Below are 72,089 nucleotides of genomic sequence, written 5' to 3'. Positions count from 1 at the left end.
GTGCTGGGAAAGTTGGACAGCTGCATGTAAATCGATAACTTAGAACACATCCTCTCAGCATGCACAAAAATAAACTCAAAATGGCTTAAAGACTTAAACATAATACATGATACCATAAAACTCCTAGAAGAGATCATAGGCCAAACATTCTCTAACATAAATCATACCCATGTTTTCTTAGGTCAGTAACCCAAGGCAACAGAAATAAAAACAAAAATAAACAAATGGGACCAAATCAAACTTACAAGCTTTTGCACAACAAAGGAAACCATAAACAAAATGAAAAGACAGCCTACGGAATGGGAGAAAATATTTGCAAATGATATGACCAACAAGGGCTTCATCTCCAAAATATACAAACAGTTCATACAACTCAACAACCAAAAAAACCAAACAACCCAATCAAAAAATGGGCAGAAGACCTAAATAGACATTTCTCCAAAGAAGACATACAGATAGCCAGTAGGCACATGAAAAGATGCTCAACATCACTAATTATTAGAGAAATGCAAATCAAAACTACAATGAGGTACCACCTCACACCTGTCAGAATGGCCATCATTAAAAAGTCTACAAATAACAAATGCTGGAGACAGGGTGGAGAAAAGGGACCCCTCCTACACTGTTGGTGGGAATGTAAGTTGGTACAGCTACTATGGAAAACAGTACGGAGGTTCCTCAGAAAACTAAAAATAGAATTACCATATGACCCAGCAATCCGACTCCTGGGCATAAATCCAGACAAAATTATAATTCAAAAAGATACATGCACCCCTATGTTCATAGCAGCACTATTCGCAATAGCCAAGACATGGAAACAACCTAAATGTCCATCGGCAGATGAATGGATAAAGAAGGTGTGGAACGTATATACAATGTAATACTACTCAGCCATAAAAAAGAACAAAATAATGCCATTTGCAGCAACAATGGATGCAACTAGAGATTATCAGACTAAGTGAAGTAAGTCAGAAAGAGAAAGACAAATACCATACGATATCACTTATATGTAGAATCTAAAAAGAATGGTACAGGGACTTCCCTGGTGGCACAGTGGTTAAGAATCCGCCTGCCAATGCAGGGGACACGGGTTCGAGCCCTGGTCCGGGAAGATCCCACATGCCGTGGAGCAACTAAGCCCGTGTGCCACAACTACTGAGCCTGCACTCTAGAGCCCGTGAGCCACAACTACTGAAGCCCGCGTGTCTAGAGCCCTTGCTCCGCAACAAGAGAAGCCACTGCAATGAGAAGTCTGCGCACCGCAACGAAGAGCAGTCCCCACTTGCCACAACTAGAGAAAGCCTGCGTGCCGCAACGAAGACCCAACACAGCCAAAAATAAATAAATAAATAAATAAATTAATTAATTAAAAAATAGAAAGAATGGTACAAATGAACTTATTTACAAAACAGAAATAGATTCACAGATGTAGAAAACAAACTTATGGTTACCAGGGGGTAAGGGGGTGGGAGGGATAAATTGGGAGATTGAGATTGACATATACACACTACTATATATAAAATAGATAACTAATAAGGACCTACTGCATAGCATAGGGAACTCTACTCAGTACTCTGTAATGGCTTATATGGTAAAGAATCTAAAAAAGAGTGGATATATGTATATGTATAACTGATTCACTTTGCTGTATACCTGAAACTAATACAGCATTGTAAATCAACTATACTCCAATAAAAATTAAAAAACAAAATTAAGCGACTGCAGAAAAATGAGATGAAGGAGATAATGGTCAATGCAACCTTAAAATTTGTTTAAATATGAGACACACAAAATTTGTCTTCAAAATTCACTGCAAAATTCATTCTCCTTGCTGCTGAAAAATGTCAAAGATGCCATGAGACTAAAATGTTTAGTTAGTCTGGGAGGTTACACTATAGCTCCTAGTATTTAGAAAAACTGGTTGAAAAAAAAAACCAACTCAGGTGATTAAGATCACACAAATAGTTCTTGACAAGCTCTTGCTAGTAAAATGTTTCTGTCTTTCTCAGTAGAATTACCCAGATATCAATAAACATTATTTAACTAATAACTAATTAACAATAAACAATTCCTGCATTTTAACTGAGAGGCAGTTTAGCAGAGTGAATAATAACCTGCCCTCTGAAGTCAGACTGCCTGGACTGAAATCTCAGCTCCACCACTTACTAGCTGTTAAGTTTCTGAATTTCTGTAGTTTGCACATTTATAAAATACTAAAGTAAAAAAAAAAAAGGTAAAAAAAATAGAGATTCTGCACTCCAATTACTCTCCAAATATTTGCAATTTCACATTCCTTTAAATTTTTTTTATTGAAGTACCATTGATTTATAACATTTTATAAGTTTCATGTGTACATTATATTTCTACTTCTGTATACACTCAAACATGGTCACCACCAATAGTTTCCATCTATTACCATACAGTTGATCCACTTTACCTATTTCACCCTCTCCCCCTCTGCCCCTTACCCTCTTGTAACCATTGCTCTGTTCTCTGTACCTCTGTGTTTGTTTTTATTTGGTTTGGTTTGTTCATTTACATTGTTTTTTGTTTGTTTGTCACTCCTTTTCAGAGAGACAAGAAATGTCTTCTACCTAAGCAGGATTTCATAATTTCTATAGATCAGTGACTGCTGAGTATTTTCCATTCTTCTCTGTTCTGAATGAAAGCTTTTATGGCATTTATCCTGTCCCTGATTTATCACTGCATATTCAATGTATATCTCAGATCACAAAAAGGAACATCTGGATCCTATGGAGAAGAGGATAGATCACCCAGAGGTCCTGGATGCTCAGCTGGATGCAGTGCCTGGATTGCACTTTGGGTTATCTTGCTTGAGGAGGAGGGTTATCTTGCTTGAGGAGGAGGGTTATCTTGCTTGAGGAGGAGGGTTATCTTGCTTGAGGAGGAGGGTTATCTTGCTTGAGGAGGAGGGTTATCTTGCTTGAGGAGGAGGGTTAAGGTGTTCCATATGTGGGAAAAAGCACAAAATGGATATATGGTGACCAGAAGGATAAACACTGGAAGAGGCTGTCTATCTGTTCACAAATTGGGGTCTTCTTCTTCCTGGGTACACGGCTAGAATACACCATTGAGTATTACCTCTTACCTTTCAGTTAGGTGTGGACATAAGATCTAGCCAATGAGATGTGAACAGAAGTGATATGTGCCACTTCCAAACTGATACATATAAACGGTATCCTTGATGTCCTCCATGCCTTTTCTCCTCTGCTAGCTTGATGCAGATGAGCACAGTTGTCTTGGGAGCCACATGTGGAAGCGGGAGATTATAGTCAGTCCAGGATGAAGATATATGCAACATGAGGGTTCTTAGCAGTTTCAGATGAGCCTCCACGTGTAGTAGGTAGGAATTTATTCAACATGCTCAGATGTGTAAGAAATATTCATTTGCTATTTTATTTAAGTAAAATTAAACCTGAATCCAAATCCAGGTGCCATCCCATCAGGCTGTTGGAAAATGCAATTTTAGCTTTTATTAAGGCTTCTACACAGTATCTTCAGGTCTGGCACTTCTGCTGCTTCCCAGTCCTGTTTGTGACTCACTTGGTGAGTCTGAGAGCCCCTGTGCATGAGATCCAGACTCCTTGAGCCCCTCAAAGGGCTGTCATGTCCCTGATCTCACCAGGACCCTCAACTTCTTGTTTTTGTCCAACGTCAGCCCCAATCTCAAACTTCCTCTTTCTCCTTCTCTCCTCTCTTCAAAAGCCATCTCTCTCTCTCTCCTTATGTGAGTTGTGGGACACACAAAATTATCATTTAACAAAGGGAAGGTGGAGCCAATGACTTTAGCCATCCAATCTTTATGTGTTCTGTAAAAATCTATGAGGAAATTATAAAACCTAACAACTGTTTGAAATGAAGGAAGAGAAAAATACGCAGAAAACATTATTATTTCAAAAGAACCATCATGGTACCTTTATATCAAACACTGGAGTCTTCCCCCAGGTGTAGCTGGGGCGAGTTTTCATGGACACACTTCAGCTAATCACATAATGATCACATAAAACAGTGACCTTTAATTTATAAATGATAGGTGGTGACTATTCATATGAATTGAGTACAATTCTGTATATTAATCAAACAATTTATATAGGTTCTTGGATGTTTATTTACTCAAAGGTTGACAAGTTTCAAGAAGTATGACAATGACTGAACTTTGTGTAGGAATTCTGTGAAGCCTAAAGAAAAAATTTTGAATGACATATGAAAAGAGAAATCCAATAAACCGTGAGCTCAGAATAAATGCTGTGAAAAGAGAGATGGGCAAAGAGCACTAAGGGAAAAAAAGATCACTAAGAATTAGACAAAAATAAAAGAGTCCAACAAATACCAATAATTAATGGACCATAATCAATATAGATGCACATGTGGTGAGTATGTGACAACCGTGAGCACTGAGATGCAGAATCTTGAGGACAGGAGTTACACACGAAGAGTAAATACACAGAATGCTGTAATGAAGGAAAATGTTTCACTTCATTCACTCTCTGAGATACCTGCTCTGTAATGAGAGTTGCTGCCTAGGAGACACGAGAAGCAAAACTCCACAAAGAAGATAAAAGATTGTATAATTCAGCACTGGCACTTGTCTCAATGGATTTCTAGATCAAAACTCTGCCTGGAAATGGTTCCTAGTTCTTTCAATGCTCAGTCAGAGAGAAAATGCGTTCCTGTTGTATTAATAATTCTTAAAACATGCTGAAATGATGTATGCTGAGGCAGAACATCTAGGTTTTCTTACATCTTAATTCTCAGGAGATACGTGAATCTCACCTACCCCACCCCACCCTCATGCACTGATGAGATACATGAAGCAATGAGAGAATAACACAATACACTATATAGTTTAGCTAGAGTACAAGGTGTTATTTATTAATAATTTGTATTTGATTATGATTAAATAATTATTCAGTAATTGCTAACTGTGCAAAAACTATCAGAACAGTAGATATTAGAGTAGGACCTTCATATATGAGATCCATGCCCATCAGGGATGGCTTTATGGAAAAAGTAGACCTTGGTGAGAGTCTTGAAGATGCTGCAGAATGTGTGAATATAGGAAGGAAAGGAGTACGTACTAGAATCCCAGTAATCATTTTGAGTATGATTTGGATTTGGAATTCTACACACACCATTCATAAACTTGTAAATTTTGATTATGACTGAAAAGGGGGAGAGTTTTCTGGAGCGTGCTGAAGGCATCTTTTAATCCTCATGTAATTTAATAATAATAGCTTAGGCACTACAACTCATTATTACATTTCCCTGGAACTTGTTATTTGATGCATCTGCTTTTGGATAAAAACAAAGATTAGCTAAAGTTTGATATTAAGTGTATCTAAATTTTGATGCAATACTTGCTAAGCATAAATAATAAAACACACTTTACCTCCTGGTCTTTGAGGTAATGTATCAAGTATGTAAATCCTCAAAAGTGAAAGTGGTAGCAAAAAATAAATAAATAAAAGCAGTACAAGAGTAAATGAAACAGTTATACTAATTTGGCAGAAACTTATAAAATGCAATAGCCCATGGAGATCACATTTACCATTTTGATGCACTAGTAGAAACTGAGTATGAGGCAAATATTCACAAAGTCGACAATTCAAAGTACTTCAAGACACATATACTACCACTGTTTTGGAGACTTACTTCCCTAATAATTATGAGAAAATGAGGAAAATGAGTAGGTTTCTATGACTAAGTGCATATGATTTAAATTTTAGAAATTATACATGGAAAATTACAAATACAATTCTAGCTGTATATAATATACGTGACCTATAGTAACGACAACCAAACAATCCAACAAACTTACTGATTTTTAAAAATATAACTAGAGTACATATAAAATAACTACAGCATCTTAGAACTAGCAGAGAGGAAACATTTACGGATTATTCCCTATTCCCATGCAGTGTAAGAATTGTTTTTATAGTATCGCTCACAGATGGCCAGATACCTTCTGCTTGAACAGGTGTGGTATCTCACTGTTTCTCTAAGAAGTCTATTTTGTACAGCTGTAATTCATGGGGCGCTTCACCTTCTGCTTAACTAGAAGTTACCTCCCTGTGACTTTTATTTTTGGATCCGAGTTTTGCTCTCTGAAGCTTCAAATAAATAGTTTAATTCAAATCAGTTCAATTAATAAATATCATTGAATAGCTGTGCCAGGGACTGAGGTAGGTGCTGGCATACAACGATGAATAAGACACATTTCTTTATCTCTCTCTTTTGACTTGACAGCTATTCACATTCCAGAAGATAAATTTTACATCCTCCTTGAATCTTCTCTATAAATCAAAGATCTCCAGGTCCCTGAACCATACTAAGGTTCTTTACAACCCCAATCACTTAATTTCTGAATTTGCACAAAGTACTAGCCTAATTAAAAATTTAATATAAAACTATTAAATGGAGATTTTCCTGCTATAATACTTTGCATGTGAGAACAGACCATCTATATCAGACTTGCTGCAGAAGTGGGAGCAAAAAATGGTCCCATGGTCCTATAGCTGATCTCCCACCTCAAGGATGTATAAAAAGTGGGAGTAGGAAGAGAGATAAATGATCAGTGGTGATTTCTTTGGAGAGGGTTGATGGGGTACTGGGCATTTCTCTACTCCCACTGGCATTTCTCCTATTTTCATCTCCACAACTCAAGCCAAGGAAGAGGGAGGGTGGTTAGAGATGAGTCAGAGAATCTTGAAATGTTTTCCCTGAAGTTAGAACAAAAACTCTGATCTGAAAAAGTATAGAAATAAGAGACTGAAAGCATCTGTTTCTAGCTGGGGAAAGAGGGCTCCAGTGAGTAAAACTATATTTCCATTGATGGTGATACAAAAAAGCAAGTGTCCCATGGACCAGAAGAGACACACAAAATGGAGCTGGACTTGGATATTCTGAAAGGCCTGCACCTCAAAGGTCTGGCTGCCATGGCTAGGTGCAAGTGTGAGATACCACTAGAAGCAGGAGTTGAAGAGAGAGCGGTAAACTGCCAGCTGGAAGGGACATCTCCCATACTAAGAAACATTGCGGTGGATCTGGGGGAGTCATCTGCAAAGAAGCAGCAAAAGCAATTGTAGTAGAGTGATTGTAGTAATGTCCTCAATTCCTTATCCTCCAAGTATCCAAGCCATTTGCAATGCAATACTGCAGCAAGAGAGAAGCATTTACTTTCTCATCCCTTGAATACAGCCGCCCTTATGACTTGCTTTCGCCAATAGAATTCAGTATAAGTGACAGTGTGCCAGTTTCAAGCCTAGGCATCAAGACACCTTACATGCTGCGACTGGTGGTTCTGGTGCTGTTACTTGGCCTCCCTCCCCCTCCCCACTACCCCTCCCCTCTTCCTCCTCACCCTTCTCTTTTCAGCCCAACCTGGAGAACAAGGAGAACTCATAACTTGAGTGAGAGGCTCAGATTTTTATTTTAGATTGGAACGGACTTCTAATGCCTGAAATTGAGACTGTTCATAAATAAGAGTAACTGAAAAAACTTTTGAGACGTGCTCAAGTGGGAAAAACCCTGAAATTCAAGCAAGAATGATATAATACAGGATTTTTGAAAGACATACATGGGAAAAATAGTTATTTCATAATTTCACCCCATTAAATCCAACTCATTCAAGAAATTGCCTATATGTTTTTTTAGTTATAAACATCTGTCTTAATAAATAGAGTATTTTCTCAACATGTTCTAGTTAATCCATTTCTTATTGGAAATATATTATTTCAAAAACATATTAGTTTTCATAGGGCTAAAATTTGATTATATTTATTACATTATTTTTTATTAATAATTTTTTCATGATAACATATTCAACCACATCTCACATTAAATAACTAAATAGGTACCTTCAGTACAAAAAGCACAGTACCATACTTCACTGTCTCCTATTTTTTTTTCCCTGAAGTCACACAAAACAGTAACAGAAACATTTGCAGTAAAACCAGGAAACAAATGTAATCCATAAATTCCAAAATTAAAGGCTCACAAAAGCAGCTGAGATCAGGCAGAAGCTACGGGGGAGGAGCCATGACGGGGGATGAGGGGCCACGTGGCAGGAGATCTCGGAATATTCTGAAGGTGAGGGGCTCGTGCCAAAAGGCAAAAGCTAAATCCTCTGTGTATAGCAATCCAAGCAGAAGCCAAGTTGAAACTGGCTAGAAGTCACGAGACGTGTTGAACAGAGAGGAATAGACAATGTCAGTGGGGCTTAGGGACCATAAATCGCAAAGAAATTCCAAAGAATATACACACTGAAGTTCAGGGATGAGACACTTGATTTTAGTAGTTTTTACCGAACCTATTTTGGTGATAGAAGCTAGCTTTTTAAAGCTAAAATTTCTAAGAGAAATCTAAACTTCTAAATAAGATAAAAAGCCAGAGCCTGACCTCAAAAATAAAGTATACTTTTAATTATAACCATCTTCAGCATAAATGGCTAAAATTAATTCTATCACTTCAATATTTCTATGTGAACTGAATGTAACTGGTAGAAAGGAATACAGTTACTGAAGCACATTATTTCATTTCCACAGTGGTTTCTATAATGCTGCTTATTATAAGGGCATAGTTTATTTTTTATTTTTTTGGCAAATTGCTCCAGTGTAGAGTTATTTTTTCCCTCTTTTAGTATCAGATATACTTAAATGTAGAAATAGAATGACTTCAAACCATCAATTACTTTACCTTATCATCTCTCCACAAGTGAGTGGTTAGTAGAGAGAAAAATAAAAAATACTATATATTAACTTTCCGAAAGGATTGTGAAATATAAAGTATGGCCTACTTTTAAATATCTAACTTTCCTAAGCTAATGTCACCATAGAGAAAAAAAATACCAGTTCATCCATTGTAAAAAATGATAACTTCTTAAGCCTCATTATGATTATCACATTTATTTGTAACTTCATATGTTATCCTACCATTGTGAAATTAAACATATTTTTAAAGGCATCTTTTTTTTTTTTTTACATTCTTTTTCCCTCTTTGAAATGGTATTGCAATAGAGGTATCTGCAATGGAATACACAGTCCCTTTCCCAGAAAGACAAATGTTTGAATTAATATTTGAATTAAGTGGGAAGCAGCCGCATAGCACAGGGAGATCAGCTCAGTGCTTTGTGTCCACCTAGAGGGGTGGAATAGGGAGGATGGGAGGGAGACACAAAAGGGAGGAGATACGGGGATATATGTATATGTATAGCTGATTCACTTTGTTATAAAGCAGAAACTAACACACCATTGTAAAGCAATTATACTCCAATAAAGATGTAAAAAATATATATATATATTTGAATTAAATGACATTCATTTTGTCTCTATCGTGTTTTATAACTTTATCGCATCTCCTAAATCTGGCCATCTTCCCGATTCTGTGGGTTATCATCAACAGCCAGAAGGAGACACACTGGGTCTCTTGATCCTTTATTTCTTGGACAAAGATGGAGAAACATAAAATTATATCCTCAATATTGAAACAATTTTCCAACCAGGAAAACCATCTCTTCTTTGGTTTTAGATAGAGGAGTTAGGAGAACTGGGGAGAGCATAACTGGGTGCTGTCATTTGCAAATGGTACAGTGGCTGCTGGTGACCCTTCCAGAGGGCAACGTGGGGCACATCCACCTGCTAGAGATTGCCAATTCCCATTTTGACTCAAAACTCTTAATTCATGTTGCCATCAATTGCCATAGCACTGTGGTTGGCTCGATGAATAGTGCAAGTTGCTAAAAATTACTATTTTAGAAATAAATATGTTGAGGAATGAGTGAGGCATTATTCAAGCAAGCATAACAGGAAAATGCAGATATTGAATGAGAGTGGAGAATAAATGTTAAGGGCTTTGCCTGAAATGAACAGAGTCCAAATCCTAGCCCTGCAACATACTATCTGTATAAGCTTTAGCAGTTCCCTTAAATTCTATATAGTCCTTACCTTTTTCATCATGAAAATGGAGTTAATAATTGTACTGCTGTGTAGGCTTATAAGGAGAATTAAAAGTGAGAATATATGTTAAGGGTTTAGCTTAGTACCTGGTATACAGTAAGCACTCAGCAAATATTTGCTATTATCTTTACTGTTCTTACAAAGAATCCTTAGATCTATGCAAACTCTACATTGAGATCCACATGGAGTCAAAATTCTGATGTTTAACTCCCCATAAAATGGGCCTGTGCCGCCTATGTTTCCTATGTCATCTCTCACATCCTTTTGTCCATTGTGACTAATTGCTGCCTCTATACATTGCTGGTCTTACATCTATTTCGATGGGAATAATTCATTTTCTGCCTATTTAAATACTGCCCAACCTGCAGGGCTCAGCTCATACTCCCTCTTCCACAAAGCTTTCCCTGAACACGGAATCACAGAATGTTAACAGAAAAATCTCAGTACTGAGGGATATCCAGAAATGTGGGAATTTCAGTGCTACAACTGAGACAATCCAGGGAAACTGAGACAAGTCAGTCACTGAAGAGCTAGAAGAGATCCCAGAAATTATCTAGATCAACCTTCTCAATTTATTGACCTGAAAACAGAGCATCTAAATGACTAAACAAAGTAAGTTAACTGGTTAAGTGATTTTGTGACAGAGTTGGGGCTGGAATGTAGGCTTCCTGATTGCCCGTGACTTCTTCTAGTTTCCCCCAAACTACTATGATAATCACAATATGTTTTAAAGGGAAGCATAGGTACATGAGGAAACATAGAGAATTGCAAGTAAAAATGTCTTAGTTTGAATCCAGGCCCCGCAATTTACTAGTAAGTAAACAGGAGCCACTGATTAAACATCTTCAAACCTCAGTTTTCCCCATCTATAAAATGGGATAATACCTACTTCAAAAGTTCTTGTAGAGATTAACCAAAATCTTATATAATTTTATAAATATATAAAAATTTCTCTTCATACTTCTTCATTCTTTCTTCCCTTTTAATGTCACAGATTTATGTAGAACCTTACTGTTTCTAAAGCCTATCCAGTATGTGCACAACCCCTTGAAGCAAGCTATTGCCTAGTTTTATGGATGAAAAAATAGGCATCGCAAGACATCAAGTAACTTCTCTCGGTTCACTCAGTGTAATCAGCAACATCAGGGTATAAACCAAAATCTTCTGATTCATAGTCCAATGCCTTTTAATTTTACTATCTCTCTGTAGTTTTTTTTTCTTCTCATGTGTGTGACTTATGTCTCCACCCCTACTGGGGCCAGGGCCTTTGATGGCAGAACCATCCACTGAGCATCAGTGTGGTTAAATCGACCTTTGAGTTTGGCAGTGTGTTCAGGGGTCTCAATCATAAATTGCCAGAGTAATTTCTGCCCCACTTACTTTGCAGAGAAGTTATGAGGTTGCATAGAAAGTATAAACATGCATGTGATTTTATAACTTATTAAATGCTACACAAATATAGGGCATCTCCCCCATGACTGGCATTCAATCACTTCTCGCTGACTGAATTAATTATGTGGTTTATAGTTAGAACTGGAGAGATGAGAGCAGAGTCAGATTATCTTTATATCTTTGTTTTGGTTTTAAGAAATAAATAACACCTTTCAACTTTTATCCATCCTCTTCTGAAACATTAAATTCTAACCCCAGAACAATGCCCGTGTGCTCCCAAATCACAAACTAAACATTAAGGAAAAAAAGGCAAAGAGCATTCTTTTGTATTACTGAGCTCAAGCACCCCTCTGCCCTGACGTCAGACATTTCACAGCTGTAGTGTGTTGCCTTAAACAGTTAGGTGGGATTTTTTACATGCACATGTGTTATCTTTCAAGGTAAATTCTAAACTTCTTGAGGGCACAACAATGTTTTTATTTCTGTTTTTTTTTTCATTTCTATTGCTCATGTCACCCAGTATAGTGCCTTGCAATTCCTAAGGAATAAACTTTATTATTATTGTTATTGTTGTTGATTTTTTTCTACTTGCTAATTCCTCACGGGGAAGTTGAACTAAACTCTGCTTATGTTTCAACTCTCAAAGCCTAGAAATTTGCTTTCTGTCTCTGTTTCTCCTTTTGCCAAATGTCCCAGCCACGCATTTCGTCTAGCATCCCCAAGCTGCCCTCTAAGGACCGTACCATCTACCTTTGGTCCTGTGGATGCGGTCCCACTTGGGAGAATGGCAATGGTAGGGACAGAGATCTATTTGTATCAGGGAAAGGCAAGAAGCCATTTGGCTGCTTCCTGAATCTTGCCACATAGGCAGACACCTATTTCCTTTATGCCTAAGGCCAACTCTTCTTGTTAGAGTTAATAAGCAGTGGATGCTGTTTGCACTTACTTATCCCTGAGAACTTCACCTGGGCAAAAATGTGCTCATATCATCCATGAAGCTGATGATTTGCCCAATAATGTGTGCATGGAGTTTTCCACTCTGCCTGAGCAAAATTAAAGAGAGGATTTTTCAGCTGCAGCCTGGGTATGGCTACCTGGCAACTCCCATAGCATCACTAATGAAGGAAAGCTTGTCTTTGCATGCTGTGAGTAACTGCATTCCATTCTCACATTTCACATTTGGAGTTTCAAGTTCATCACCTATGAAAAAAGTGAGAGCAATAACTGTTCTTCCTACTTGAGACAGTGTTTACTTTTTATGAGAGTCAGATAAGATGTGTGACAAAGCCCTAGAGTAACACAGAACACATCCTCCACCTTTGATGACAGATATCAGATTGGACCTGGAAAGAGTTTCCTAAAATATTCCCCTCTCTAATGCTGCTTTTCAATCTTTAGTCCATGGGGGCATGAAGCAGAATCAGATAGGAAAGATACAATATTTCCAGTTTTAAAGATCTCTTGTCCACAAGATACAGCATCTGTCTAAATAATGTATTTCTGTACAATCCCAGGAGCAGTCTTGCACATTATCACCGGATCCACTTCATTACCCAGTTATTTTGTACCTTCCCAGGCTGTTAGTCAAATCACCCTGCTGCCTAGCAAGTTTCTGATTAATCTGGATTTCACTAATTACCCTGTAGTCACATGGAATGGACTAAACTGTTTAAAGTATTCTTGTGCTGCAGTTTTCATAGAATCTGTTGCAATGAAACTACAATTGCTTCCCTGATAATGAGTCTTTTCCAAAGGAAGAACAGCCAGGAACTGTATTTTAATTCTTCCTCATACAATCTTTCTTTCAGGTAAATATTTTTCATCTAGGAAATCAGAGGTGTTTAAAAAAAAAAATAAAGATACCTGAAAAAGTTAAGGAATCAGGCTCGTGTTGCTGCTCCAGTGACATGACTGAGGAGAAATAAGGTGCCAGCAGATCGGATTCAAAAGAATAATAAAATAAATGCTAAGAGTCAAGCCCTAAACCCAGTTCCAAACCTACGAACCTCTGATGACTATCTTCCAAGAAGCAACACTGCCACCTGGCTGTGTAAGATCGAGAAACGATGCTGATGCTTTCCTTTTCTAACCAAATCCTCCAGACATTCAATCTACTTCAGGATTCTCTAAGTAGGACTCTGGAAGATTCCTATAGTAACCCCGAGAATACAACGTGCTAGGGCACAAATCAGAATGGGATAACTGGAAAATATCTCAAGGTCCATCTAAAGTACCATTTAAAATTCATGAAAACGAAGCTCAAAATTGAATCCAAAAGGTACCACAGGTCTTAAAACTTGAGGAAGAAAAGATTGGAAAGGGTGCATAAAAGCAAATGCAGGGAAATCAGTAGTTAGAAGGCAAAGGAAGCAATCAAAGAGAGATGATGGTGAGGACAGTTTCGTGAAAATTAAGACAACTAGGAAGATTTTTAAACTAATATTTAACAGTAGAATCAACAGATCTTGATTCTTGGTTATAGTCTGGGAGGGTAATGAAGAAGAGGAATGATGCTTAGGTTTCTGATATTAGCAACAGGGTAGATACTAGGGCCATTTACTGAAATGAGCCTTGAAAGAGACTCGGGTTTGGGGGAGAGCCCAGAAGTTGTTCTGACATACTGGGTTTCAAGTGCCTGTCGTGATTCGACGAGACTGTCCTTTGACAGTCTGTCTAGAAGGTCTTAAAAATGATCAGTTTAAAATTAGTTAAGGTCAGTTTTCAGCTATGGTAGAAGTGAATTATTTTCCTGTAGTCAGTGAAAGAATACGGCATTATCTTCTAATCCAAGGCTAAGGTGGCTGCTGGAAGAGACTAAGAAGGATGGACAGAAGTCTAGGACGCATCTAGTGAATGGCAAAGAAATATTTTGGCAGAAACCAATTAGGAGACTATGAGAAAAAGAAACTAGTATTTATTAAGCTTTTGCTATAGGCCAATTGCTCAGCATAGTTAATATGTTAGATCATTTTAATCCTTAGCCCTAGAAGACAGGCACTATTTCTCCATTTAACATTCTCTACTTGGTTAACTATTATTTCATCCATCCCAGAGTCTAACATCATTTCTTCAGGAAAGTCATCTTTAACCACTAGACAATGATCATTCTTCTGTCATTAACTTCAATGGTACCCTGAGTCCCCCCTTTATTATATGCATCTACTTATTAATTGTTCTATATTTATTGTATCTGTCAGGTTAGTATAAGTTACAGTGTTGTAACAAACATTCCCCAAATATTAGAGGATTTAAACAGAATTTTTTTCTCACACTGTGTATTCAAAGCAGAGCAGCAGGAAGGTCCTGTTCATGGGCGTTACTGATGGATTCATGCTGACAGTAGTTCCAATAACTTATGGTGTTGCTTTCTCAATATGTATTAATATTTCCATGATTGCTACACTGGGGGAAGTTATGGCTTGAGAGTTGAGTACTGACAACTAATTGCCTCTTCATGTAAGTGACATATATCCATATTTCATCTGAACAAAGCAAGTCACAGGGCAAAATCCAACTTTAAAGGGAGAAGGGAAGTGAAATTTTCCTATTTGCACAAAGTAGAGAAAACGAATATTGGCAAATAATAATTTCTAGCATACTCAACTTTCCCATTGGACTATAAGAGTATGTATGTTTGTTCACCTTGGTATCCACTAGTATATCGACTGGCATGTAGTAGGTACTCCAAACTATTTATTAAATGAATGAAAGTGTCAAAGCTGGTATGCAGATTCCAGACGGTCTCCAAAACTGATGTTCTTTCCACTCTACCATGCTAAACCACAGATATACATTGTACTGTTTTACTTCCATCTCCATAAATTTCCTAATGTATAGTTGGCTCCCAAAGTTGTTTTGGGGTTTTTAAACCTTTTTTCTTCCAAAAGGTACGTATATTCATTATTATGTGATGATAGAAACATCCATTTTCATTCCCTTTGAGTTTGTTCTAATTTAACAGGTCACCTGAGATGAAATTTTCAGGATAATAACCTGAGTATAAATGACGCAAGATATTAGAAATAAGATAAAAACTACATGAGAAGAGCTATGACATACAGAAAGGAAAGGCCACATAAGAAAAAATGATATTTTGTCAGGGTTTCAGAAAGAGTTCAGCGGCAAAGCTGGTCAAACAATTTGTTACTTAAATTAATTAATTAATTAGGCTAGCAAAGTCTAGTGAGTGAGAAAATGATGTTGCCAGGACTAAGGTCTTTTACAATTATTATTTTACCAAACATTTATTTTTAGCATCAGCTGTATGTCAGACATTTTGAGGCACTGGCAGTATGATCTTCCAAGTGCAGAATTCTTTCTCGAATTTGTTTAGTGAATGGCAAGTATTTCATTACGACTAGATGGTGCTGGTGGGTTCATAGTTGTGGAAAGGAGGCTAGGGCCAGGACAGGAGTGGTCTTATATGACATGCAAAGGAACATATACATTGTCCTGATTCACAGTTAGTGATGTTAAGCATAAGAGTCACAATCTAACTTGTGTTGTATAAAGATGACTCTAATGTGTGTGTGAAAGATGCATTCAATGGGGGCAAGGACGGAATCACAGACAATAGTTGGGGTTATTCACTAACATGCGGGAGAAATTAAGAGACACAAATTAAGGCAGTAGCAGTGGAATGTGCAGGATGGGTTAAATTTGAGTAATATTATCAGGCTGTGATAGGTTGAATAATTGGTCTCAGTTCTTTACTTCCCCGAAATAATTACATATATACACCTATCCTATGGCTTCATGTTGGGCAGCATGTACTTTAATGCCACTGACATTAAGCTTGACATGTGACTTGCTTTGGCCAATATAATGTTAGTGGATATTATGTGAGCAGAGCCTTGGCATGTACTTGCTGTATTTGGCTTGGTCCTCTTGGGCTCCAGTGATCTGCCATGAGAAAAACTACCCCCTGGGAAGCTGCTGTTCCTTCATCCTGGGCCTCAGAATGAACACATGTGGGGTAGACCTAAACCAAATCTACAGACTGCAGCCTGAAGCAGAGTTGTCCAAAAACCCCACAGACCTGTGATTTTGAGAATATGTTTATTGTTGGATGCCAATACATTTTGGGGTGGTTTATTACACAGCATTATTTTGGTGATAGATTACTAAGACATATATAGATACGCTAGATCTCAGTAAAAGACTAAAATGTCTGAGGGAGATGTAGGGGATTAATAGTGATTCCCAGCTTTCTGGAATGGGAACTGATAGTATCGTGGTGGGATTCTCCTAGGGGAAAGGAAAGAGGAGGAGCAGGTTGGTGAAGATAAAATTATGAGTCTAGATTTGTGACAGATTTCATTTTAAATACCTGACAGACATCTAAGTTGATGTGTCTTATAGGATTCTGCCAGAACATCACAGTAGAGGAGGTAATTATGCGAGGCATTTAAGCAACCAAGATCCCTGTATTACAGGACTTGTCTCATAGGACGTGAGGTCTAGAAAGTCTGGAAATTTTGAATTGAGAGATATCAGCATCCAGACAGTGGGTGAAGCCATGGGAAAGAATGAGGTCTTCCAGGAGTGTTTATACGATGAAAACAGAGGAGAGACAAAGACATTAATACTTAAGGATGAGACGCCAAAATGGAAGACCACAAGAAGAATAAGAAGAAAGATCAGAAAGATGAGAGTAAAACTGATGGTGAGTAGAATTCCAAAAGCAACCTGGAAGAGTATTTCAAGCACAGAAGGGTAGCCAACCACGTCAAATGCTCTAAAGTAGGATAAAGATCAAAATGTGCTTGGAGTTAAAAAGACTAAATAGCATAAAGAAGTCATTTTAGAAACATGTAGGATTAACGTAAACCTACTCTAAATCCAACTGAATTTTCACTTCGAATTTGGCAAAGAAATTTTAAAAGCCAACTGAAAGAATAAATATAGCAAATAGCTGCTGCATTTTGAAATGTATTTTAAGTGTTTAATATTAAAACAATATTATATTGGTGTCACAATAGACATCAATAAAACAGACTCTAATTTGTATAAAAATTTTAAGTTAGAGAAATGGTTGCACTCATAAAGTTATATATAAAATGCACAAATCAGGGACTTCTCTGGTGGTCCCTTGGCTAAGATTCTGCACTCCCAATGCAGGGGGCCCGGGTTCGATCTCTGCTCAGGGAACTAGATCCCACATGCCGCAACTAAGAACCCATATGCTGCAACTAAAGATCCTGCATGCCGCAATGAAGATCCCGCATGCCACAACCAAGACCCGGCACAGCCAAATAAATAAATAAATAATTTTTTTAAACGCATAAATCAATGTACAGAGCAATCACTTATATTAGAAGAATAATACATGGTAATATATTTGCAAAGTATTATTTTAAAAACAAAGATACCTATCTGTTTTATGGCAGGTACTTTATTGCAATTCTATAATATATATTATTGTCACAAGTGTATGTATTTCTGAAAGAAAATGCATCAAATTATTAACAATGATTCAACTGAACTGTTAGTAGTTAATTGTTATCTTTAGGTGATGGAATTATAGGTGATAGTTCAATTTCTGTATTAAACTTTTTAAAAATTTCAAATGTACTATAGTGGACATATATCACTTTTATTAAAAATAGAAAATGGTAGCTATGTGAGGCAGTGAGTGTGTTAATTAGATTGATTGCAATGATTATTTCACAGTGTTTCGATGTTTTACATATAACAAAACATCGTACACCTTAAATATATACAATTTTTATGTGTCAATTATACCTTAATAAAGCTAAAAAAAATAAACATTATATTTTAAAGTACCCAATGAATTTATCACCCAGGAGATCCCTAGTGGTGGTAGTGAAAGGAGTTCACACTCCTTTCTAGTGTGAACTAGTGAAAGATGGACAGATGTGTTGAGAAGTAAAAGTGAAGGAATTGATAGATCAGTGTAGACCACTGATTTTAATGTAACTTGACCACCTGGTTAAAAATAAACTTAAAAAATTTGGTGGCGTGGTCAAGAGTAAATATAATAGCATTATATTTGTATCAAGGTTCTAGCTGGAATATTACACTAGAGCAGGTAATTAGGCAAGGTCTTTGAACAGCCAGTGTCCCTGTATAAAAACAAATGCACTCAACTCACAGGACAACCATTCAGGTCATTCACAAGTAAACTCTTGATTTTAATTTGATATGCTTCTAAAAAAATCTGGATATCTAAAAAATCAGATTTGCTGATCACTTAGAAGTAGCACACAGGAAGGAATTGCTAGAATTGTGAGAAAAGAAGTTTAACAATAAGTAAGGGGACAAAGAACTATGACTATCAGGAAAAGAAATGAATAATTTCAAGATATTGATGCCGGTCAATATCAGAGTTGTAAGTTCAATTAACTAGGATGGAAACGGCAGAGCTCTGAATAAAAGCATTGGTAAATAGGGACAGAGAGGATGAAGAAGTATTTAGGAAGTATATTTGGTGGGACTCTTCCATTTGTGTATAGTGGTATATTAGTTAGGATTCTTCAAAGAAACAGACAAATAAGAGATCATATATACATATATATATGGCAAGTCTGAAATTCATAGCGCAAGCCAGTAGGTTAGAAACTCAGATGTTACAGTCTTGAATCCAAGGTCTGTATAGCAGGGCAGGCATACTGGAAACTCCAGCAGGGTTTCTGTGTTGCAGTCTTTTTTTTTTTTTGGCTGCACCGGGTCTTCGCTGTGGCATGCGGGATCTTTAGTTGCGGCATGGGAACTCTTAGTTGCAGCATGCATGTGGGATCTAGTGCCCTGACCAGGGATCGAAGCGGGGCCCCCTGCATTGGGAGCACGGAGTCTTAGCCACTGGATCACCAGGGAAGTCCCTGTCTTGCAGTCTTGAGGCTGAATTCCTTCAGGAAACCTCAGTCCTTGTTCTTGGGGCCCTCAACTGATTGCATGAGGCCCAGTCACACTGTGGGTGGTAATCTGCTTTACTCAAAGCCTACAGAGTTAACTATTAATCGCATCTAAAAAATACCTTCACAGTGGACATCTAGACTGATAACTGACTAAACAACTGTGCAGCAGAGCCTAGCTAAGATGGCATACAAAATTAAGAGGTGGGAATGATAGGGAGGAATCTAGACTTGGAAACGTGATGCTGCCACTAACTGGGACAAAGAATACAGGAAGAGGAGGAATGAGGTTTGGAGAAAAATCACGTGTTTATATTTTTTCACACTGAGTTTGAGATATCCTTGAATCAGTCACAGTTGGGTTTATGTTTAAAGCTTTGTGGGTAGGTCAGGGCTTGGGATAATAGATCTAGAAGTTAGCAGCAGACAGTTTGCAGTTAGAACTGGAGGAGTGGATGAGGTTACCTGGGGATAGTTGTGGGGAGAAAAAAAAATAGTGGACCGGATATGGTAACTTGGGGAGCACCAGTTCCCCAAGGGGTGATGGAAAAGAAGTCCACTGAGGAGACAGAGAAAAAAACAGATTGAGAGGTAGAAGAACCAGGACAGGGCAGTGTCTTAAAAACTGTAGCAGACAGTGCTATGCTCACCAAATCCAATTCTATATTCCTTCTTCTTAGGCACATGGAAAGCTCCGTTTTTCAGACCGCTTGAGGCTAACTGAGGATTTATGACTGGTTTCAGCCAATGAAATGGGAGAAGAAGTGATGGGTTTGGCCGAATCAGAGAAGAGCCCTTTAGAGACTCTCTGTCCACTCTCCCCTGCCTTGATGAATAGGTGAGCCCCAGAGAAAACCCCCAAATGCCCCTCCCTCCCCCATACCCATTGAACATGTAGTGTTGTTGAGAAATAAACCTTTGCTGTGGTAAAACACTGAGATTTCAGGATTAATTTGTCACTCTAACATAACCTAGCTCATCTTGACTAATACAGAAGCCAAGGCAGTAGAATATTTTGCAAAGGAGAGAACAGTCACAACAGTTTCATATGCATCAGTGTTCCAGAAAAGAGGCCCTTCCATGGATTCCCAAATGTGGAATAATTAAGCCAATAAGTCCAAACAATTTAGGGGGTTTCTCAATCATAACAGTCTGACAGGGAACCTGCATTGTCTTTTGGCTTTAGCTAACAAATGTGCTCATCAGATCAATAAAATGGAGAGTCAACTTGAATTGGAAATTGACATCACAACACGTATACACATTACAGTGTACTAGTCTTGTAGTTTGGCTTGAAATCTTGAGGTGATGATACAAATTCTGATTGAATTATCTTTGCCTTAGTTCTCCATTTATGTTTTGCAAAAAGAGTGGTCTTAACATTTCCCCTTAGTACAAGAGACCCCAATTTTTAAGCAACTTTACCCTATATATTTAGTTATGAAGTCGATTGTTTAGCGTTCTGGGTGCCCTTCGCCAAGTGGAAAGAAACGCTAAAGGATGATTAGCTTCCCAGGCCACATCCCACCACCTACAGTGCAGCCAGACTAGAAATACATATTATTCCAGGACATAATTATGACTTATGTTATTGATTCCAATCAATGAGAAGCAAACGAAATGTCATTTTACATAAGGCACAACAATAGAGTCAAGCAGGAAGCTGTGCCAGATACATATGCATTATACTTGAAAAAGGAGAATACCAAATTCCAAAAGTACATTGATGTAAAATAAAGGAGGTCCAACTGGCCTAAACGCACACATCTAATCATAGATTCCAAATATCTGTATAAATAAAAATGAAATTTCTTATGAGACTAGTAATTATGACATAAAATGTTCCAGCTAGAAAAAATTAAGCTAAAAAATCACTTAAAAACTATAAAATATACATGAAAACAATGCTTTGATTCTGCAGCATTTCCAATGTATTCCAGTCCTTCTTCCACATATTACTCTCAAATGAGATCATCACACTCTCTTTTCTCCTCAGATTTATAGAAATTACATTAAGAGGTATCCTTGGATACCAAACAATCCTTAAATCTCACTTAGTCCGAGATGTGGTCAAAGCTGACCACATCCTCAGTTCTTCACGGCTTAGCTATATACTACTAATGATAAAAAATAAAATCTCGGGGCTTCCCTGGTGGCGCAGTGGTTGAGAATCTGCCTGCCAATGCAGGGGACATGGGTTCGAGCCCTGGTCTGGCAGGATCCCACATGCCGCGGAGCGGCTGGGCCCCTGAGCCACAATTGCTGAGCCTGCGCGTCTGGAGACCGTGCTCCGCAACAAGAGAGGCCGTGATAGTGAGAGGCCCGCGCACCGCGATGAAGAGTGGCCCTCGCTTGCCGCAACTGGAGAAAGCCCTGGCACAGAAACTAAGACCCAACACAGCCATAAACAAGTAAATAAATAAATAAAAGCTCCATGTAACATATGTCAATTATTTTAAATAAATAAATAAATAAATAAATAAAATAAAATCTCTCTCTTTTGAATTACCTCATTTACCCTATACAAATGGGGAATGAAGTATTAAGGCTAACACATTTTTCTGATAACCATGGCTTGTATTTAAACATTAATACTTTTTATTGACCTAATTAATATTAAGGGAAATCGTCCTATAGTGCTTTAGGGACTACAGGTGTGACAGATTCCCTCTCAGAAGGTTATTATTTCTACATTTTAGTTTTTAAGTGTTAAGGTTATCTATAGGGCCCATTTTCTTCCTGTATTAAATGTCAATTAATTCTTCAATGAAAACTCGGCAAAATGCTCTGATAATAAAATAATAGTTAACACATATATAATGCTTATGAATTCGTGGGCGCTGTGCTGAATGCCCTACACTTAATTCTCAAAATAATCTTACAGTTAGGTATTATTATCATCACAATTTTACAGATAAGAAAAGAGGCACAAAGAGGTTACGGCATTTACCCAAGATTACACAACTAGTAAATGGTAGCGCTGGGATTGGAAGACCAGGTGTCTGCTTCCAGAATCTCATGCTCTTACGTACTACATATTGCCTTTCTAGATGGTGTGAGATAAACATGCTCCAGAACTATGTTGAAACTCAGGAACTATCAGGAATTTATCCTCTGATATAAAATTTCTCTGTATCAATCCACCATCTTGAGAGAGAATAGTCTATAGGTAATCTTTTTCTTTTCATTTTGTAGGAGAAACAGTCATGCGTCATTTCACTCTTCTTTTGTCAATTATTTGCTTATTTTTCCCATTTTGAGAGCTTCCCTAACGTCTGTAATTAGAATTTCTCATGCCTTTTGAAGTTTATTTTTCTTAACCTTAAAAATATTTTTAGGAATAGTATGTGCTCCCTGTGGAAGACAAAGAACATAAAAAATTAAAATATGAACTGCTAGCCCTTCATGTACTTACTAGTCAACTTCCACTGCCTAATGAAGAGCCACAAAACTTAGCATCCTAACACAACAACTGTTTGTTCTCACAGATCTACAGGTTGGCTGAGGGGGCTCTACTTCACGCTGTAGCTTAGGACCAGAGGGCTGGCCGGGACTTTTTCTAATGGTGATGACAGTTTTAAAAAGTGAGGTGGGTCTTATAAGTGCTGTCACAGAAAGATCTTGCATTCACTTCCATTAAGTTACAAGAGCGAGTCACAGAACAATAATATGTACACTGTTGCCCCTGTGTGTTAAAAACTCAACGTATTTTTGTAGCGCATCTATGTACAAAGAAGCCTCAAATCAGCTTTAGAATGACCCACACCAGACAGTTAATTGTGGTTACTTTTGAAAAGGGGGCTGAATTTTGGAGCAATGTTGTAAGGGGGGAGATTGTGATTTATGTGTGTAAGAAGTTTTTATAAGAAGAATATCTATGCTGTGATCAGCTCTGGCATTAAAATATTTAAATGAGCCTAACAGTAGAAATAGCAGTTGTGTATCTCTCGGATGAAGTAACTGCTAACTGAGGCAACAGAGAAAACCTGATATCTGAATGACTTAACACAACAAAAGTTTGTTTCTTGTGCACATAAAACCTGAGGAAGGTTGGCAGAGGCTCACTGCTAACAGATGACTCCGAGATCCAGGCTGTTTACATCACGTGGCTCGACACGGGCTCTCTCTGTTTGCTGCTGAATGGAAGAGAAAGCACAGAGGTGCCATACTGACTCCCTCGTACCTTGGTCTGGAGGTGACCCTTCCTAATTACAAGTGGACTGGGAATATAGTCTCCCCAGGAACCCAAGGAGAGCAAGACAGCATGTGGATGAGGTCTGCAGTCTCCCATAAACTGGTATATAGTATGTGCTCAATAAAGAGCAACTATTGCAATTGGTTATGACAACAACCCTCTTAGTTTCTTGGAGGAGTTTCTGAGAAGGCCAAATTTACCTTGAAATTCACCAATATTTTTCTTGTGCATACTATGTAAGAGATGTTTTCAAATACAGGATTACATCTAATTTCCAAAAGTACCCTGTAAATCTCAGCAGAGAGGGCTTTCAACAGTACCTTTCTGCATTGCCAATTGCAGTAACCTGTGTAATCTCAGTAGGCCGGGAATTTTCTCCTAACTTTTGGTTGCATGGTCAAAATCACAGCCACCCACCACCTGACTGAACACACCTGAACACACAAACAGGTGCCATTAAGCATACTGAAAAAACAGCATCTTCCCTGGGACAGATACAGACTAGAATTACTGGGAGGATGGCGAACTATTTTTCCTTTTTATTCAAAGCTAGCACGTCTGCCAAAGAACCACCTTCCACCTCCGGGAAGGACTCCAAGATGGGCTTTTAGGAATTCAGCCTCACTACATGTTTGCTGACACAGTGATTTCCTTGGTCCCTCCTCCTTTACCACTTAGGAAGAAGGCTTTGGTTTCTGACCACTTAATTAAGTTCACGCATCAGTGTATGGATTCAATGGCCAGACTCAAAGAAGACGTTGCATTAAAATCCTACTGCAAATATCACGTTGCTTCAAAAAAGGCCTCCCTAGACTTGGGGTTATAAGCCAAGGCCCTGTAGCGTCCATACGCAATCAGAGTCTAGTCACCAGCAGGTTTGAAAACACTGAGAGTGTGGTGGAGGCACCCGGTGGGGATGAGGAGGTGTCTAAACGTCACTGTCTGAAGTGAACAGTTACATGGAAAGGGCAGCTGCTGTCACAGGGGTCCACGGTGAGGAACGGGATCTGCAGGGAGTCGGGATGCTCCGAGTCCGGGGAGGGCAGGGGATGTGGGCTGTCTGCTCCTCTGGGAGCTGAGTGCAGCCTCCAGAGGAAGACGCAGAGAAGAGCTGGCCAGCAGGTCAGCTTCCAGTCTGGACACGAGGGCACACTGACTGGGGAAGACCCAGGGGAAGGGCGCCGTAACGCGGGGAAGTGCAGGGACCGGACACACGTGCCGGGACCGGGGCAGTCAGCTCTCAGGGAACCCTGGGGCGAGGGGCAGGAGGATCCTAGGTAAACGAAGCCCACAGACAATCCCCAAGTTGTGTCTGATTCTCATTTTCACCTTCCTTCTTTAGTCCTGCTTTTAGTATTTTGGCTACAAGCTCCTCTTTCTTATTGCCTGAGAGACATCATGGAGCAGTGAGAAGAGAAATGAATTAAGAGACAGAAGGGCTGCCTCAGGCTGGGAGGAGTGGAACAGTATGGGCTCTGGAGGAATTCAGACCAGGCTGTACTCCCGGTTCTGTCACTTTACCAGTCTGGAGAATACTGCAAGTTCTTTGTCTGCCAAGTGGGTTCTTGATAAGCCTCATCTTATAGAACTGTCGGAACATGTGTGATATATGTAAAGCACCTGGCACAGTGGCTGGCAATGTTTGGGTCTTTCATGCATGGCACTTATTATGATGCTTATTTTCATACCAGAAGAAACTACCCTCATCTCTAGGAATTTGTCATTTTATCCAGGAGATGTCAGAGACTATGCGGTCCTCTAGGACAAAGAAAGCTGAATTAACCAAAGTGCTCCTTAGCAAGTAACCCTGAGTAAATGTTCCCTACCAGAGAATATGTTGTTTCATTTGTGGAGGCAGGGATTTCACCAGCATGCAAATCAAACCTTACAGAACTTGTGTCAAGGACCAATAATTCCCCTGCCGCCCAAAATACCCCCCGATTTTCACGTATTTCATCACCACCAAACTCTTTCCCCATTTAGGAGTTCTGCCAGATTACACTCAAGACAAACAAATACCGTATATTAACACATGTATGTGGAATCTAGATAAATGGTACAGTTGAACCTATTTGCAGGGCAGGAACAGAGACGCAGACAGAGAGGACGGACGTGTGGACACGGGGGAAGCGGGGTGGGATGAATTGGGAGATTAGGATTGACCTATATACACTACCATGTGTCAAATAGATAGCTAGTGGGAACCTGCTGCACAGCACAGGGAGCTCAGCTTGGTGCTCTGTGACCACCTAGATGGGTGGGGGGAAGTCCAGCAGGGAGGGGACATATGTATACGTACAGCTGATTCACTTCGTTGCACAGCAGAAACTAACACAACATTGTAAAGCAATTATACTCCAATTAAAAAACCCCGATAACGAATTAATGGAGCGGGCTGGGGCTCCTCCAGCTCAGGGCGCAGAGTGCCAGCACAGGGGCTTCTCAGCATCCCACCACAAAGGCGACCATATGCATAAAACACCTGGTTTGTTGGTGCACTGTGTTCACCTGCACCCGGGCAAAAGCACTGGACCCCTTCTATTCTTTCTCCAGGCGGAGATTCTCTCTGGTTTACTCACAATCCCAAAGTAACTGTTGAGGGCAGTTTCTCATTCCAGGCTTAGCCTCTCAACTCTGAGGCCCACCATCTGAGGGTCTGGCCCCTGCTCACCATCATCACAGCCTCATCTAGCCCACCATGCAGCCAACCCAAAATTACCTCCCAAGGAGGGATTTGCAAAACACCAAGCCTCAAAGTGTTCCGGCTAAGACAAGCTATACTTCACTGCTCTCATCTGGACTCTCTCCCCACCACCCTCACTGGGTTTTTTCATCACACCACCTTCCTTACATAATAGCTGCTCTTCTACTCTAAACATCTACAGGCAGGCGCAGGGTCTTTTTTATCTTAGCACCATCACTACCAGCACAGAACCTTCCAAAGAGCAGATGCTCAATTAAAGATGGGAATAAATGAGGCACTGAGTGAGGAATGTAATTTATTACTATTTAATTTTGTCGGCATTCTTGAATAAGCTAAGGACATCTAGGTGTATACCTTTGAATTTTACAAAGAGAAAGACAAAGGTGAATAAGACAAACCAAAATTTGACTAAACTTTACTTTGTTTTCATCCATTTTAAAACCACAGCATTCTTTCACATTGCCAACAAAATTCCTATTCCAAAGCCATATTATCTCATTCCAGAACCCCAAAAAGATGCAAGGATTTTTCAAATCGTACTACACAGTACCAAAACTCTTACTCTTAAACCCGATAAACAACAACAAATCTGTGATCCATGTCATTTGTAAACTTGGATTCTGAATCTAAATAAACATTCTAGTGAAAGAAACAACATTTGAAAGATACTAGTGTAAAACAGGGACACAAAGAAGAGATATATTATGATCTTTCCAGCCCCAGCTTAGCCTCTCACTACTTAAAGGGTTGGCAGCGTTGGTCAAACACAAAGTGAAGAAGCTGCCTCAGACCTCACTGAGGGTGGGAGGAACTGCTAGACATGACCTTGGAACGCGCACTGGCCTTGACACGAGTAGGAGCCCTGGCTGCAGCTCTGGCTCGGGCTCTCTCTTCCTCATCTCTCAAAGCCTCTTCATAATGGAGTGGAAAGGCACTGGGGACGGTACCGTTGACCTTGGCCACAAACTCCAGGACTTTCATCTTGCTGGTTTCAGCGCGGGCTCTCCGGCCCCACAGGAACTCATAGCGTGGGGGATCGCTGTTGCGCACCTGACGATACACCAGGTACTTTTCCTGCACCAAACATTTTGTGATAAGCTTCCTGGGGTCCCCAAAGATTAAGTGCCACCTTCCATCATAAATACCCAAAACATTCAGGAATTCCCAGACCTCCTCCTCAGAGGCGCGGTTGCCATTAACGAAGATCATACCCAGGAGAGGCATCAGGAGCCCATTCTTCAGAAACCGCCCGCCACTGCTGCGACTCCCCTGATCGGTGAGATCTAGCTTGCTGACAAGGGTATAGGAATCACCACTCGGCTTGACTTCCTTCAAGTCAAGACCAAAGGCCAGCTCCAGGCATTCAGCAGCTCTCCTGAGGATTTCAGGGAACTTCCCCTTGTACCTTTTGTTCACAAGCTTCAGCATGTCTGCCTTTATAATGGGCTCTTTCATTTGATACCTCTCCAGCAGGAAGTCTACCAACATTCCCACCTTCTTCGTTAGAGGATCTCTGCGAGAGCTCTCATCGGAGGCTGAGGCCTGGGAGGAATTTTTCCTGGCCTTAACCTGGCCCTTGGCACGTACATCAGATCCTGGGCATGAAACCCCTGCAGCACGAGAGCTAGTGGCTGGGGCTCCCTGAGGCTCCTGGCGAGTGCCAGCACCAGGGGAGCTCGGGGCAGTACCCTGAGAAACAGAAGTGGGGGAGGGGGGCGACTCTTCTATCTCTGCTGCAGGGGCCTGGGCACCCCCGAGATTCTGGGTCTCCCTCCGGGCCTGGCGGCGCTTCTCACGGGCACGGAGCTTACTCTTCTGCCCCCGAGGCATGACTATGCGCAGGGACAGCAAGCGGGGGAGTGGGCAGGAGAGCAGGTGATGCTGGAACCTGGAGGAGGGAAGGTGAGAGGGCGTGAGCACCCTCAGCAGGGAGGCACCAGCCTGGCCTGAAGAAGGCCGCTCTGCACGTTCCCTTGAGGGCACTGCTCTAGGAGCCACTAGGCTCTTGTTCTTGGTCAGCCTGTCCCCTGAGAACCCAGTGTAAGAAGTGAGAGTGAGTGAGCCTCAGGCTACAGCCTGCCAGCCCTGCCTGTGGCTGACGGCGGTGACCACAGATCCTGGGAGGGTAGGCCCTCTCTGGGTTCCACGGGTCCCTTTCGTTCACAAACAGGATTGTCACATCGACTCTTGGTAGGGCCGGGACCTCTTTCCTGTGCTGCTCTAAAGGTGCCACCTCAAAGCTCCCTGGGACCCACGAGAAGGAACTGAGTCATGGACACTGTCGGGGTGGACAGCGCTGACAGTTCTGTGGGGCCTGCTCTGTCCTGAACTCGCTGGTCCTCAACCATTCAGCGTCCTCATCTTGTCGATACCGAGGGTCTGGGATCCGCCCCCCCTCCCCCTTCTGCCCCTGGTGTGGCACCTTCAGACGAAGGATCTCATCTCCCTGAGAAATGATACAGAGAGATGAGGCACCTCCGCCTGACAACCATGCTCTGGGCCTTCAAGGGCTGAGCAGAGGACTGGGCAAGACTCTTTCCTATTCCTTTGATTCGGTGGAAGGGGGGTGTGCTACCTTCAGTCGTCACTCACAGCCCCCACTGTGTCTCCTGGGAGGATCTGGGGGCTCCTTTCTCTCTTGACTTGAGGACATTTCCTCACAGTAAGGCCCACAGCTCCCTGAGCCCGAACGGTGGAAGTGAGGATGGCCTTACCCGGCCACAGTGCCCCTAGTCTCCAGAGGCTGAAAGCTGCAGCAGGCAGGCTGAGGCCCTATAACGTGTGGTCCTCGCTCACGGTCCCCATTTTTCGCTCAGGGGAGGGTCTCAGGTTCCTCCCTCTGCTGACCCATCAGACCAAGATGCTTACTTCCCTGGGAGTTCTGAGTGGGGAACTGATGGGCACTTCTGCCTGACATGTGTGCCCGGGGGCGCCGAGGAACGACAATGGAGAGGGACTCTGCGGGGCCCCCGCTGGCATGGGGTGCAGGTCCCCACGGTCCTCAGCATCTTCTGCGTGAGTCCTGGCAAATCCTGGAAATCCTCCCTCCGCTGACCTGAGTTCGCTTGCATCGCATTAAGATTCTCACCCTCCTGAGATCCCCAAGATGAAAGAAAGGGTGAGCCACTTCCAGTCACCCCCGTCCATGACCTCCCTGGCTTGCTAGCAGGGGCTGGACTCCGCGGGACCCCACTGTTCCCGCATCGTTGGCCTCTTTAGCCCTCACTCAGACGGGACCTAGGCTCCTCCCTCAGCCCACCTGAGTCTTCTGGCCTCAGATCAAGGCCCACGTCTGCCTGAGTCCCTGGGGCTGGAAGTGAGGGGTGACACATCAGGCTACCTCTACCTGGGGTTTCCCAGGGCTGAGGGGGGTGGCAGTTTGTGGGCCCCCACTGCTTTGGGTGGGTGTTCATCTACGTCATCCCTCACTGTCCTCACCCCGACTCATAGCAGGACTTGGACATCCTGTGTGTCTTGACTTGAAGTCTATCCCCTCATACTAAGGCCCCCAACTCCCCGAGACCCACTAGAAAGAAAATTTTCTTGTCTCCCTAGCTACAACTGTGTGTGGACTTCCAATGCTGACAGTCAGGAAGAGATTCTGTTGCCCTCACTACTGTGGTGTAGCTGGTCCCCTCAATTCTCAGGGTCCTCTCCTTGGTTCCTGGCATTACCTGGAAAGCCTCCGGCTGCTGACCTGAGCCCATACTCCCATCAACGAGGTGCCTCACCTCCCTGCCATGGGCCGGGGACGAGTGAGTGATGTTCATCAGCTCACCATGCCTCAGTCTCCCTCCCAGGTCTGAGAGTAGGGATGAGATTCTATGTGGTTCACTTCCTTCTGGGTGGGGTTCCCTCATCTCCACTCGGTGTTACCACCTTGACTCTTGTTAGGAACCAGGCTTCTTCCCTATGTTGAATGAGGCCTCTCTCATTAGACCCAAACCCTGATGTCCCTGAGACCACCCTTGGAGGAACCGAGAGGGCAATTCAGCCTGAGAGCTCTAAACCTGGCTTCCCAGGGCGAAGGCAGAGGCGGCACTTTGTGTGGTCTCCTCTGTTCTGGGGGAGTTGGTTGTCTCAGTCCTCACATAGAATTTGTGCCTTGACATCTATCGTGGCCTGGGACTCCTCTTGTTCTGCTGAACCGGGCAGCCAGCCCTTAAACCAAGGCCCTCATCTCCCTCAGAGCCCACCGGCAGAAGTTAGGGGGCACCTGAGCCTGCCAGCTCCGCCCGGGGCCTCCCGGGGCTGAGGGCAGAGGGAGGCGGCATTAGATGCAGCTCTCTCCACTGGGTATGGAGCAGTCTCCATTTCCTCACTCAGGATCTTCGCCTTGACCCTGCACCCTGCCTGAGACTTTGCCCTCTGCTGACGTGAGCCCATGACCGTCAGAAAAGGTCCTCATCTTCCTGGGACCTGAGCTTACAGTCAGAGTGAGCCTCGTTCTGCCAAAGCTGATCTGGGGCTCGGCTATGCCTGGTAACAGCAAGGGTGGGACTCTCCGACCCCGCTGTTCTGGAGTTGGTGGCTCCCTCAGTCCTCATTCAGGACTTGGGCGTCCAGTCCGGCTAGGGTTTGGGATTCCTCCCTCCACTGACCCGGATCTGCATGCCTCAGACCGAAGCTCCCACCAGAGGAGTCGGGGCCTCCACATCCCGGCTACCTTATCTGGGGACTCCCAGATCTGAGAGCAGGGCTGCTGATTTGTGCAGTTCCCTGCTTTGAGGAGAGGTCTGCTTACTAGCACTCATGGTCCTACCGCTGCTTCTTTTAGGGCCAAGTCTCCTCCCTAAGCTTAACGGGGTTGCCTTATCTATCCATCCATCCACCCGCCTACCTGTTTACATTTCACACCCATTACGCATTTATTTTGTAACTGGTGGTTTGTACCTCTTAGTTGCCCTCACCTAATTTCTCTCCTCCCCCCAACCACCTGTTTGTTCTCTGTATCTATAACTGTTTCTGTTCTGTTGTTCGTTCATTTGTTTTGTTTTCCAGCTTCCACATGTAAGCGAAATCATACAGCATTTGTTTTTCTCGGTCTGACTTACTGCACTTGGCGTACATCACACCCTCTAGGTCCATGCCCCCGCCCTTCCTTTTTGGCCGCACCGCACCGTGTGGCAGGTGGGATCTTAGTTCCCCCACCAGGGATCGAAGGCGCGCCCCCTGCAGTGGAAGCGAGGAGTCTTAACCCCTGGACCGCCAGGGAAGTCCTGCCCCCTTTATAGAAAGGCCTTTCTCGACGCGAACGTCCCCTAGCCCCCAACCCCACTTCCCACCCCAGGCAGAAGTGAGGGGTTCTCGCAGCCTGAGTTACTCTAGGGCATCGCACGAGCGAAGGCGGGCGGGGGCTCCGCGCAGTCACGTCTTTCGGAAGGAGGGACCCTCATTAGCTCTGAAGGTCCCACCTTCTCACCTGCTGGGGACAAGACTACACCCTGTGCCTAAGAAGCGGCCCCCTCTAGACAAAGGCCCTCCACTCCCTGAGGCCCTCCAGACGGCGACTCCAACAGGACTCCTCGGGCATAGACGTCAGATCAGGGGCCCACGCTGCTGATGGCAGGCAGGGGCGCGAGGCGGGTGGGTCCCCTTTGTTATGGGGGGAGGGGGTCGGGAAGGTCCCTTCAGGCTACATTCGGGGCCTCACCTTGGCTCCGGACGAGTCCTGAAAACCGACGCTCGGCCGAACAAACGCCGCGGCTGCCGCTCGGGCTCCTCGCTTCCGAAGCGGAAGTCGGGGGGAGCCGCATCCGGCCCTGCGTGGGGTCTCCGAGGGCTGACGGCAGGGGCGGGACTCGGCGGGGCCGCCCACTGTTCGGGGCTCAGCGCTCCCTGCGTCCTGCCGGTGCCGTCTATCGGCGCCTGGGAGCCCTCTCTCTATGGTCCCCAGTCCTCCAGCCTCCAAACAAAGCCCTCACCTCCCCGAGGCCCTAGTGGCGGGAAGTCAGGGCGCTGAAATTCATAGAGCAAGCCAGTAGGTTGGAAACTCAGACGTTACAGTCTTGAGTCCAAGGTCTGTATAGCAGGGCAGGCATACTGGAAACTCCGGCAGGGTTTCTGTGTTGCAGTCTGTTCTTTTTCTTTTTTTTTTTTTTTTTGGCTGCACCGGGTCTTCGCTGTGGCATGCGGGATCTTTAGTTGCGGCATGGGAACTCTTAGTTGCAGCATGCATGTGGGATCTAGTGCCCTGACCAGGGATCGAAGCGGGGCCCCCTGCATTGGGAGCACGGAGTCTTAGCCACTGGATCACCAGGGAAGTCCCTGTCTTGCAGTCTTGAGGCTGAATTCCTTCAGGAAACCTCAGTCCTTGTTCTTGGGGCCCTCAACTGATTGCATGAGGCCCAGTCACACTGTGGGTGGTAATCTGCTTTACTCAAAGCCTACAGAGTTAACTATTAATCGCATCTAAAAAATACCTTCACAGTGGACATCTAGACTGATAACTGACTAAACAACTGTGCAGCAGAGCCTAGCTAAGATGGCATACAAAATTAAGAGGTGGGAATGATAGGGAGGAATCTAGACTTGGAAACGTGATGCTGCCACTAACTGGGACAAAGAATACAGGAAGAGGAGGAATGAGGTTTGGAGAAAAATCACGTGTTTATATTTTTTCACACTGAGTTTGAGATATCCTTGAATCAGTCACAGTTGGGTTTATGTTTAAAGCTTTGTGGGTAGGTCAGGGCTTGGGATAATAGATCTAGAAGTTAGCAGCAGACAGTTTGCAGTTAGAACTGGAGGAGTGGATGAGGTTACCTGGGGATAGTTGTGGGGAGAAAAAAAAATAGTGGACCGGATATGGTAACTTGGGGAGCACCAGTTCCCCAAGGGGTGATGGAAAAGAAGTCCACTGAGGAGACAGAGAAAAAAACAGATTGAGAGGTAGAAGAACCAGGACAGGGCAGTGTCTTAAAAACTGTAGCAGACAGTGCTATGCTCACCAAATCCAATTCTATATTCCTTCTTCTTAGGCACATGGAAAGCTCCGTTTTTCAGACCGCTTGAGGCTAACTGAGGATTTATGACTGGTTTCAGCCAATGAAATGGGAGAAGAAGTGATGGGTTTGGCCGAATCAGAGAAGAGCCCTTTAGAGACTCTCTGTCCACTCTCCCCTGCCTTGATGAATAGGTGAGCCCCAGAGAAAACCCCCAAATGCCCCTCCCTCCCCCATACCCATTGAACATGTAGTGTTGTTGAGAAATAAACCTTTGCTGTGGTAAAACACTGAGATTTCAGGATTAATTTGTCACTCTAACATAACCTAGCTCATCTTGACTAATACAGAAGCCAAGGCAGTAGAATATTTTGCAAAGGAGAGAACAGTCACAACAGTTTCATATGCATCAGTGTTCCAGAAAAGAGGCCCTTCCATGGATTCCCAAATGTGGAATAATTAAGCCAATAAGTCCAAACAATTTAGGGGGTTTCTCAATCATAACAGTCTGACAGGGAACCTGCATTGTCTTTTGGCTTTAGCTAACAAATGTGCTCATCAGATCAATAAAATGGAGAGTCAACTTGAATTGGAAATTGACATCACAACACGTATACACATTACAGTGTACTAGTCTTGTAGTTTGGCTTGAAATCTTGAGGTGATGATACAAATTCTGATTGAATTATCTTTGCCTTAGTTCTCCATTTATGTTTTGCAAAAAGAGTGGTCTTAACATTTCCCCTTAGTACAAGAGACCCCAATTTTTAAGCAACTTTACCCTATATATTTAGTTATGAAGTCGATTGTTTAGCGTTCTGGGTGCCCTTCGCCAAGTGGAAAGAAACGCTAAAGGATGATTAGCTTCCCAGGCCACATCCCACCACCTACAGTGCAGCCAGACTAGAAATACATATTATTCCAGGACATAATTATGACTTATGTTATTGATTCCAATCAATGAGAAGCAAACGAAATGTCATTTTACATAAGGCACAACAATAGAGTCAAGCAGGAAGCTGTGCCAGATACATATGCATTATACTTGAAAAAGGAGAATACCAAATTCCAAAAGTACATTGATGTAAAATAAAGGAGGTCCAACTGGCCTAAACGCACACATCTAATCATAGATTCCAAATATCTGTATAAATAAAAATGAAATTTCTTATGAGACTAGTAATTATGACATAAAATGTTCCAGCTAGAAAAAATTAAGCTAAAAAATCACTTAAAAACTATAAAATATACATGAAAACAATGCTTTGATTCTGCAGCATTTCCAATGTATTCCAGTCCTTCTTCCACATATTACTCTCAAATGAGATCATCACAATCTCTTTTCTCCTCAGATTTATAGAAATTACATTAAGAGGTATCCTTGGATACCAAACAATCCTTAAATCTCACTTAGTCCGAGATGTGGTCAAAGCTGACCACATCCTCAGTTCTTCACGGCTTAGCTATATACTACTAATGATAAAAAATAAAATCTCGGGGCTTCCCTGGTGGCGCAGTGGTTGAGAATCTGCCTGCCAATGCAGGGGACATGGGTTCGAGCCCTGGTCTGGCAGGATCCCACATGCCGCGGAGCGGCTGGGCCCCTGAGCCACAATTGCTGAGCCTGCGCGTCTGGAGACCGTGCTCCGCAACAAGAGAGGCCGTGATAGTGAGAGGCCCGCGCACCGCGATGAAGAGTGGCCCTCGCTTGCCGCAACTGGAGAAAGCCCTGGCACAGAAACTAAGACCCAACACAGCCATAAACAAGTAAATAAATAAATAAAAGCTCCATGTAACATATGTCAATTATTTTAAATAAATAAATAAATAAATAAATAAAATAAAATCTCTCTCTTTTGAATTACCTCATTTATCCTATACAAATGGGGAATGAAGTATTAAGGCTAACACATTTTTCTGATAACCATGGCTTGTATTTAAACATTAATACTTTTTATTGACCTAATTAATATTAAGGGAAATCGTCCTATAGTGCTTTAGGGACTACAGGTGTGACAGATTCCCTCTCAGAAGGTTATTATTTCTACATTTTAGTTTTTAAGTGTTAAGGTTATCTATAGGGCCCATTTTCTTCCTGTATTAAATGTCAATTAATTCTTCAATGAAAACTCGGCAAAATGCTCTGATAATAAAATAATAGTTAACACATATATAATGCTTATGAATTCGTGGGCGCTGTGCTGAATGCCCTACACTTAATTCTCAAAATAATCTTACAGTTAGGTATTATTATCATCACAATTTTACAGATAAGAAAAGAGGCACAAAGAGGTTACGGCATTTACCCAAGATTACACAACTAGTAAATGGTAGCGCTGGGATTGGAAGACCAGGTGTCTGCTTCCAGAATCTCATGCTCTTACGTACTACATATTGCCTTTCTAGATGGTGTGAGATAAACATGCTCCAGAACTATGTTGAAACTCAGGAACTATCAGGAATTTATCCTCTGATATAAAATTTCTCTGTATCAATCCACCATCTTGAGAGAGAATAGTCTATAGGTAATCTTTTTCTTTTCATTTTGTAGGAGAAACAGTCATGCGTCATTTCACTCTTCTTTTGTCAATTATTTGCTTATTTTTCCCATTTTGAGAGCTTCCCTAACGTCTGTAATTAGAATTTCTCATGCCTTTTGAAGTTTATTTTTCTTAACCTTAAAAATATTTTTAGGAATAGTATGTGCTCCCTGTGGAAGACAAAGAACATAAAAAATTAAAATATGAACTGCTAGCCCTTCATGTACTTACTAGTCAACTTCCACTGCCTAATGAAGAGCCACAAAACTTAGCATCCTAACACAACAACTGTTTGTTCTCACAGATCTACAGGTTGGCTGAGGGGGCTCTACTTCACGCTGTAGCTTAGGACCAGAGGGCTGGCCGGGACTTTTTCTAATGGTGATGACAGTTTTAAAAAGTGAGGTGGGTCTTATAAGTGCTGTCACAGAAAGATCTTGCATTCACTTCCATTAAGTTACAAGAGCGAGTCACAGAACAATAATATGTACACTGTTGCCCCTGTGTGTTAAAAACTCAACGTATTTTTGTAGCGCATCTATGTACAAAGAAGCCTCAAATCAGCTTTAGAATGACCCACACCAGACAGTTAATTGTGGTTACTTTTGAAAAGGGGGCTGAATTTTGGAGCAGTGTTGTAAGGGGGGAGATTGTGATTTATGTGTGTAAGAAGTTTTTATAAGAAGAATATCTATGCTGTGATCAGCTCTGGCATCAAAATATTTAAATGAGCCTAACAGTAGAAATAGTAGTTGTGTATCTCTCGGATGAAGTAACTGCTAACTGAGGCAACAGAGAAAACCTGATATCTGAATGACTTAACACAACAAAAGTTTGTTTCTTGTGCACATAAAACCTGAGGAAGGTTGGCAGAGGCTCACTGCTAACAGATGACTCCGAGATCCAGGCTGTTTACATCACGTGGCTCGACACGGGCTCTCTCTGTTTGCTGCTGAATGGAAGAGAAAGCACAGAGGTGCCATACTGACTCCCTCGTGCCTTGGTCTGGAGGTGACCCTTCCTAATTACAAGTGGACTGGGAATATAGTCTCCCCAGGAACCCAAGGAGAGCAAGACAGCATGTGGATGAGGTCTGCAGTCTCCCATAAACTGGTATATAGTATGTGCTCAATAAAGAGCAACTATTGCAATTGGTTATGACAACAACCCTCTTAGTTTCTTGGAGGAGTTTCTGAGAAGGCCAAATTTACCTTGAAATTCACCAATATTTTTCTTGTGCATACTATGTAAGAGATGTTTTCAAATACAGGATTACATCTAATTTCCAAAAGTACCCTGTAAATCTCAGCAGAGAGGGCTTTCAACAGTACCTTTCTGCATTGCCAATTGCAGTAACCTGTGTAATCTCAGTAGGCCGGGAATTTTCTCCTAACTTTTGGTTGCATGGTCAAAATCACAGCCACCCACCACCTGACTGAACACACCTGAACACACAAACAGGTGCCATTAAGCATACTGAAAAAACAGCATCTTCCCTGGGACAGATACAGACTAGAATTACTGGGAGGATGGCGAACTATTTTTCCTTTTTATTCAAAGCTAGCACGTCTGCCAAAGAACCACCTTCCACCTCCGGGAAGGACTCCAAGATGGGCTTTTAGGAATTCAGCCTCACTACATGTTTGCTGACACAGTGATTTCCTTGGTCCCTCCTCCTTTACCACTTAGGAAGAAGGCTTTGGTTTCTGACCACTTAATTAAGTTCACGCATCAGTGTATGGATTCAATGGCCAGACTCAAAGAAGACGTTGCATTAAAATCCTACTGCAAATATCACGTTGCTTCAAAAAAGGCCTCCCTAGACTTGGGGTTATAAGCCAAGGCCCTGTAGCGTCCATACGCAATCAGAGTCTAGTCACCAGCAGGTTTGAAAACACTGAGAGTGTGGTGGAGGCACCCGGTGGGGATGAGGAGGTGTCTAAACGTCACTGTCTGAAGTGAACAGTTACATGGAAAGGGCAGCTGCTGTCACAGGGGTCCACGGTGAGGAACAGGATCTGCAGGGAGTCGGGATGCTCCGAGTCCGGGGAGGGCAGGGGATGTGGGCTGTCTGCTCCTCTGGGAGCTGAGTGCAGCCTCCAGAGGAAGACGCAGAGAAGAGCTGGCCAGCAGGTCAGCTTCCAGTCTGGACACGAGGGCACACTGACTGGGGAAGACCCAGGGGAAGGGCGCCGTAACGCGGGAAAGTGCAGGGACCGGACACACGTGCCGGGACCGGGGCAGTCAGCTCTCAGGGAACCCTGGGGCGAGGGGCAGGAGGATCCTAGGTAAACGAAGCCCACAGACAATCCCCAAGTTGTGTCTGATTCTCATTTTCACCTTCCTTCTTTAGTCCTGCTTTTAGTATTTTGGCTACAAGCTCCTCTTTCTTATTGCCTGAGAGACATCATGGAGCAGTGAGAAGAGAAATGAATTAAGAGACAGAAGGGCTGCCTCAGGCTGGGAGGAGTGGAACAGTATGGGCTCTGGAGGAATTCAGACCAGGCTGTACTCCCGGTTCTGTCACTTTACCAGTCTGGAGAATACTGCAAGTTCTTTGTCTGCCAAGTGGGTTCTTGATAAGCCTCATCTTATAGAACTGTCGGAACATGTGTGATATATGTAAAGCACCTGGCACAGTGGCTGGCAATGTTTGGGTCTTTCATGCATGGCACTTATTATGATGCTTATTTTCATACCAGAAGAAACTACCCTCATCTCTAGGAATTTTTCATTTTATCCAGGAGATGTCAGAGACTATGCGGTCCTCTAGGACAAAGAAAGCTGAATTAACCAAAGTGCTCCTTAGCAAGTAACCCTGAGTAAATGTTCCCTACCAGAGAATATGTTGTTTCATTTGTGGAGGCAGGGATTTCACCAGCATGCAAATCAAACCTTACAGAACTTGTGTCAAGGACCAATAATTCCCCTGCCGCCCAAAATACCCCCCGATTTTCACGTATTTCATCACCACCAAACTCTTTCCCCATTTAGGAGTTCTGCCAGATTACACTCAAGACAAACAAATATCGTATATTAACACGTGTATGTGGAATCTAGATAAATGGTACAGTTGAACCTATTTGCAGGGCAGGAACAGAGACGCAGACAGAGAGGACGGACGTGTGGACACGGGGGAAGCGGGGTGGGATGAATTGGGAGATTAGGATTGACCTATATACACTACCATGTGTCAAATAGATAGCTAGTGGGAACCTGCTGCACAGCACAGGGAGCTCAGCTTGGTGCTCTGTGACCACCTAGATGGGTGGGGGGAAGTCCAGCAGGGAGGGGACATATGTATACGTACAGCTGATTCACTTCGTTGCACAGCAGAAACTAACACAACATTGTAAAGCAATTATACTCCAATTAAAAAACCCCGATAACGAATTAATGGAGCGGGCTGGGGCTCCTCCAGCTCAGGGCGCAGAGTGCCAGCACAGGGGCTTCTCAGCATCCCACCACAAAGGCGACCATATGCATAAAACACCTGGTTTGTTGGTGCACTGTGTTCACCTGCACCCGGGCAAAAGCACTGGACCCCTTCTATTCTTTCTCCAGGCGGAGATTCTCTCTGGTTTACTCACAATCCCAAAGTAGCTGTTGAGGGCAGTTTCTCATTCCAGGCTTAGCCTCTCAACTCTGAGGCCCACCATCTGAGGGTCTGGCCCCTGCTCACCATCATCACAGCCTCATCTAGCCCACCATGCAGCCAACCCAAAATTACCTCCCAAGGAGGGATTTGCAAAACACCAAGCCTCAAAGTGTTCCGGCTAAGACAAGCTATACTTCACTGCTCTCATCTGGACTCTCTCCCCACCACCCTCACTGGGTTTTTTCATCACACCACCTTCCTTACATAATAGCTGCTCTTCTACTCTAAACATCTACAGGCAGGCGCAGGGTCTTTTTTATCTTAGCACCATCACTACCAGCACAGAACCTTCCAAAGAGCAGATGCTCAATTAAAGATGGGAATAAATGAGGCACTGAGTGAGGAATGTAATTTATTACTATTTAATTTTGTCGGCATTCTTGAATAAGCTAAGGACATCTAGGTGTATACCTTTGAATTTTACAAAGAGAAAGACAAAGGTGAATAAGACAAACCAAAATTTGACTAAACTTTACTTTGTTTTCATCCATTTTAAAACCACAGCATTCTTTCACATTGCCAACAAAATTCCTATTCCAAAGCCATATTATCTCATTCCAGAACCCCAAAAAGATGCAAGGATTTTTCAAATCGTACTACACAGTACCAAAACTCTTACTCTTAAACCCGATAAACAACAACAAATCTGTGATCCATGTCATTTGTAAACTTGGATTCTGAATCTAAATAAACATTCTAGTGAAAGAAACAACATTTGAAAGATACTAGTGTAAAACAGGGACACAAAGAAGAGATATATTATGATCTTTCCAGCCCCAGCTTAGCCTCTCACTACTTAAAGGGTTGGCAGCGTTGGTCAAACACAAAGTGAAGAAGCTGCCTCAGACCTCACTGAGGGTGGGAGGAACTGCTAGACATGACCTTGGAACGCGCACTGGCCTTGACACGAGTAGGAGCCCTGGCTGCAGCTCTGGCTCGGGCTCTCTCTTCCTCATCTCTCAAAGCCTCTTCATAATGGAGTGGAAAGGCACTGGGGACGGTACCGTTGACCTTGGCCACAAACTCCAGGACTTTCATCTTGCTGGTTTCAGCGCGGGCTCTCCGGCCCCACAGGAACTCATAGCGTGGGGGATCGCTGTTGCGCACCTGACGATACACCAGGTACTTTTCCCGCACCAAATCTTCTGTGATAAACTTCCTGGGGTCCCCAAAGATTACGTGCCTCCTTCCATCATAAATACCCAAAACATTCAGGAATTCCCAGATCTCCTCCTCAGAGGCGCGGTTGCCATTAAAGAAGATCGCACCCAGGAGAGGCATCAGGAGCCCATTCTTCGGAAACCGCCCGCCACTGCTGCGACTCCCCTGATCGGTGAGATCTAGCTTGCTGACAAGGGTATAGGAATCACCACTCGGCTTGACTTCCTTCAAGTCAAGACCAAAGGCCAGCTCCAGGCATTCAGCAGCTCTCCTGAGGATTTCAGGGAACTTCCCCTTGTACCTTTTGTTCACAAGCTTCAGCATGTCTGCCTTTATAATGGGCTCTTTCATTTGATACCTCTCCAGCAGGAAGTCTACCAACATTCCCACCTTCTTCGTTAGAGGATCTCTGCGAGAGCTCTCATCGGAGGCTGAGGCCTGGGAGGAATTTTTCCTGGCCTTAACCTGGCCCTTGGCACGTACATCAGATCCTGGGCATGAAACCCCTGCAGCACGAGAGCTAGTGGCTGGGGCTCCCTGAGGCTCCTGGCGAGTGCCAGCACCAGGGGAGCTCGGGGCAGTACCCTGAGAAACAGAAGCGGGGGAGGGGGGCGACTCTTCTATCTCTGCTGCAGGGGCCTGGGCACCCCCGAGATTCTGGGTCTCCCTCCGGGCCTGGCGGCGCTTCTCACGGGCACGGAGCTTACTCTTCTGCCCCCGAGGCATGACTATGCGCAGGGACAGCAAGCGGGGGAGTGGGCAGGAGAGCAGGTGATGCTGGAACCTGGAGGAGGGAAGGTGAGAGGGCGTGAGCACCCTCAGCAGGGAGGCACCAGCCTGGCCCGAAGAAGGCCGCTCTGCACGTTCCCTTGAGGGCACTGCTCTAGGAGCCACTAGGCTCTTGTTCTTGGTCAGCCTGTCCCCTGAGAACCCAGTGTAAGAAGTGAGAGTGAGTGAGCCTCAGGCTACAGCCTGCCAGCCCTGCCTGTGGCTGACGGCGGTGACCACAGATCCTGGGAGGGTAGGCCCTCTCTGGGTTCCACGGGTCCCTTTCGTTCACAAACAGGATTGTCACATCGACTCTTGGTAGGGCCGGGACCTCTTTCCTGTGCTGCTCTAAAGGTGCCACCTCAAAGCTCCCTGGGACCCACGAGAAGGAACTGAGTCATGGACACTGTCAGGGTGGACAGCGCTGACAGTTCTGTGGGGCCTGCTCTGTCCTGAACTCGCTGGTCCTCAACCATTCAGCGTCCTCATCTTGTCGATACCGAGGGTCTGGGATCCGCCCCCCCTCCCCCTTCTGCCCCTGGTGTGGCACCTTCAGACGAAGGATCTCATCTCCCTGAGAAATGATACAGAGAGATGAGGCGCCTCCGCCTGACAACCATGCTCTGGGCCTTCAAGGGCTGAGCAGAGGACTGGGCAAGACTCTTTCCTATTCCTTTGATTCGGTGGAAGGGGGGTGTGCTACCTTCAGTCGTCACTCACAGCCCCCACTGTGTCTCCTGGGAGGATCTGGGGGCTCCTTTCTCTCTTGACTTGAGGACATTTCCTCACAGTAAGGCCCACAGCTCCCTGAGCCCGAACGGTGGAAGTGAGGATGGCCTTACCCGGCCACAGTGCCCCTAGTCTCCAGAGGCTGAAAGCTGCAGCAGGCAGGCTGAGGCCCTATAACGTGTGGTCCTCGCTCACGGTCCCCATTTTTCGCTCAGGGGAGGGTCTCAGGTTCCTCCCTCTGCTGACCCATCAGACCAAGATGCTTACTTCCCTGGGAGTTCTGAGTGGGGAACTGATGGGCACTTCTGCCTGACATGTGTGCCCGGGGGCGCCGAGGAACGACAATGGAGAGGGACTCTGCGGGGCCCCCGCTGGCATGGGGTGCAGGTCCCCACGGTCCTCAGCATCTTCTGCGTGAGTCCTGGCAAATCCTGGAAATCCTCCCTCCGCTGACCTGAGTTCGCTTGCATCGCATTAAGATTCTCACCCTCCTGAGATCCCCAAGATGAAAGAAAGGGTGAGCCACTTCCAGTCACCCCCGTCCATGACCTCCCTGGCTTGCTAGCAGGGGCTGGACTCCGCGGGACCCCACTGTTCCCGCATCGTTGGCCTCTTTAGCCCTCACTCAGACGGGACCTAGGCTCCTCCCTCAGCCCACCTGAGTCTTCTGGCCTCAGATCAAGGCCCACGTCTGCCTGAGTCCCTGGGGCTGGAAGTGAGGGGTGACACATCAGGCTACCTCTACCTGGGGTTTCCCAGGGCTGAGGGGGGTGGCAGTTTGTGGGCCCCCACTGCTTTGGGTGGGTGTTCATCTACGTCATCCCTCACTGTCCTCACCCCGACTCATAGCAGGACTTGGACATCCTGTGTGTCTTGACTTGAAGTCTATCCCCTCATACTAAGGCCCCCAACTCCCCGAGACCCACTAGAAAGAAAATTTTCTTGTCTCCCTAGCTACAACTGTGTGTGGACTTCCAATGCTGACAGTCAGGAAGAGATTCTGTTGCCCTCACTACTGTGGTGTAGCTGGTCCCCTCAATTCTCAGGGTCCTCTCCTTGGTTCCTGGCATTACCTGGAAAGCCTCCGGCTGCTGACCTGAGCCCATACTCCCATCAACGAGGTGCCTCACCTCCCTGCCACGGGCCGGGGACGAGTGAGTGATGTTCATCAGCTCACCATGCCTCAGTCTCCCTCCCAGGTCTGAGAGTAGGGATGAGATTCTATGTGGTTCACTTCCTTCTGGGTGGGGTTCCCTCATCTCCACTCGGTGTTACCACCTTGACTCTTGTTAGGAACCAGGCTTCTTCCCTATGTTGAATGAGGCCTCTCTCATTAGACCCAAACCCTGATGTCCCTGAGACCACCCTTGGAGGAACCGAGAGGGCAATTCAGCCTGAGAGCTCTAAACCTGGCTTCCCAGGGCGAAGGCAGAGGCGGCACTTTGTGTGGTCTCCTCTGTTCTGGGGGAGTTGGTTGTCTCAGTCCTCACATAGAATTTGTGCCTTGACATCTATCGTGGCCTGGGACTCCTCTTGTTCTGCTGAACCGGGCAGCCAGCCCTTAAACCAAGGCCCTCATCTCCCTCAGAGCCCACCGGCAGAAGTTAGGGGGCACCTGAGCCTGCCAGCTCCGCCCGGGGCCTCCCGGGGCTGAGGGCAGAGGGAGGCGGCATTAGATGCAGCTCTCTCCACTGGGTATGGAGCAGTCTCCATTTCCTCACTCAGGATCTTCGCCTTGACCCTGCACCCTGCCTGAGACTTTGCCCTCTGCTGACGTGAGCCCATGACCGTCAGAAAAGGTCCTCATCTTCCTGGGACCTGAGCTTACAGTCAGAGTGAGCCTCGTTCTGCCAAAGCTGATCTGGGGCTCGGCTATGCCTGGTAACAGCAAGGGTGGGACTCTCCGACCCCGCTGTTCTGGAGTTGGTGGCTCCCTCAGTCCTCATTCAGGACTTGGGCGTCCAGTCCGGCTAGGGTTTGGGATTCCTCCCTCCACTGACCCGGATCTGCATGCCTCAGACCGAAGCTCCCACCAGAGGAGTCGGGGCCTCCACATCCCGGCTACCTTATCTGGGGACTCCCAGATCTGAGAGCAGGGCTGCTGATTTGTGCAGTTCCCTGCTTTGAGGAGAGGTCTGCTTACTAGCACTCATGGTCCTACCGCTGCTTCTTTTAGGGCCAAGTCTCCTCCCTAAGCTTAACGGGGTTGCCTTATCTATCCATCCATCCACCCGCCTACCTGTTTACATTTCACACCCATTACGCATTTATTTTGTAACTGGTGGTTTGTACCTCTTAGTTGCCCTCACCTAATTTCTCTCCTCCCCCCAACCACCTGTTTGTTCTCTGTATCTATAACTGTTTCTGTTCTGTTGTTCGTTCATTTGTTTTGTTTTCCAGCTTCCACATGTAAGTGAAATCATACAGCATTTGTTTTTCTCGGTCTGACTTATTGCACTTGGCGTACATCACACCCTCTAGGTCCATGCCCCCGCCCTTCCTTTTTGGCCGCACCGCACCGTGTGGCAGGTGGGACCTTAGTTCCCCCACCAGGGATCGAAGGCGCGCCCCCTGCAGTGGAAGCGAGGAGTCTTAACCCCTGGACCGCCAGGGAAGTCCTGCCCCCTTTATAGAAAGGCCTTTCTCGACGCGAACGTCCCCTAGCCCCCAACCCCACTTCCCACCCCAGGCAGAAGTGAGGGGTTCTCGCAGCCTGAGTTACTCTAGGGCATCGCACGAGCGAAGGCGGGCGGGGGCTCCGCGCAGTCACGTCTTTCGGAAGGAGGGACCCTCATTAGCTCTGAAGGTCCCACCTTCTCACCTGCTGGGGACAAGACTACACCCTGTGCCTAAGAAGCGGCCCCCTCTAGACAAAGGCCCTCCACTCCCTGAGGCCCTCCAGACGGCGACTCCAACAGGACTCCTCGGGCATAGACGTCAGATCAGGGGCCCACGCTGCTGATGGCAGGCAGGGGCGCGAGGCGGGTGGGTCCCCTTTGTTACGGGGGGAGGGGGTCGGGAAGGTCCCTTCAGGCTACATTCGGGGCCTCACCTTGGCTCCGGACGAGTCCTGAAAACCGACGCTCGGCCGAACAAACGCCGCGGCTGCCGCTCGGGCTCCTCGCTTCCGAAGCGGAAGTCGGGGGGAGCCGCATCCGGCCCTGCGTGGGGTCTCCGAGGGCTGACGGCAGGGGCGGGACTCGGCGGGGCCGCCCACTGTTCGGGGCTCAGCGCTCCCTGCGTCCTGCCGGTGCCGTCTATCGGCGCCTGGGAGCCCTCTCTCTATGGTCCCCAGTCCTCCAGCCTCCAAACAAAGCCCTCACCTCCCCGAGGCCCTAGTGGCGGGAAGTCAGGGCGCTGAAATTCATAGAGCAAGCCAGTAGGTTGGAAACTCAGACGTTACAGTCTTGAGTCCAAGGTCTGTATAGCAGGGCAGGCATACTGGAAACTCCGGCAGGGTTTCTGTGTTGCAGTCTGTTCTTTTTCTTTTTTTTTTTTTTTTTGGCTGCACCGGGTCTTCGCTGTGGCATGCGGGATCTTTAGTTGCGGCATGGGAACTCTTAGTTGCAGCATGCATGTGGGATCTAGTGCCCTGACCAGGGATCGAAGCGGGGCCCCCTGCATTGGGAGCACGGAGTCTTAGCCACTGGATCACCAGGGAAGTCCCTGTCTTGCAGTCTTGAGGCTGAATTCCTTCAGGAAACCTCAGTCCTTGTTCTTGGGGCCCTCAACTGATTGCATGAGGCCCAGTCACACTGTGGGTGGTAATCTGCTTTACTCAAAGCCTACAGAGTTAACTATTAATCGCATCTAAAAAATACCTTCACAGTGGACATCTAGACTGATAACTGACTAAACAACTGTGCAGCAGAGCCTAGCTAAGATGGCATACAAAATTAAGAGGTGGGAATGATAGGGAGGAATCTAGACTTGGAAACGTGATGCTGCCACTAACTGGGACAAAGAATACAGGAAGAGGAGGAATGAGGTTTGGAGAAAAATCACGTGTTTATATTTTTTCACACTGAGTTTGAGATATCCTTGAATCAGTCACAGTTGGGTTTATGTTTAAAGCTTTGTGGGTAGGTCAGGGCTTGGGATAATAGATCTAGAAGTTAGCAGCAGACAGTTTGCAGTTAGAACTGGAGGAGTGGATGAGGTTACCTGGGGATAGTTGTGGGGAGAAAAAAAAATAGTGGACCGGATATGGTAACTTGGGGAGCACCAGTTCCCCAAGGGGTGATGGAAAAGAAGTCCACTGAGGAGACAGAGAAAAAAACAGATTGAGAGGTAGAAGAACCAGGACAGGGCAGTGTCTTAAAAACTGTAGCAGACAGTGCTATGCTCACCAAATCCAATTCTATATTCCTTCTTCTTAGGCACATGGAAAGCTCCGTTTTTCAGACCGCTTGAGGCTAACTGAGGATTTATGACTGGTTTCAGCCAATGAAATGGGAGAAGAAGTGATGGGTTTGGCCGAATCAGAGAAGAGCCCTTTAGAGACTCTCTGTCCACTCTCCCCTGCCTTGATGAATAGGTGAGCCCCAGAGAAAACCCCCAAATGCCCCTCCCTCCCCCATACCCATTGAACATGTAGTGTTGTTGAGAAATAAACCTTTGCTGTGGTAAAACACTGAGATTTCAGGATTAATTTGTCACTCTAACATAACCTAGCTCATCTTGACTAATACAGAAGCCAAGGCAGTAGAATATTTTGCAAAGGAGAGAACAGTCACAACAGTTTCATATGCATCAGTGTTCCAGAAAAGAGGCCCTTCCATGGATTCCCAAATGTGGAATAATTAAGCCAATAAGTCCAAACAATTTAGGGGGTTTCTCAATCATAACAGTCTGACAGGGAACCTGCATTGTCTTTTGGCTTTAGCTAACAAATGTGCTCATCAGATCAATAAAATGGAGAGTCAACTTGAATTGGAAATTGACATCACAACACGTATACACATTACAGTGTACTAGTCTTGTAGTTTGGCTTGAAATCTTGAGGTGATGATACAAATTCTGATTGAATTATCTTTGCCTTAGTTCTCCATTTATGTTTTGCAAAAAGAGTGGTCTTAACATTTCCCCTTAGTACAAGAGACCCCAATTTTTAAGCAACTTTACCCTATATATTTAGTTATGAAGTCGATTGTTTAGCGTTCTGGGTGCCCTTCGCCAAGTGGAAAGAAACGCTAAAGGATGATTAGCTTCCCAGGCCACATCCCACCACCTACAGTGCAGCCAGACTAGAAATACATATTATTCCAGGACATAATTATGACTTATGTTATTGATTCCAATCAATGAGAAGCAAACGAAATGTCATTTTACATAAGGCACAACAATAGAGTCAAGCAGGAAGCTGTGCCAGATACATATGCATTATACTTGAAAAAGGAGAATACCAAATTCCAAAAGTACATTGATGTAAAATAAAGGAGGTCCAACTGGCCTAAACGCACACATCTAATCATAGATTCCAAATATCTGTATAAATAAAAATGAAATTTCTTATGAGACTAGTAATTATGACATAAAATGTTCCAGCTAGAAAAAATTAAGCTAAAAAATCACTTAAAAACTATAAAATATACATGAAAACAATGCTTTGATTCTGCAGCATTTCCAATGTATTCCAGTCCTTCTTCCACATATTACTCTCAAATGAGATCATCACAATCTCTTTTCTCCTCAGATTTATAGAAATTACATTAAGAGGTATCCTTGGATACCAAACAATCCTTAAATCTCACTTAGTCCGAGATGTGGTCAAAGCTGACCACATCCTCAGTTCTTCACGGCTTAGCTATATACTACTAATGATAAAAAATAAAATCTCGGGGCTTCCCTGGTGGCGCAGTGGTTGAGAATCTGCCTGCCAATGCAGGGGACATGGGTTCGAGCCCTGGTCTGGCAGGATCCCACATGCCGCGGAGCGGCTGGGCCCCTGAGCCACAATTGCTGAGCCTGCGCGTCTGGAGACCGTGCTCCGCAACAAGAGAGGCCGTGATAGTGAGAGGCCCGCGCACCGCGATGAAGAGTGGCCCTCGCTTGCCGCAACTGGAGAAAGCCCTGGCACAGAAACTAAGACCCAACACAGCCATAAACAAGTAAATAAATAAATAAAAGCTCCATGTAACATATGTCAATTATTTTAAATAAATAAATAAATAAATAAATAAAATAAAATCTCTCTCTTTTGAATTACCTCATTTATCCTATACAAATGGGGAATGAAGTATTAAGGCTAACACATTTTTCTGATAACCATGGCTTGTATTTAAACATTAATACTTTTTATTGACCTAATTAATATTAAGGGAAATCGTCCTATAGTGCTTTAGGGACTACAGGTGTGACAGATTCCCTCTCAGAAGGTTATTATTTCTACATTTTAGTTTTTAAGTGTTAAGGTTATCTATAGGGCCCATTTTCTTCCTGTATTAAATGTCAATTAATTCTTCAATGAAAACTCGGCAAAATGCTCTGATAATAAAATAATAGTTAACACATATATAATGCTTATGAATTCGTGGGCGCTGTGCTGAATGCCCTACACTTAATTCTCAAAATAATCTTACAGTTAGGTATTATTATCATCACAATTTTACAGATAAGAAAAGAGGCACAAAGAGGTTACGGCATTTACCCAAGATTACACAACTAGTAAATGGTAGCGCTGGGATTGGAAGACCAGGTGTCTGCTTCCAGAATCTCATGCTCTTACGTACTACATATTGCCTTTCTAGATGGTGTGAGATAAACATGCTCCAGAACTATGTTGAAACTCAGGAACTATCAGGAATTTATCCTCTGATATAAAATTTCTCTGTATCAATCCACCATCTTGAGAGAGAATAGTCTATAGGTAATCTTTTTCTTTTCATTTTGTAGGAGAAACAGTCATGCGTCATTTCACTCTTCTTTTGTCAATTATTTGCTTATTTTTCCCATTTTGAGAGCTTCCCTAACGTCTGTAATTAGAATTTCTCATGCCTTTTGAAGTTTATTTTTCTTAACCTTAAAAATATTTTTAGGAATAGTATGTGCTCCCTGTGGAAGACAAAGAACATAAAAAATTAAAATATGAACTGCTAGCCCTTCATGTACTTACTAGTCAACTTCCACTGCCTAATGAAGAGCCACAAAACTTAGCATCCTAACACAACAACTGTTTGTTCTCACAGATCTACAGGTTGGCTGAGGGGGCTCTACTTCACGCTGTAGCTTAGGACCAGAGGGCTGGCCGGGACTTTTTCTAATGGTGATGACAGTTTTAAAAAGTGAGGTGGGTCTTATAAGTGCTGTCACAGAAAGATCTTGCATTCACTTCCATTAAGTTACAAGAGCGAGTCACAGAACAATAATATGTACACTGTTGCCCCTGTGTGTTAAAAACTCAACGTATTTTTGTAGCGCATCTATGTACAAAGAAGCCTCAAATCAGCTTTAGAATGACCCACACCAGACAGTTAATTGTGGTTACTTTTGAAAAGGGGGCTGAATTTTGGAGCAGTGTTGTAAGGGGGGAGATTGTGATTTATGTGTGTAAGAAGTTTTTATAAGAAGAATATCTATGCTGTGATCAGCTCTGGCATCAAAATATTTAAATGAGCCTAACAGTAGAAATAGTAGTTGTGTATCTCTCGGATGAAGTAACTGCTAACTGAGGCAACAGAGAAAACCTGATATCTGAATGACTTAACACAACAAAAGTTTGTTTCTTGTGCACATAAAACCTGAGGAAGGTTGGCAGAGGCTCACTGCTAACAGATGACTCCGAGATCCAGGCTGTTTACATCACGTGGCTCGACACGGGCTCTCTCTGTTTGCTGCTGAATGGAAGAGAAAGCACAGAGGTGCCATACTGACTCCCTCGTGCCTTGGTCTGGAGGTGACCCTTCCTAATTACAAGTGGACTGGGAATATAGTCTCCCCAGGAACCCAAGGAGAGCAAGACAGCATGTGGATGAGGTCTGCAGTCTCCCATAAACTGGTATATAGTATGTGCTCAATAAAGAGCAACTATTGCAATTGGTTATGACAACAACCCTCTTAGTTTCTTGGAGGAGTTTCTGAGAAGGCCAAATTTACCTTGAAATTCACCAATATTTTTCTTGTGCATACTATGTAAGAGATGTTTTCAAATACAGGATTACATCTAATTTCCAAAAGTACCCTGTAAATCTCAGCAGAGAGGGCTTTCAACAGTACCTTTCTGCATTGCCAATTGCAGTAACCTGTGTAATCTCAGTAGGCCGGGAATTTTCTCCTAACTTTTGGTTGCATGGTCAAAATCACAGCCACCCACCACCTGACTGAACACACCTGAACACACAAACAGGTGCCATTAAGCATACTGAAAAAACAGCATCTTCCCTGGGACAGATACAGACTAGAATTACTGGGAGGATGGCGAACTATTTTTCCTTTTTATTCAAAGCTAGCACGTCTGCCAAAGAACCACCTTCCACCTCCGGGAAGGACTCCAAGATGGGCTTTTAGGAATTCAGCCTCACTACATGTTTGCTGACACAGTGATTTCCTTGGTCCCTCCTCCTTTACCACTTAGGAAGAAGGCTTTGGTTTCTGACCACTTAATTAAGTTCACGCATCAGTGTATGGATTCAATGGCCAGACTCAAAGAAGACGTTGCATTAAAATCCTACTGCAAATATCACGTTGCTTCAAAAAAGGCCTCCCTAGACTTGGGGTTATAAGCCAAGGCCCTGTAGCGTCCATACGCAATCAGAGTCTAGTCACCAGCAGGTTTGAAAACACTGAGAGTGTGGTGGAGGCACCCGGTGGGGATGAGGAGGTGTCTAAACGTCACTGTCTGAAGTGAACAGTTACATGGAAAGGGCAGCTGCTGTCACAGGGGTCCACGGTGAGGAACGGGATCTGCAGGGAGTCGGGATGCTCCGAGTCCGGGGAGGGCAGGGGATGTGGGCTGTCTGCTCCTCTGGGAGCTGAGTGCAGCCTCCAGAGGAAGACGCAGAGAAGAGCTGGCCAGCAGGTCAGCTTCCAGTCTGGACACGAGGGCACACTGACTGGGGAAGACCCAGGGGAAGGGCGCCGTAACGCGGGAAAGTGCAGGGACCGGACACACGTGCCGGGACCGGGGCAGTCAGCTCTCAGGGAACCCTGGGGCGAGGGGCAGGAGGATCCTAGGTAAACGAAGCCCACAGACAATCCCCAAGTTGTGTCTGATTCTCATTTTCACCTTCCTTCTTTAGTCCTGCTTTTAGTATTTTGGCTACAAGCTCCTCTTTCTTATTGCCTGAGAGACATCATGGAGCAGTGAGAAGAGAAATGAATTAAGAGACAGAAGGGCTGCCTCAGGCTGGGAGGAGTGGAACAGTATGGGCTCTGGAGGAATTCAGACCAGGCTGTACTCCCGGTTCTGTCACTTTACCAGTCTGGAGAATACTGCAAGTTCTTTGTCTGCCAAGTGGGTTCTTGATAAGCCTCATCTTATAGAACTGTCGGAACATGTGTGATATATGTAAAGCACCTGGCACAGTGGCTGGCAATGTTTGGGTCTTTCATGCATGGCACTTATTATGATGCTTATTTTCATACCAGAAGAAACTACCCTCATCTCTAGGAATTTTTCATTTTATCCAGGAGATGTCAGAGACTATGCGGTCCTCTAGGACAAAGAAAGCTGAATTAACCAAAGTGCTCCTTAGCAAGTAACCCTGAGTAAATGTTCCCTACCAGAGAATATGTTGTTTCATTTGTGGAGGCAGGGATTTCACCAGCATGCAAATCAAACCTTACAGAACTTGTGTCAAGGACCAATAATTCCCCTGCCGCCCAAAATACCCCCCGATTTTCACGTATTTCATCACCACCAAACTCTTTCCCCATTTAGGAGTTCTGCCAGATTACACTCAAGACAAACAAATATCGTATATTAACACGTGTATGTGGAATCTAGATAAATGGTACAGTTGAACCTATTTGCAGGGCAGGAACAGAGACGCAGACAGAGAGGACGGACGTGTGGACACGGGGGAAGCGGGGTGGGATGAATTGGGAGATTAGGATTGACCTATATACACTACCATGTGTCAAATAGATAGCTAGTGGGAACCTGCTGCACAGCACAGGGAGCTCAGCTTGGTGCTCTGTGACCACCTAGATGGGTGGGGGGAAGTCCAGCAGGGAGGGGACATATGTATACGTACAGCTGATTCACTTCGTTGCACAGCAGAAACTAACACAACATTGTAAAGCAATTATACTCCAATTAAAAAACCCCGATAACGAATTAATGGAGCGGGCTGGGGCTCCTCCAGCTCAGGGCGCAGAGTGCCAGCACAGGGGCTTCTCAGCATCCCACCACAAAGGCGACCATATGCATAAAACACCTGGTTTGTTGGTGCACTGTGTTCACCTGCACCCGGGCAAAAGCACTGGACCCCTTCTATTCTTTCTCCAGGCGGAGATTCTCTCTGGTTTACTCACAATCCCAAAGTAGCTGTTGAGGGCAGTTTCTCATTCCAGGCTTAGCCTCTCAACTCTGAGGCCCACCATCTGAGGGTCTGGCCCCTGCTCACCATCATCACAGCCTCATCTAGCCCACCATGCAGCCAACCCAAAATTACCTCCCAAGGAGGGATTTGCAAAACACCAAGCCTCAAAGTGTTCCGGCTAAGACAAGCTATACTTCACTGCTCTCATCTGGACTCTCTCCCCACCACCCTCACTGGGTTTTTTCATCACACCACCTTCCTTACATAATAGCTGCTCTTCTACTCTAAACATCTACAGGCAGGCGCAGGGTCTTTTTTATCTTAGCACCATCACTACCAGCACAGAACCTTCCAAAGAGCAGATGCTCAATTAAAGATGGGAATAAATGAGGCACTGAGTGAGGAATGTAATTTATTACTATTTAATTTTGTCGGCATTCTTGAATAAGCTAAGGACATCTAGGTGTATACCTTTGAATTTTACAAAGAGAAAGACAAAGGTGAATAAGACAAACCAAAATTTGACTAAACTTTACTTTGTTTTCATCCATTTTAAAACCACAGCATTCTTTCACATTGCCAACAAAATTCCTATTCCAAAGCCATATTATCTCATTCCAGAACCCCAAAAAGATGCAAGGATTTTTCAAATCGTACTACACAGTACCAAAACTCTTACTCTTAAACCCGATAAACAACAACAAATCTGTGATCCATGTCATTTGTAAACTTGGATTCTGAATCTAAATAAACATTCTAGTGAAAGAAACAACATTTGAAAGATACTAGTGTAAAACAGGGACACAAAGAAGAGATATATTATGATCTTTCCAGCCCCAGCTTAGCCTCTCACTACTTAAAGGGTTGGCAGCGTTGGTCAAACACAAAGTGAAGAAGCTGCCTCAGACCTCACTGAGGGTGGGAGGAACTGCTAGACATGACCTTGGAACGCGCACTGGCCTTGACACGAGTAGGAGCCCTGGCTGCAGCTCTGGCTCGGGCTCTCTCTTCCTCATCTCTCAAAGCCTCTTCATAATGGAGTGGAAAGGCACTGGGGACGGTACCGTTGACCTTGGCCACAAACTCCAGGACTTTCATCTTGCTGGTTTCAGCGCGGGCTCTCCGGCCCCACAGGAACTCATAGCGTGGGGGATCGCTGTTGCGCACCTGACGATACACCAGGTACTTTTCCCGCACCAAATCTTCTGTGATAAACTTCCTGGGGTCCCCAAAGATTACGTGCCTCCTTCCATCATAAATACCCAAAACATTCAGGAATTCCCAGATCTCCTCCTCAGAGGCGCGGTTGCCATTAAAGAAGATCGCACCCAGGAGAGGCATCAGGAGCCCATTCTTCGGAAACCGCCCGCCACTGCTGCGACTCCCCTGATCGGTGAGATCTAGCTTGCTGACAAGGGTATAGGAATCACCACTCGGCTTGACTTCCTTCAAGTCAAGACCAAAGGCCAGCTCCAGGCATTCAGCAGCTCTCCTGAGGATTTCAGGGAACTTCCCCTTGTACCTTTTGTTCACAAGCTTCAGCATGTCTGCCTTTATAATGGGCTCTTTCATTTGATACCTCTCCAGCAGGAAGTCTACCAACATTCCCACCTTCTTCGTTAGAGGATCTCTGCGAGAGCTCTCATCGGAGGCTGAGGCCTGGGAGGAATTTTTCCTGGCCTTAACCTGGCCCTTGGCACGTACATCAGATCCTGGGCATGAAACCCCTGCAGCACGAGAGCTAGTGGCTGGGGCTCCCTGAGGCTCCTGGCGAGTGCCAGCACCAGGGGAGCTCGGGGCAGTACCCTGAGAAACAGAAGCGGGGGAGGGGGGCGACTCTTCTATCTCTGCTGCAGGGGCCTGGGCACCCCCGAGATTCTGGGTCTCCCTCCGGGCCTGGCGGCGCTTCTCACGGGCACGGAGCTTACTCTTCTGCCCCCGAGGCATGACTATGCGCAGGGACAGCAAGCGGGGGAGTGGGCAGGAGAGCAGGTGATGCTGGAACCTGGAGGAGGGAAGGTGAGAGGGCGTGAGCACCCTCAGCAGGGAGGCACCAGCCTGGCCCGAAGAAGGCCGCTCTGCACGTTCCCTTGAGGGCACTGCTCTAGGAGCCACTAGGCTCTTGTTCTTGGTCAGCCTGTCCCCTGAGAACCCAGTGTAAGAAGTGAGAGTGAGTGAGCCTCAGGCTACAGCCTGCCAGCCCTGCCTGTGGCTGACGGCGGTGACCACAGATCCTGGGAGGGTAGGCCCTCTCTGGGTTCCACGGGTCCCTTTCGTTCACAAACAGGATTGTCACATCGACTCTTGGTAGGGCCGGGACCTCTTTCCTGTGCTGCTCTAAAGGTGCCACCTCAAAGCTCCCTGGGACCCACGAGAAGGAACTGAGTCATGGACACTGTCAGGGTGGACAGCGCTGACAGTTCTGTGGGGCCTGCTCTGTCCTGAACTCGCTGGTCCTCAACCATTCAGCGTCCTCATCTTGTCGATACCGAGGGTCTGGGATCCGCCCCCCCTCCCCCTTCTGCCCCTGGTGTGGCACCTTCAGACGAAGGATCTCATCTCCCTGAGAAATGATACAGAGAGATGAGGCGCCTCCGCCTGACAACCATGCTCTGGGCCTTCAAGGGCTGAGCAGAGGACTGGGCAAGACTCTTTCCTATTCCTTTGATTCGGTGGAAGGGGGGTGTGCTACCTTCAGTCGTCACTCACAGCCCCCACTGTGTCTCCTGGGAGGATCTGGGGGCTCCTTTCTCTCTTGACTTGAGGACATTTCCTCACAGTAAGGCCCACAGCTCCCTGAGCCCGAACGGTGGAAGTGAGGATGGCCTTACCCGGCCACAGTGCCCCTAGTCTCCAGAGGCTGAAAGCTGCAGCAGGCAGGCTGAGGCCCTATAACGTGTGGTCCTCGCTCACGGTCCCCATTTTTCGCTCAGGGGAGGGTCTCAGGTTCCTCCCTCTGCTGACCCATCAGACCAAGATGCTTACTTCCCTGGGAGTTCTGAGTGGGGAACTGATGGGCACTTCTGCCTGACATGTGTGCCCGGGGGCGCCGAGGAACGACAATGGAGAGGGACTCTGCGGGGCCCCCGCTGGCATGGGGTGCAGGTCCCCACGGTCCTCAGCATCTTCTGCGTGAGTCCTGGCAAATCCTGGAAATCCTCCCTCCGCTGACCTGAGTTCGCTTGCATCGCATTAAGATTCTCACCCTCCTGAGATCCCCAAGATGAAAGAAAGGGTGAGCCACTTCCAGTCACCCCCGTCCATGACCTCCCTGGCTTGCTAGCAGGGGCTGGACTCCGCGGGACCCCACTGTTCCCGCATCGTTGGCCTCTTTAGCCCTCACTCAGACGGGACCTAGGCTCCTCCCTCAGCCCACCTGAGTCTTCTGGCCTCAGATCAAGGCCCACGTCTGCCTGAGTCCCTGGGGCTGGAAGTGAGGGGTGACACATCAGGCTACCTCTACCTGGGGTTTCCCAGGGCTGAGGGGGGTGGCAGTTTGTGGGCCCCCACTGCTTTGGGTGGGTGTTCATCTACGTCATCCCTCACTGTCCTCACCCCGACTCATAGCAGGACTTGGACATCCTGTGTGTCTTGCCTTGAAGTCTATCCCCTCATACTAAGGCCCCCAACTCCCCGAGACCCACTAGAAAGAAAATTTTCTTGTCTCCCTAGCTACAACTGTGTGTGGACTTCCAATGCTGACAGTCAGGAAGAGATTCTGTTGCCCTCACTACTGTGGTGTAGCTGGTCCCCTCAATTCTCAGGGTCCTCTCCTTGGTTCCTGGCATTACCTGGAAAGCCTCCGGCTGCTGACCTGAGCCCATACTCCCATCAACGAGGTGCCTCACCTCCCTGCCACGGGCCGGGGACGAGTGAGTGATGTTCATCAGCTCACCATGCCTCAGTCTCCCTCCCAGGTCTGAGAGTAGGGATGAGATTCTATGTGGTTCACTTCCTTCTGGGTGGGGTTCCCTCATCTCCACTCGGTGTTACCACCTTGACTCTTGTTAGGAACCAGGCTTCTTCCCTATGTTGAATGAGGCCTCTCTCATTAGACCCAAACCCTGATGTCCCTGAGACCACCCTTGGAGGAACCGAGAGGGCAATTCAGCCTGAGAGCTCTAAACCTGGCTTCCCAGGGCGAAGGCAGAGGCGGCACTTTGTGTGGTCTCCTCTGTTCTGGGGGAGTTGGTTGTCTCAGTCCTCACATAGAATTTGTGCCTTGACATCTATCGTGGCCTGGGACTCCTCTTGTTCTGCTGAACCGGGCAGCCAGCCCTTAAACCAAGGCCCTCATCTCCCTCAGAGCCCACCGGCAGAAGTTAGGGGGCACCTGAGCCTGCCAGCTCCGCCCGGGGCCTCCCGGGGCTGAGGGCAGAGGGAGGCGGCATTAGATGCAGCTCTCTCCACTGGGTATGGAGCAGTCTCCATTTCCTCACTCAGGATCTTCGCCTTGACCCTGCACCCTGCCTGAGACTTTGCCCTCTGCTGACGTGAGCCCATGACCGTCAGAAAAGGTCCTCATCTTCCTGGGACCTGAGCTTACAGTCAGAGTGAGCCTCGTTCTGCCAAAGCTGATCTGGGGCTCGGCTATGCCTGGTAACAGCAAGGGTGGGACTCTCCGACCCCGCTGTTCTGGAGTTGGTGGCTCCCTCAGTCCTCATTCAGGACTTGGGCGTCCAGTCCGGCTAGGGTTTGGGATTCCTCCCTCCACTGACCCGGATCTGCATGCCTCAGACCGAAGCTCCCACCAGAGGAGTCGGGGCCTCCACATCCCGGCTACCTTATCTGGGGACTCCCAGATCTGAGAGCAGGGCTGCTGATTTGTGCAGTTCCCTGCTTTGAGGAGAGGTCTGCTTACTAGCACTCATGGTCCTACCGCTGCTTCTTTTAGGGCCAAGTCTCCTCCCTAAGCTTAACGGGGTTGCCTTATCTATCCATCCATCCACCCGCCTACCTGTTTACATTTCACACCCATTACGCATTTATTTTGTAACTGGTGGTTTGTACCTCTTAGTTGCCCTCACCTAATTTCTCTCCTCCCCCCAACCACCTGTTTGTTCTCTGTATCTATAACTGTTTCTGTTCTGTTGTTCGTTCATTTGTTTTGTTTTCCAGCTTCCACATGTAAGCGAAATCATACAGCATTTGTTTTTCTCGGTCTGACTTATTGCACTTGGCGTACATCACACCCTCTAGGTCCATGCCCCCGCCCTTCCTTTTTGGCCGCACCGCACCGTGTGGCAGGTGGGATCTTAGTTCCCCCACCAGGGATCGAAGGCGCGCCCCCTGCAGTGGAAGCGAGGAGTCTTAACCCCTGGACCGCCAGGGAAGTCCTGCCCCCTTTATAGAAAGGCCTTTCTCGACGCGAACGTCCCCTAGCCCCCAACCCCACTTCCCACCCCAGGCAGAAGTGAGGGGTTCTCGCAGCCTGAGTTACTCTAGGGCATCGCACGAGCGAAGGTGGGCGGGGGCTCCGCGCAGTCACGTCTTTCGGAAGGAGGGACCCTCATTAGCTCTGAAGGTCCCACCTTCTCACCTGCTGGGGACAAGACTACACCCTGTGCCTAAGAAGCGGCCCCCTCTAGACAAAGGCCCTCCACTCCCTGAGGCCCTCCAGACGGCGACTCCAACAGGACTCCTCGGGCATAGACGTCAGATCAGGGGCCCACGCTGCTGATGGCAGGCAGGGGCGCGAGGCGGGTGGGTCCCCTTTGTTATGGGGGGAGGGGGTCGGGAAGGTCCCTTCAGGCTACATTCGGGGCCTCACCTTGGCTCCGGACGAGTCCTGAAAACCGACGCTCGGCCGAACAAACGCCGCGGCTGCCGCTCGGGCTCCTCGCTTCCGAAGCGGAAGTCGGGGGGAGCCGCATCCGGCCCTGCGTGGGGTCTCCGAGGGCTGACGGCAGGGGCGGGACTCGGCGGGGCCGCCCACTGTTCAGGGCTCAGCGCTCCCTGCGTCCTGCCGGTGCCGTCTATCGGCGCCTGGGAGCCCTCTCTCTATGGTCCCCAGTCCTCCAGCCTCCAAACAAAGCCCTCACCTCCCCGAGGCCCTAGTGGCGGGAAGTCTGGGCGCTGCTCCCACCATCTGTGCCTGACAAGACGGGCGTCACCCTGTGAGCCTCCCTCCTTGGGGGAGAGACCCCCTCATTAGCACTGAGGGTCCTCACCTTGACTCTGGTTATGGCCAAGACGTCCCCCTCTGCAGAACTGGAGTCCGATCCTGCTAGATGAGGCCCTTCCCTCCCTGAGATCACACGGGTGGAATGAGGGGATGACTCAGCGGTAGCTCTTCTGGGTCTCCCAGGGCTAAGAACTGTACAGAGTTCTATTTGGCCCCCTCTGCTTTTGGGGGTCCCCTCGCAACAGCCAGGTCATTTCCTTGACTCTTGTTAAGGCCTGAGTTTTCTCTCTGCAGATCAGTGGCTGTCCCACTAGTCCAGGGTCCTCACCTCCATGAGACTCCTCAGGGAGACTGAGGGGGTTCTTCTACCTCAAACATCTGTCCTGGGCATCCCAGGGCTGACAGCATTCGGAGGATTTGTGGGACTTCTCTTTTCTGCGGTGGGTGGTTCCCTCATTCTTATTCAGATTCTGGTCAGATACCTGACCAGCCTAGGGACTCCACTCTCTGCTAACTTGAGGCTGCTCCCATCAAATCAAGGTCCTCCCGTTCTGGAGACCTCCAACTGGAGGCCAGGATGAGCCCCAGCCAGCCAGGACTGTTCTGGACTTCCAAGGGTTGATGGCTTGAGTCAGAATTTACAGAAAACCCACTGTTCTGGCTGGGTCCTTCCATCATTCGTCATTCAGGGTCCCTACCTTCATATCTATCAAAGACTGGGACTCTTTCTGCTTACCTCCTTCCATTGTTTTTAGGCCAAGGCTCTTAAGTCCCTGAGAAGCCTGAAGAATAAGTGAGGGCATGCTCAGCCTGACAGCTCTATCTGAGGCTCTCTAAGTCCGACAGCAGGTGGAAGCCTGTCTAGGTGTGACTCCCTATATTCTGGGGTGTTGGTCTTCTAAGCCGTCTATCACTGAGGCCATTCTCTTGGCTCCTGCCTCTTAGATTAAAGGTTTCCTGAGAAATACCTCATCCTTGCAAACACCTGAGCAGTTTCCCCTCTGCAAACCTTGGTCCCTGCCTTAGGAGCGATGTGAGATGGGGAAGCTAAAGCATAACGCAGGGGTTCCAGACAGGTGGTAACCTATCAGGGGAAAAATACACTGATATTTTCCTTCTCTTCACCAGCCAGACTTAGAGTCTCATGTAAATTCTGTTCTGACAGATTTATATTTTATGGGGAAGGGGCTGTCCAGGATGATTTTGTGAGCCCCTGATCTTTTGAGGTTATCTGACACTGCATATGAAGATGATCATATTGTCACTGAGTATTAGCTTTCTTTTCTTCATTCATGCCTGTCATTTATTTTGGTATTCATATTGCTCTGGGAATGTATTCCAACCCAGTAGCATGAGCACAGATTTTCTTTTATTGCCTGAGATGCATTTTTAAGAAGAAAGAGGAAAACTGAATATAAGAAACACAAGGTGGGCCTCAGGCTTGGAGAAGTGGAATAGTGTGGGCTCTTGATTAATCCAGACCTGGGATCTAGTTTCAAACCTGTCCCTTAACAGCTGTATGAATTTGGGTGCATTACTAAACTCTGTGAGCACCGGGCTCTGCATCTATGCAGTGGGTTTGTCAAGCTCTGTCTTGTAGAACTAGTGAGATGTGGTTAATATGTGTTAAGTGTCTGGCACAGTGACTAGCCTGTGTTGAGACTTCAACGTGGCATTTATTACTATGATTAATTTGGACCCCATGATGCCACCCACTCTGCTGGGGTTGTTTTTTTTAATTTTTTTTAACTCCAGCAGAAGCCAGAAAATATGTGGCAACCTAGAACAAAGAAAACCCAATCATCCAAAATGCCTATTAGCAAGAAAAACTAAGTAATATTTCCCTATTACATGATAAATTATTCAGCATGGGTATAAGATATACTTTCCCAGTTAGATACAACACAAACCCCCTAAGTCTGTGTCAAGGATCACCAACTTCCCTCCCTACGAGCAGCCCTTCCATCTAAACTACCCTTGTTTTCATTAATTTAACCATCACCAAAAACCCAGAACTTGTATAGAGTTTATCAGATTATACACATGATAACTTAATTTGAATGCCCTTTTGATGGAGAGGGCTCTGACCCTCCCAGCCCAGTGCAAAGGTGCCCAGTGGCTTCTTACCACCTTGCCTCAAAGGAGGATTACACTTATTTCTCAGAAACTCCCTGAAGACGATGTGAATGAAACATTTAATTTGCATACTGTGTTCTCCTGCTCTGGCACAAGAGCACAGGACAGGTCCCATCCCTCGCACAGTGATATACTTTTGCCCTTCATGAATATTAGGCTCAGAACAGTCACAAGGGGGCTGATCTTCTGCATGCCCTTTACATAACTCAGCCTCTCATCTTAGGTGAGGTCCAGTTTTCTGAGATGGACATAGGAGTGGTGCACTTCTTTCACATCAACCTCAAAGACCAGCTTCATGTGCTCAGAGGCTCCCCTAAGGATCCCAGGAAGTGAAGTGCTCCTTATCATTTTTTATGACATTATTCACCATGTCTGACTTTGTGATGGGCTCTTTAACTTGATAACTGAGCACAAGGGAATTCACCAACAAAACCACTTTCTAGTCAAGAGTGTGTTTGGGCAACTTCTTAGTGTCTGGCAAAGCTGCATGGCTCTCTGACTTCGTTCCTCTATTGGACCGCTGGAGTCCTGCTTGATGAGGTGCCTATGAACACTCCTGACTTTGAGTCTTTGTGTCTCCTTGAGGGCCTGAAAGCATTGCTCATGTGTGCAGCACCACTGCTTCTGATACTGAGGCATGAGCGCTCTTGTTGGTACCAGTAGGCAGGAGTGGGGGTAGGAGGCATGGCAGAGGGCCACCGCAGGCTAAGGAAGAGGAGGAAGATGTAAGTGGTGTCAGCTGGTAAACTCAATTTTGTTTGCTCTGACGAAGGCCAACTCCACCAGACTTTTCCTAAGGGCAGTGTTCTAGGGCCTCACAGGTCTCCTGTCCTGTTTGTTCCACAAGTACTTGAAGAAGGAACTGAGAAGGCATTTCACAGCTCAGCCGGCCAACCCAGTTGGAGACTTCCCAGGGCTCACAGTAGGGCAGGGAGAAATGGGCTCTATTAGGCGCACTGGGTCCCCACTCTGACTCCTAGCAGTTCCTGGGACACTCAGTCTACTGACCTGAGGCCATCTCCCTTCAGACCAAGGCCTTCATCTCTCTGAGACTCCTACAAGGAAGTGATGGAGACATCTCCTATGGTCACCTCTGTCTGGGCCCTCCCAAGGTTGACAGCAGGGCCTTGACTCTGGGGGACACCCTCTCTTCTGGGGTTAGTAGTCCCCTCACTGCTCATGCTGGTTCCTCACCTTGACTCCTGACACAGTATGGAATTCCTCCCTCTGCCTAACTGGGGTCATTCATCCCCTTCAGACCTCACTTCCTTGAGTGGTCTGAGGAGAAAATAACACTGGACAAAGAAATATAGGACCTGTTTTTTTTTATTAACAGGATGTCTGGCAAACCTAGCTGAGGGCGAAGTGAGGGTCCTTAGCTTGAAACTCTGTCTGGGCCTCCCAGGTCTCACAGCAGGCCTCTGAGGTTCCTCTCTTCTGGAGTTTTATTATTCTCAGTTCATATGGGAGGTTTTTGGAGAAATCATGGTACTCAGTGAAAAGCAAGTTTGAGGGCGTGCCAGGGACCTATTGGGGAGGGAGTGACAAAAATGACAGGTGGCACGTCAGACTGTGCCTGCATGTCTTGCTGAGACATTGTTACAGGGAATCAAATATACCCCCTAATCAGTGCTGGAGTGGTGTTTACATCAGTATTTTCAAAAACAGGACCTGTGAAGTAATAATAGGTGCTATTCAAAAAAAGGCAAATTATTTAAATAAAGTTGAGTAAGTTTTAGTTTCTGGTTTTGTTTTCACTGCAAGACTTCCCAAAGCCCTCAATATGTCAATATGCACTAAGAAACTCCAAGAGGGATGATATAGCATGATGAGTTTTCTTAACATATTTGGCCATGAAAAGCATGTCCTCCTGCCATTTTTTTTTTCACATCGAATCTCAGGACTTCAGCACAGAACATTTTGGAGATGCTGTCTATGATGTTCCTGGCAGATCCTCAGCTTATGTTTTTCTGAATGTTTTCAGTGACAGTATAGTGGCCCTTGGACGGGGCAAGAATACCGGCCAGGCACATTTTCAAAACAAAATGGCTGCTTTAGTGCCAATAAAGATGATATCTAAAGCACAAAGACCTTAATAAGTGACATGAACTATCAACTCTTGATACGTTTCCAAAATTTCAATTTTGGAATAGGATGCAACCACATCCAAAACTTGCTTGAGATGCCTGATCATTGAGAGACATACTCTAAGGGTCATGTTAAATATAGGTCGTCCTAAATTTCCCAAAGAATACTACTATGTTACAGATACTTAAAGGAGAGTAGATGCATATTTTGTAAGTACCCAAACCTCCAGGGGGAAAATATGCTAGAGCTAGCCCAGCTGTAGGGGACCTAATCAAAAAAGGTGTGAATACAGGGTAGATATTCAGGCTCAGTGGAGAATGGGAATGTTTGGAAACCACAAGGGAGAAATTCTATCTTATAAACTGGCTTTACATAGTGGAAGTGGCAAGGGAACATGGTAATAAGCTACACAAGTGCCTGAAATTCATCCAAGTGGTACAGGGTACTGTGTCTTTCAAAAGACCTGATTCTGGACTTCTCCAGATGTTAGGTTTGAGGTTATTGGTATTCTTTCTGCTATTCTTACAATGTTTAGTTCAGAAACTGGCGCAGGCCATGTTCCTGCAGAAGACACACATAGTTGATCTGGGAAAGACAAAGGCAGGGAATAGAGACAGGGGCTCAGAGCAATGACCCAGAGATGCCTGCAGAAGTCTAAAGGAGTACAGCTAAAAACACACATCCATTTTCCTCTTTACAGTTCAAATAAATTTAAAAACTAAAGCAATTTCCTAGGCAAAGCTACAATGCAAACCCAGCCTTTATCTTGTGATTTGGACTTAGGGTATACAGATAATTAGAAGTATGTTGATCTGATCAAGTTACTTTCTTAAATGCTGTATTTCAAAGGATTTCAAATAAAAGAGAAACAAGATGGTGGCTCAAGATAGCTGACATTTAAAAAAAAACAGCATATAAGTAACATATTTAGAGCTATATTAGTGCATCTCCTGGGTAATTTTAGTATTCATTAGTGTCTTCATCTCTCAGTGGAACAAAACTCATGACTGTCGTTAAAATACTGTTTTAGTCATGTACTAGCTAATTAATAAAGATATTAAATATAACCATTTCTGAAACCTGTGCCTCCGGCATATATTTTAGCAATGCCTCTTCAATGGGATTTTAGTACTTAAATATTTCCCTCTATGATATTTGGATATGTATATGATTTTTAAATATTATAAAATTATTCATCAGGGAACTGTAACAGGGCTTTGTGACTTTACTAAAAATCTTTTCATTTGAAAACACACCTTTAGAGTATCCATTGATATTGGGAGACAACTTCAAGTTTTATAATTATGTGCTACCATATACCATTCTTTCATTATAGAGCAAGAAACCCAGGTCAAAATAAAAACATCTCAATCAATGTTTAAGAGGATTATCAGTTTTTCAAAATTCCCGTTTAGTTTTAGAAAATCATTCTTATGTTTCTTCTAACTGGTTTTTCCATTTCATTGTAAAAATCTATTCAAAAATATTAATGTTTAATGTTTAAAGTGATCGTTATAGAGAGGGAGGGAAGTAGGAACAGCACAAAGAAAAACAACAATAACAATATAATCTCCACTACTCAGAGACATCTGCTGTTATCAAACTATTCTTTCTATTTGTTATTAGGCAATTTTGGAAGACTCCGAAAAAATCTCAGCTTGGCATACGCAAACCACCTAGTGAACAATGGCAGACTCCTACCACCTAGTTAGTTCTTTTCAGCTTGCAGATGGGTAAAGAAACTCAGCCCCAAGAAAAGAATGCTGCTCTTTAAATTATTCCTCCCTACTTTTCTTCATCGAATGACTATATACTGCTTTGATTACTGCAGGGCTTTGCTTAAGCCACTGCCAGTGATTTTTCTTTTAAAAGAAGAACCCTACAGAGAAAATAGCTTAAAAATTGCATAGGATATTCAGAGAGCAAGAATAAAGGGAAACGAAAATCCACCGTCAGGATTTGAATTTCAGGCTTTGTCGGCGATTGACGTGTAGAATGTAGAATGTAATTTTTCTCCAGACTTTAATATCTACTAAACACTCAATGACCAAGTGGCCTACATTTGTTAGATATTTATTTAATGAGTTGGATTTAATGTGACATTTGCGACTGAAAGCTAGAAGTCTAGATCAAGTGTCTGTGATCTAAAGAGATGGGGCCTTAAGTTCTGGATTTTATCAAATGTGCATCCAAGTCCAAATTGATAGAACCAAGACTTCCCTGGCTTTCAGTACTCCACAGAAGGTGAAGACATAGGTAAGCTATTTAAAGAACAAAATGGACTCCACACTAAGAGTAATGACAAAAAAACACTAAGTATTCAAAATCCAGATCAATATCAAATGATAAATAAAAGGTACAAAGATATTACAAATGAATAAGTGCTGAAATTAAAGGAGCACTGTTTTAAATTAGAGCTCTGTTTAAATTAAAGGAGATCTTTGTTAAATTCAGAGTCCATTCACATATCTAGAATGCACAATCATGCTGCTGAGAGTCACACAAGTGATGTAGGGGGAAAGTGGATTTGTGTGTGTTGCAGCGAGTGGGATAGGAAACAGGAACACTGGAAGTAAACAAAATGACAGGATACTGGGGAAGCGGTGGGTTCTTTCCAGTCTCTCAGCATTAGTTGAGGCAAAGCAATGGGCAACAGAAATTGTGAGCTCTTAAAAAGAATGGGTACCATACCCCCCATAATTGAAATCACTTGGGGAGTTACTGAGAATACAGATTTCTAGGCCCACTGTAACCCAAGAGCAGCCTTGGAATCGAGATTTTTTGTTTTTTTTCTTCACAGAGAATTAAAATTTTTATTTTTTATTTTTTTAACATCTTTATTGGGGTATAATTGCTTTACAATGGTGTGTTAGTTTCTGCTGTATAACAAAGTGAATCAGCTATACCTATACATATATCCCCATATCTCCTCCCTCTTGCGTCTCCCTCCCACCCTCCCTATCCCACCCCTCTAGGTGGACACAAAGCACCGAGCTGATCTCTCTGTGCTAAGCAGCTGCTTCCCACTAGCTATCTATTTTATATTTGGTAGTGTATATATGTCCATGCCACTCTCTCACTTTGTCTTAGCTTACCCTTCCCCATTCCTGTGTCCTCAAGTCCATTCTCTATGTCTGCGTCTTTATTCCTGTCCTGCCCCTAGGTTCTTCAGAACCATTTTTTTTAGCCTCTAGTGATTCTGATGAGAAGCTGACTTTGGAGCCACACTGTTACCCCACTGATATCTTGTTAGCACTTCGTTAAGAAGTGTTAAACTTTTAGAAATTAAGATTTTCCCAGAAGATAAGGTGTTTTTCATTTAAATTTTAACATATTAATGGGAAGTCTATAGATATTCTAGAACTTCTCTGAAAATTTTTGGTGATCATATTCAACTGCTGAGTTTTCCTCCAGTAATGAACATTTTTAAGCTAGCTGTGGACATTTATTAAAATACAGGCCTCAAACTGTCCAAATTGTGACAGGATGAATAAAATAAGAATGTCTCAAAATGTTACTTGAAACCCTCCTAGTGCACTATTAATATTTAGAATTTTTTGGTAGGTGAGAATAAAAACAGGTTTTAGGTCACATGTAATATTCTTTTTCCATTCCTTTTAAAGACTTCATTTATTTATTAACCTCTTTTCACTTCTATCCTTATAATTAAGTTTCTTTATATCCTCACACTTACAGTTTAAAGTAGTGTCTGTAGGTTATCTGTAGAGGTTACATTTCATAGGTCACATTTCAGTTGTTACTTAATTGTTCATGCATTTCCCCTCAAATAAATTTCCAGGAGGAGGAGCACAGATTTTACTTCTTTTAATATGCAGAATATTTAAAGTTAGTATTTTAAGTGTAGTAGACTCTCAAAAATGACTTACCCAACAGATGTTTTTCAACACTGAATTTTCTCAGTTGAGAAAAGTATATATACTTGTGCTGTTCAATACAGTACCCATTAGCCACATGTGACTATTTAAATTTAAATGAATAAAAATAAAATTTACAATTCAGTTCTTTAGCTGCACTATCCACATTTCGAGTGTTCAGTAGTCACATGTGGCTCTCATATTGGACAGCACAGATATAGAACATGTCCATTAATGTAGAAAATGCTATTAGAAAATGCTGATCTATACAAATTGTTTCTCCTTCCTCCCTCCCTCCCTCCCTCCCACCCTTCCTCTCCTTCCTCTCTCTCTCTGATACAGAAGCGTTTCACTGCTCTAAAAAATTCCCTATGCTCCAACGATTCCTCCTTCCCCCTTTCTTCAACACCTGGCAACCACTGATCTTTTTGTTTCCATAGTTTTGCCTTTTCCAAAATGTCATATACAGTAAGTCCCCTACATACGAACCTTCAAGTTGCGAACTTTCAAAGATGCAAACGTATTATAAACCTATTACAGTACAGTACTGTACAGCCGATTGTGTTAGTTGGGTACCTAGGCCAACTTTGTTGGACTTAGGAACAAACTGGACTTACAACGTGCTCTCGGAATGGAACTTGTTCATATGTAGGGGACTTAACTGCAGGTGGAATTATACGGTATATAGCCTTTTCAGATTGGCTTCTTCTGTTTTGTTTTTTTTTGGCTGCGCTGCATGGCTTGCGGGATTACTTCCCCGACCAGGGATTGAACCTGGACTCCCTGCAATGGAAGCACGGAGTCTTAACCACTGGACCACCAGGAAATTCCCTCAGATTGGCTTCTTTCAGGTAACACTATGCTTGTTTCTGCCATTTTTTTTTTCATGGCTTGATACCTCATTTCTTGTCATCACAGAATAATATTCTATTGCATGACTGCATCACAATTTGTTTATCCATTCACCTACTGAAAGACATCTTGGTTCCTTCCAACTTTGACATTTACAAATAAATCTTCTATAAACATTCCTGTGTAGGTTTTTATGTGAACATAATTTTCAATGCATTTGGATAAATCCCAAAGAGCACGAATGCTAAAATATGGCAAGACTATGTTTAGCTTTGTAAGAAATTTCCAAACTATCTTCCAAAGTGGCTGTACCATTTTATATCTCCACCAGCAATGAATGAGAACTGTTGCTCCATATCCTCACCAGCATTTGATGTTGTCAGAGTTTTGGATTTTGGCCATCCTAATAGGTGTGTAGTAGTATCTTATTGATGTTTTAATTTACAATTCTCTAATGACGTATGATGTGCAGCATCTTTTCATATGTGCCATATTTGCCGTCTGTATGTCTGCTTTGGTAAGCTGATTAGATCTTTTGCCAGCTTTTAAATTGGGTTGTTCATTTTGTTGTTGTTGTTGTTGAGGTTTAAGGGTTCTTTATATGTTTTGGATACAAGTCCTCTATCAGATGTGCTTTTGCAAATATTTTCTCCCTGGCTGTGCCTTGTCTTTGCATTCTCTTAACAGAGTGTCTTTTGCAGAGCAGAAGTTTTTCACTTCAATGACGTCCAACCTAGCTATTTTTTCTTTCATGGAGCATGCTTTTAGTATTGTATCTAAAAACTCATTGTCAAACACAAGGTCACCTAGATTTTCTCTTCTGTTATCTTTTTATATTTTTATAAGTTTTATATTTTTGCATTTTACATTTTGGTCTATGATTGATTTTGAGTCAATTTTCATAAAAGATATAAGGTCAGTGTCTAGATTCATTTTCTTGAATATGAATGGCAGTTGTTAAGCCCCATTTGTTGAAAAGACTATCCTTTTCCACTGGATTGCCTTTGCTCCTTTGTCAACAATTAGTTGCTCATATTTGTGTGGGTTTATTTCTGGGGTTTTTGGTCTGTTAAATTGATTTGTCTATTCTTTTAACAACACCACAGTGTCATGATTACTGTGGCTTTAGAGTAAGTCTTGAACTAGAGTACTGCCAGTCCCCCAACTGTGTTCCTTTACAATGTTGAATTGGTTATTCTGGAACTTTTGCCTTTCCATATAAACTTTAGAACCAGTTTGTTGGTATCCACAAAGTAAACTTCTGGGATTTTCATTGGGATTGTGTTGAATCTATAGATTATGTTAGGAATGACTAACATCTCAACAATATCGAGTCTTCCTACCCAAGAACATGGAATATCTCTCCATTTATTTAGATCTTTGATTTCTTTCATCAGTTTTGTAGTTTTCCTCATATAGATCTTATAAAATTTTGTTAGATTCATACCTAAGTATTTTAACTTTTTGCTTCTAATGTAAATGGTATTTTACTTTTTATACTCAAATTCCAAATGTTCGCTGCCGATATATAGGAAACAATAGACTTTCATATATTAACCTTGAATCCTGCATCTGTGCAATAATTGCTTATTAGTTCCAGAAGGGGTTTTTTGGTCAATTTTTTGAGATTTTTCTATATAGACCATAACATCACCTGCAAACAAAGACAGTTTTACTCCCTCTTCTCAATCTGTACACATTTTCCTTCCTTTTCTTGTCTTTTTTTATTACATTACATAGGGCTTACAGTACAATTTATAATTGTACTGTACAATTTTGATAAAGAGTAGTGAGAAGGGACGTCCTTGCCTTGTTCCCCATCTTAGGGGGGAAAGCATCTAGTTTTTCACCATTATGATATTAATTGTAGTCTTTTTGAAGATGTTCTTTATCAAGTTGAAAAAATTTCCCCTCTATTTCTAGTTTACTGAGAGTTTATCATGAAAGGGTGTTGTATCTTGTTGAATGTTCTTATTGCATCTACTAATATGATCGTATGATTTTTCTGCTTCAGCCTGTTGATGTAATGAATTACATTAATTGACTTTAAAATTTTGAACTACCCTTGGATACCTGGAATACACATTTGGTTGTTGTGTATAATCCTTTTTATACATCGTTGGATTTTATTTCCTAATATTTTGCCGAGGATTTTTGAATCTATGTTCATGAGAGATATTGATTGGTAGTTTTCCTTTCTTGTAATGTCTTTGCCTGGTTTTGGTATTAGATAATGCTGACCTCATAAAATGAGTTACGAGGTGTTCACTGTGCATCTATTTTTTGGAACAGATTGTAGAGAATTGGTATCATTTGTTTCTTAGATGTTTGGTGAAATTCAATAGTGAAACCATTTGGGCCTGGTCCTTGCTATTTTGGAAGGTTATTAATTATTGATTTCAATTTCTTTAATAGTTGTAAGTCTACTCAGATTGCCTATTTCCCCTTGTGTGAGTTTTGGTAGACTGTGTCTTTCAAAGAATTGGTCCATTTCACCTTTTATCAGATTTGTGGGTGTAGAGTTCAAAATACAGTTGACGCTTAAACAATGTGGTGGTTAGGGGCACAGACTCCTTGTGCAGTAAAAAATCCATGCATAACTTTATAGTAGGCCCTCCGTATCCAGGGTTCTGCATCCAAGGACTCAACCAACTGTGGATCATGTAGTGTTGTAGTATTTATTGAAAAAAAAAACCTGTGTATAAATGGACTTCTGTAGTTCAAACCTGTGTTGTTCAAGGGTCTACTGTATTCTTTTATTATCATTTTACTGTCCATGGGATTAGTAGAGCTGGTTCCTCTTTCATTTCTGATACCAATAATCTGTGTCTCCTCTCTTTTTCTTTTTTTGTTTTAACCCTAACCAGCCTTGATTTCAATGGCAGAGCTCCAGCAACCTGGAAGCACCTCACCAAGCCTCTCAGTGGAGTGGGAAGGGGCAGGGAATTGGAACTCAGAGGCTCAAATCTTAGAGAAGGGCTGATGGCAAGCCTGGGGAGAGGCTGCATGACTGTGGGGAGTCCCCTAGCGCAGGTCGTGGGCCATGAACATGCCCCTGGCCCTGCACAGGATGGGGTCCTTGGCAGCATCATTGGGGTGCTCCTTGGATGGGATCTCCAGTACCGCTGGAAAGAAGCACTGGTGGGCATCGAGCGCATGCCTCACCTCTCTGCGATGTACTGGTTGATGAGGATGATGCCGATGTCCTCCTGATTTAGAAACCACCGGAAGGTGTCTTCGGTCTCATTGACGGTAGTATCCTTCTCCACCACCAGGAAATCAGGGTGGCGGTTCTTGTTAAGCTCCCCTATGCCACCCAGCAGGAAGCCAGTCACCGTGTCCTCGTCTCCCATCACCACAATTAGCTTCCCCCTCTCTGCCACCCTCACAGTCAGCAATACTTTAAATATTTTACTTTATTCTCTTTTTGCTTGGATGGTTTCTGAAGATAAGTTCGATTTAATTGTTCTTATTCCTCTGTTGGTAAGACATTATTTTCTCTGGCTTCTTTCAACATTTTCTGTTTGTCTTTGACTTTCTGCAGTTTGAATATGATATGCCTAGATATCAAATTTTTGGCATTTATCATGTTTGTTGTGCTCTGAGCTTCCTGGATGTATGGTTTGGTGTCTGTCGTTCATTTTTGGAAAATTCTCAGCATGCATGCATGCATGTATTTATTTATTTATTTATTTATTTATTTAAACATCTTTATTGGAGTATAATTACTTTACAATGGTGTGTTAGTTTCTGCTTTATATTCTTAGCCTTTAAAACTTCAAATATTTCTTCTGTTCCTTTCTTTCTTCTCCTTTTGGTATTGATATTACATGTATATACACCTTTTGTAATTGTCCCACAGTTCTTGAATATTCTGTTCAGTCTTTTTCATTCATTTTTTTTTCCTTTTGTATTTCAGTTTTGGAAGTTTCTATTGATCTATCTTCAAGTTCACTGATTCTTTCCTTTATGAGTGAAACCATCAAATACATTCATCATTTCTGTTACAGTGTTTTTGATTTCTAGCATTTTCTTTTGATTCTTTCTTAAAGTTTTCATCTCTTACATTACCTACCTTTTCTTGCATTTATCTACTTTTTCCCTGAGAATGCTTAGCATATTAATCGTAGCTATTTTAAATTCTCAGTCTGATAATTCCATATCTGAGTCTGGTTCTGCCATATCTGAGTCTGCCATATCTGAGTCTGGTTCTGATTCTTCCTTTGTTCATTCAGAGTGGGTTTTTTGTCTTTTAGTATGACTTGTGATTTTTTTAATTGCCAAACATGATGTATTGGGTAAAAGGAACTGAGGTAGTGTGAGGTTTAAATTTATCTGACTAGGAGGTAGGCTGTGTATACTTTTTGTTGCAATTGTGGTGTCAGAGGCTAAAATTTCCTCTGGTGTTCTTGCTTTCTCTCTCTGTTTGTCTCTCTAGTTTGGAGGGCAGGAGTTTCCCTATGAGTTCCATTCTCTGATGAATATAAGAATTGTTGATTTTTACCTTGAGGAAAGCTCTCTTTTTTTTTAAAATAAATTTATTTATTTATTTATTTTTGGCTGTGTTGGGTCTTCATTGCTGTGCATGGGCTTT

The 72,089-nt window shown here is 44.2% G+C and overlaps 2 protein-coding genes and 2 pseudogenes across 4 annotated transcripts; all 4 read right to left on the bottom strand.

The window, feature by feature from the left end:
- Nucleotides 1-25,167: 25,167 nt before the first annotated feature.
- LOC309620274 (melanoma-associated antigen B1 pseudogene) lies at nucleotides 25,168-36,228 on the bottom strand (annotated as a pseudogene). The gene is made up of 2 exons: nucleotides 31,793-36,228; nucleotides 25,168-28,027 (listed from the first exon to the last, which is right to left on the bottom strand). The product of its transcript is annotated as a melanoma-associated antigen B1 pseudogene (transcript).
- A 3,018-nt stretch (nucleotides 36,229-39,246) lies between these two features.
- On the bottom strand, nucleotides 39,247-49,429 carry LOC309620909 (melanoma-associated antigen B1-like). The gene is made up of 2 exons (XM_082377752.1): nucleotides 44,992-49,429; nucleotides 39,247-41,226 (listed from the first exon to the last, which is right to left on the bottom strand). The coding sequence occupies exon 2, from the start codon at nucleotides 41,166-41,168 to the stop codon at nucleotides 40,131-40,133; it is 1,038 nt and encodes a 345-aa protein (XP_082233878.1). The 5' UTR covers nucleotides 41,169-41,226; nucleotides 44,992-49,429; the 3' UTR covers nucleotides 39,247-40,130.
- A 3,016-nt stretch (nucleotides 49,430-52,445) lies between these two features.
- Nucleotides 52,446-58,442, bottom strand: LOC309620213 (melanoma-associated antigen B1-like). Its single transcript, XM_082376275.1, has 2 exons — nucleotides 58,191-58,442; nucleotides 52,446-54,425 (listed from the first exon to the last, which is right to left on the bottom strand). Exon 2 carries the CDS (start codon nucleotides 54,365-54,367, stop codon nucleotides 53,330-53,332), a length of 1,038 nt encoding a protein of 345 aa, XP_082232401.1. The 5' UTR covers nucleotides 54,368-54,425; nucleotides 58,191-58,442; the 3' UTR covers nucleotides 52,446-53,329.
- Nucleotides 58,443-65,021: 6,579 nt separating this feature from the next.
- Nucleotides 65,022-71,614, bottom strand: LOC309620989 (V-type proton ATPase subunit F pseudogene; annotated as a pseudogene). Its single transcript has 2 exons — nucleotides 71,571-71,614; nucleotides 65,022-70,909 (listed from the first exon to the last, which is right to left on the bottom strand). The product of its transcript is annotated as a V-type proton ATPase subunit F pseudogene (transcript).
- Between the last annotated feature and the right edge of the window lie 475 nt (nucleotides 71,615-72,089).

This window comes from Balaenoptera borealis, assembly GCF_965194805.1.
Source record: "Balaenoptera borealis genome assembly, chromosome: X".
NCBI lineage: Eukaryota > Metazoa > Chordata > Mammalia > Artiodactyla > Balaenopteridae > Balaenoptera > Balaenoptera borealis.
The sequence above is the reverse complement of the archived record's forward strand: the minus strand, read 5'-3'. Positions and strand labels throughout refer to the sequence as shown.

Bases quoted from the DNA above. Each gene is read 5' to 3' on its own strand.
- LOC309620909 (XM_082377752.1), bottom strand. From the start codon at position 41,168: ATGCCTCGGGGGCAGAAGAGTAAGCTCCGTGCCCGTGAGAAGCGCCGC.
- LOC309620213 (XM_082376275.1), bottom strand. From the start codon at position 54,367: ATGCCTCGGGGGCAGAAGAGTAAGCTCCGTGCCCGTGAGAAGCGCCGC.